Source organism: Bufo gargarizans, chromosome 10, assembly GCF_014858855.1.
Source record: "Bufo gargarizans isolate SCDJY-AF-19 chromosome 10, ASM1485885v1, whole genome shotgun sequence".
Lineage (NCBI taxonomy): Eukaryota > Metazoa > Chordata > Amphibia > Anura > Bufonidae > Bufo > Bufo gargarizans.
In genome coordinates this window covers 74,346,682-74,418,770 of record NC_058089.1, presented here as the reverse complement: position 1 = coordinate 74,418,770, position 72,089 = coordinate 74,346,682, and positions in this window count along the sequence as shown.

The following is a 72,089-nucleotide window of genomic DNA, read 5'->3' as shown; positions in this document are numbered from 1 at the left end:
TTTGGCCATATCCCAGTCTAATTCTGTCACTAAATCCATACCGGTCACCCAGCGCCTAAATACTAGGCCTCAAATTTATATCCCGCTAAATCTGTCCTTAGTGCTGTAGCTGGGCGAGTTATTTAGTGTCCGTTCAAGCACATTTCTTGTTCTGGGTTGAAATACAATTCCCAATTTAGCAATTTCATAATTTAGTGGTTTCTGCTATATCAGAGCTATTTGAAATCTATCCCTAAAAGGGTATATAATATTCAAGGTGCACATTGGGTCATTCAGAATAACTTCACACACACCCGCTACTGTGTATTTCCAAGTCTAATTCTGGCACTAAACCCATACCTGTCACCCAGCGCCTAAATACTAGGCCTCAAATTTATATCCAGCTAAATCTGTCCCTAGTGCTGTAGCTGGGCGAGTTATTTAGTGTCCGTTCAAGCACATTTCTTGTTCTGGGTTGAAATACAATTCCCAATTTAGCAATTTCATAATTTAGTGGTTTCTGCTATATCAGAGCTATTTGAAATCTATCCCTAAAAGGGTATATAATATTCAAGGTGCACATTGGGTCATTCAGAATAACTTCACACACACCCGCTACTGTGTATTTCCAAGTCTAATTCTGGCACTAAACCCATACCTGTCACCCAGCGCCTAAATACTAGGCCTCAAATTTATATCCCGCTAAATCTGTCCTTAGTGCTGTAGCTGGGCGAGTTATTTAGTGTCCGTTCAAGCACATTTCTTGTTCTGGGTTGAAATACAATTCCCAATTTAGCAATTTCATAATTTAGTGGTTTCTGCTATATCAGAGCTATTTGAAATCTATCCCTAAAAGGGTATATAATATTCAAGGTGCACATTGGGTCATTCAGAATAACTTCACACACACCCGCTACTGTGTATTTCCAAGTCTAATTCTGGCACTAAACCCATACCTGTCACCCAGCGCCTAAATACTAGGCCTCAAATTTATATCCAGCTAAATCTGTCCCTAGTGCTGTAGCTGGGCGAGTTATTTAGTGTCCGTTCAAGCACATTTCTTGTTCTGGGTTGAAATACAATTCCCAATTTAGCAATTTCATAATTTAGTGGTTTCTGCTATATCAGAGCTATTTGAAATCTATCCCTAAAAGGGTATATAATATTCAAGGTGCACATAGGGTCATTCAGAATAACTTCACACACCCGCTACTGTGCATTTCCAAATCTAATTCTGTCACTAAACCCATACCTGTCACCCAGCGCCTAAATACTAGGCCTCAAATTTATATCCCGCTAAATCTGTCCCTAGTGCTGTAGCTGGGCGAGTTATTTAGTGTCCGTTCAAGCACATTTCTTGTTCTGGGTTGAAATACAATTCCCAATTTAGCAATTTCATAATTTAGTGGTTTCTGCTATATCAGAGCTATTTGAAATCTATCCCTAAAAGGGTATATAATATTCAAGGTGCACATAGGGTCATTCAGAATAACTTCACACACCCGCTACTGTGCATTTCCAAATCTAATTCTGTCACTAAACCCATACCTGTCACCCAGCGCCTAAATACTAGGCCTCAAATTTATATCCCGCTAAATCTCTCGTTACCGCTGTCCTGTTGTGGCTGGGAAAGTTATTTAGTGTCCGTCAAAGCACATTTTTTGTTCTGGGTTGAAATACAATTCCCAATTTAGCAATTTCATAATTTAGTCGTTTCTGCTATATCAGAGCTATTTGAAATCTATCCCTAAAAGGGTAGATCATATTGAAGGTGCACATAGGGTCATTCAGAATAACTTCACACACACGCTTCTGTGCATTTCCAAGTCTAATTCTGTCACTAAATCCATACCGGTCACCCAGCGCCTAAATACTAGGCCTCAAATTTATATCCCGCTGAATTTGAATACAATACATTGGGCCAAATAATATATTTGTTGTTGTGGTGAACCATAACAATGAGAAAAACATCTAGTAAGGGACGCGGACGTGGACATGGTCGTGGTGGTGTTAGTGGACCCTCTGGTGCTGGGAGAGGACGTGGCCGTTCTGCCACATCCACACGTCCTAGTGTACCAACTACCTCAGGTCCCAGTAGCCGCCAGAATTTACAGCGATATATGGTGGGGCCCAATGCCGTTCTAAGGATGGTAAGGCCTGAGCAGGTACAGGCATTAGTCAATTGGGTGGCCGACAGTGGATCCAGCACGTTCACATTATCTCCCACCCAGTCTTCTGCAGAAAGCGCACAGATGGCGCCTGAAAACCAACCCCATCAGTCTGTCACATCACCCCCATGCATACCAGGGAAACTGTCTCAGCCTCAAGTTATGCAGCAGTCTCTTATGCTGTTTGAAGACTCCGCTGGCAGGGTTTCCCAAGGGCATCCACCTAGCCCTTCCCCAGCGGTGAAAGACATAGAATGCACTGACGCACAACCACTTATGTTTCCTGATGATGAGGACATGGGAATACCACCTCAGCATGTCTCTGATGATGACGAAACACAGGTGCCAACTGCTGCGTCTTTCTGCAGTGTGCAGACTGAACAGGAGGTCAGGGATCAAGACTGGGTGGAAGACGATGCAGGGGACGATGAGGTCCTAGACCCCACATGGAATGAAGGTCGTGCCACTGACTTTCACAGTTCGGAGGAAGAGGCAGTGGTGAGACCGAGCCAACAGCGTAGCAAAAGAGGGAGCAGTGGGCAAAAGCAGAACACCCGCCGCCAAGAGACTCCGCCTGCTACTGACCGCCGCCATCTGGGACCGAGCACCCCAAAGGCAGCTTCAAGGAGTTCCCTGGCATGGCACTTCTTCAAACAATGTGCTGACGACAAGACCCGAGTGGTTTGCACGCTGTGCCATCAGAGCCTGAAGCGAGGCATTAACGTTCTGAACCTGAGCACAACCTGCATGACCAGGCACCTGCATGCAAAGCATGAACTGCAGTGGAGTAAACACCTTAAAACCAAGGAAGTCACTCAGGCTCCCCCTGCTACCTCTTCTGCTGCTGCCGCCTCGGCCTATTCTGCTGCTGCCGCCTCGGCCTCTTCCTCCGCCTCTGGAGGAACGTTGGCACCTGCCGCCCAGCAAACAGGGGATGTACCACCAACACCACCACCACCACCTCCGTCACCAAGCGTCTCAACCATGTCACACGCCAGCGTTCAGCTCTCCATCTCACAAACATTTGATAGAAAGCGTAAATTCCCACCTAGCCACCCTCGATCCCTGGCCCTGAATGCCAGCATTTCTAAACTACTGGCCTATGAAATGCTGTCATTTAGGCTGGTGGACACAGACAGCTTCAAACAGCTCATGTCGCTTGCTGTCCCACAGTATGTTGTTCCCAGCCGGCACTACTTCTCCAAGAGAGCCGTGCCTTCCCTGCACAACCAAGTATCCGATAAAATCAAGTGTGCACTGCGCAACGCCATCTGTGGCAAGGTCCACCTAACCACAGATACGTGGACCAGTAAGCACGGCCAGGGACGCTATATCTCCCTAACTGCACACTGGGTAAATGTAGTGGCAGCTGGGCCCCAGGCGGAGAGCTGTTTGGCGCACGTCCTTCCGCCGCCAAGGATCGCAGGGCAACATTCTTTGCCTCCTGTTGCCACCTCCTCCTTCTCGGCTTCCTCCTCCTCTTCTTCCACCTGCTCATCCAGTCAGCCACACACCTTCACCACCAACTTCAGCACAGCCCGGGGTAAACGTCAGCAGGCCATTCTGAAACTCATATGTTTGGGGGACAGGCCCCACACCGCACAGGAGTTGTGGCGGGGTATAGAACAACAGACCGACGAGTGGTTGCTGCCGGTGAGCCTCAAGCCCGGCCTGGTGGTGTGTGATAATGGGCGAAATCTCGTTGCAGCTCTGGGACTAGCCAATTTGACGCACATCCCTTGCTTGGCGCATGTGCTGAATTTGGTGGTGCAGAAGTTCATTCACAACTACCCCGACATGTCAGAGCTGCTGCATAAAGTGCGGGCCGTCTGTTCGCGCTTCCGGCGTTCACATCCTGCTGCTGCTCGCCTGTCTGCGCTACAGCGTAACTTCGGCCTTCCCGCTCACCGCCTCATATGCGACGTGCCCACCAGGTGGAACTCCACCTTGCACATGCTGGACAGACTGTGCGAGCAGCAGCAGGCCATAGTGGAGTTTCAGCTGCAGCACGCACGGGTCAGTCGCACTACAGAACAGCACCACTTCACCACCAATGACTGGGCCTCCATGCGAGACCTGTGTGCCCTGTTGCGCTGTTTCGAGTACTCCACCAACATGGCCAGTGGCGATGACACCGTTATCAGCGTTACAATACCACTTCTATGTCTCCTTGAGAAAACACTTAGGGCGATGATGGAAGAGGAGGTGGCCCAGGAGGAGGAGGAGGAGGAGGAGGAAGAGGGGTCATTTTTAGCACTTTCAGGCCAGTCTCTTCGAAGTGACTCAGAGGGAGGTTTTTGGCAACAGCAGAGGCCAGGTACAAATGTGGCCAGCCAGGGCCCACTACTGGAGGACGAGGAGGACGAGGATGAGGAGGAGGTGGAGGAGGATGAGGATGAAGCATGGTCACAGCGGGGTGGCACCCAACGCAGCTCGGGTCCATCACTGGTGCGTGGCTGGGGGGAAAGGCAGGACGATGACGATACGCCTCCCACAGAGGACAGCTTGTCCTTACCCCTGGGCAGCCTGGCACACATGAGCGACTACATGCTGCAGTGCCTGCGCAACGACAGCAGAGTTGCCCACATTTTAACCTGTGCGGACTACTGGGTTGCCACCCTGCTGGATCCACGCTACAAAGACAATGTGCCCACCTTACTTCCTGCACTGGAGCGTGATAGGAAGATGCGCGAGTACAAGCGCACGTTGGTAGACGCGCTACTGAGAGCATTCCCAAATGTCACAGGGGAACAAGTGGAAGCCCAAGGCCAAGGCAGAGGAGGAGCAAGAGGTCGCCAAGGCAGCTGTGTCACGGCCAGCTCCTCTGAGGGCAGGGTTAGCATGGCAGAGATGTGGAAAACTTTTGTCAACACGCCACAGCTAACTGCACCACCACCTGATACGCAACGTGTTAGCAGGAGGCAACATTTCACTAACATGGTGGAACAGTACGTGTGCACACCCCTCCACGTACTGACTGATGGTTCGGCCCCATTCAACTTCTGGGTCTCTAAATTGTCCACGTGGCCAGAGCTAGCCTTTTATGCCTTGGAGGTGCTGGCCTGCCCGGCAGCCAGCGTTTTGTCTGAACGTGTATTCAGCACGGCAGGGGGCGTCATTACAGACAAACGCAGCCGCCTGTCTACAGCCAATGTGGACAAGCTGACGTTCATAAAAATGAACCAGGCATGGATCCCACAGGACCTGTCCGTCCCTTGTCCAGATTAGACATTAACTACCTCCCCATAACCATATATTATTGGACTCCAGGGCACTTCCTCATTCAATCCTATTTTTATTTTCATTTTACCATTATATTGCGAGGCTACCCAAAGTTGAATGAACCTCTCCTCTGCCTGTGTGCTAGGCCTAAATATATGCCAATGGACTGTTGCAGTGGTGGCTGACGTGAAGCCTCATTCTCTGCTATGACATGCAGACTGATTCTCTGCTGACATGAAGACAGATTCTCTGTTACGGGACCTCCCTCCTCTGCCTGGGTGCTGGGCCTAAATATATGCCAATGGACTGTTGCAGTGGTGGCTGACATGAAGCCTGATTCTCTGCTATGACATGCAGACTAATTCTCTGCTGACATGAAGCCAGATTGTCTGTTACGGGACCTCTCTCCTCTGCCTGGGTGCTGGGCCTAAATTTATGACAATGGACTGTTGCAGTGGTGGCTGACGTGAAGCCTGATTCTCTGCTATGACATGCAGACTGATTCTCTGCTGACATGAAGCCAGATTGTCTGTTACGGGACCTCTCTGCTCTGCCTGTGTGCTAGGCCTAAATATATGCCAATGGACTGTTGCAGTGGTGGCTGACGTGAAGCCTGATTCTCTGCTATGACATGCAGACTGATTCTCTGCTGACATGAAGCCAGATTGTCTGTTACGGGACCTCTCTGCTCTGCCTGTGTGCTAGGCCTAAATATATGCCAATGGACTGTTGCAGTGGTGGGTGACGTGAAGCCTCATCCTCTGCTATGACATGCAGACTGATTCTCTGCTGACATGAAGCCAGATTCTCTGTTACGGGACCTCTCTCCTCTGCCTGTGTGTGTGCTGGGCCTAAATATATGCCAATGGACTGTTGCAGTGGTGGCTGACGTGAAGCCTGATTCTCTGCTATGACATGCAGACTGATTCTCTGCTGACATGAAGCCAGATTGTCTGTTACGGGACCTCTCTCCTCTGCCTGTGTGTGTGCTGGGCCTAAATATATGCCAATGGACTGTTGCAGTGGTGGCTGACGTGAAGCCTCATTCTCTGCTATGACATGCAGACTAATTCTCTGCTGACATGAAGACAGATTCTCTGTTACGGGACCTCTCTCCTCTGCCTGGGTGCCGGGGCCTAAATATCTGAGAATGGACTGTTCCAGTGGTGGGTGACGGGAAGCCAGATTCTCTGCTATGGAACCTCTCTCCAATTGATTTTGGTTAATTTTTATTTATTTAATTTTTATTTTAATTCATTTCCCTATCCACATTTGTTTGCAGGGGATTTACCTACATGTTGCTGCCTTTTGCAGCCCTCTAGCTCTTTCCTGGGCTGTTTTACAGCCTTTTTAGTGCCGAAAAGTTCGGGTCCCCATTGACTTCAATGGGGTTCGGGTTCGGGACGAAGTTCGGATCGGGTTCGGATCCCGAACCCGAACATTTCCGGGATGTTCGGCCGAACTTCTCGAACCCGAACATCCAGGTGTTCGCTCAACTCTACTTCTGATCAAATCTGAGGTTTGATATAGAAACAGCATTTTCTGTAAAGAAGGATGTTAAAACGATTAACATGCTAGAGGTGCTTTTTTCTGATCTGGAGCGAGACCTGATTAAGAAACTCCGAATCACCTGGGATATTGCATCTCTGGAAAAATACCTTTGGGAAGTAAAAATTCCTGAAGGTCTGAGGTGGCAATTACCATTGAATTCAGATGACCCAGGTGATTTAGGAGAATGGGAACAACTAATGAATGATTGTGGCTTCAGAGCCATGCGGTTTATTATTTCAAAGAGGAAAAACAGATGGCAAATGATTAAGGGTAATATGGATTCTTTGCAGAACAAACTGGAACCTTTTAAGGATCAGGAAGATTATGTTTTATTATGTGAGAAAAGTAAAAATGTTTTAATGAAAGTTGAGAAGGATGTGATTACAAAAAAACAGAAAAAGTTTTTTAAAACATGTAATGATTATAAAAATAATAGAATTTATAAGTGAAAAGTAAAAATGGAGGAACAGAAAACCGCAATAGAGAAGTGGAGTGCGAAAAAACACCAATATATGGATAAAAAATGTATAAAGTTTATTGGTTACAATTTAAAAAATAATTCACAGTACATATTTGTGAATGGGTGGGGACAAAACACAGTAGCACACCACTTAGTTACTAGCCCCTGTAGCTATGACAGTGAGCAGCATTACAATGATAACCTCAACTGATGTAAATAACAAAGGAGCGCCACCACCCTGTTCTTCTTCTTCCTCCCCTGGTCTATTGGTATGTCGCCATTTCTACTATAGGAATTACATAGCTAATACATTTGTGTGTTTTTTTTGCTATGTTCCTTATGCACTGGTCACGTTTATGTCATATCTTCTACCATATTTGCACTTGATATGTATATGATCCTCGTTACCCATTTAGGGATTTGTTATTTACATCACTGTAATGCTGCTCACTGTCATAGCTACAGGGGATAGTAACGAGGTAGTGTGCTACTGTGTTTTGTCCCCACCCAGTCACAAATATGTACTGTGAATTATTTTTTAAATTGTAATCAATAAACTTTATAAATTTTTTATCCATATATTGGCGTTTTTTCGCACTCCATTTTGTTGTTATTCATATAGATTCCGGGAGTATACCGTTTATCTCAGACCGTGGGATTACAAATTTGTGAGTAAGTTGAATATCGCCAAATATTTTTTAACGAACCAGGCCCCATGTAGGAATTTTGAAGAGGAAGGCAATATTGTCCATACCCAACTTAGGGAGAAATCAATTTTTTTTCCAAAAAATAAAGAAAATGAATGTATAGAGGCTTTTAAAAGGGGGGTCCTGAAGGAAATCGAGGGAATTGGCACGAAACCTAGGAGACAGAATTTAACACAGGAACAAAGACTTGCTTTAAAACAGCTAAAACAACAAAAGAATAGTGATCAAACCAGCAGATAGGGGGGGGGGGTTGTTATTATGGACATTGACATGTATGAGAAGGAAATGTCCAGATTATTGGCAGATGTGGAAACTTACAAGGTACTCAAGAAAAATCCCTCTTTAGAGTTTCGGGCTAAGTTAGAACTGTTGCTGGCTAGAGGCCTCAAAGATGGGATTATCAATAAGAAGGAATTTGACTACTTAAATAATAAACATCCAGTTACCCCTGTTATATATTTTTTGCCTAAGATCCACAAAAGTCAGACTAATCCGCCGGGGAGGCCGATCGTCTCCGGCATTAACTCACTTACTAGCCGTCTGGGAGAATATGTGGATTTTTTCCTCCAAAAGTATGTACCTCTAATTCCGTCCTTATTGAAGGACACTGGTAGTGTCCTGGGTTTTGTTAAAGAGTTTGGTAATTGCCCCGCCAATCTATGGTTGGCTACTATCGATGTGGCTTCATTGTACACAGTGATTCCTAAAGAATTGGGGCTCAAAGCGATTGAGCAAACTCTGAACAATGATCCTCTAATGACAGGACAACAGGAGATCTTTATTCTTGAATGTGTGGATTTTTGTTTGAGTCATAATTATTTTTAGTACAAGGAGCAATATTATTTACAACGGACTGGAACAGCGATGGGGGTGAAATTCGCCCCCAGTTTCGCTAATATTTTTATGGGGTCTTGGGAGAGTGCCACTATCAAACCTGTTTGGAATAGGACCATGGAAGATGGAGAACTGATAGTATGGAGGAGGTTTATTGATGATTGCCTGGTCTTATGGAAGGGGGAGAAGTAGGGCTTGCTGGAATTTATTAAGGGGTTAAATGATACCCTGTGGAATTTATCCTTCACCAGCACAGTTAGTGATACCTCCATAAACTTTTTGGATTTGACACTTTTTATTGAAGGTGACCAGCTCAAAACAAAAACGTTCTTTAAAGAGACGGATGTCATCGGCTATATAGACACTTCCAGTTGTCATTATACACCGTGGTTGAAAAATATCCCTAAGGGACAAATAAAAAGGGTCTTCAGAAATTGTACCAAAGTGGAGGACTTTAGAACACAAAGTGAGGTCATTAGAAAACGGTTCAGGGAGAAAGGATATCAGGTGGAGGAATTAGCCCAATGCAGAAGGGTGGTAGAGGAAGAAGAAAAGGAAAAAAGTGGAGATTGAGAAAAATTTTCCTTTTTAACTCAATTTAATATGCAAGCTGGTCTGATAAAAGAAGCGATTAGGAAGAAGTGGTCCACTTTGAAAAATTATCTTGTGCTGGGGAAGGATATTCCACAGAAACCCATAGCGATTTTTAAAAAGGCTCCCTGTTTATGCACCAAATTAGTGCATTATTCCAATCACCAAGAGAAAATGACAAAAGGGAATAAGTTTAGCTGGTGTGGGTTTTGTTTGCCATGTAGAAATCGAAAAAAGGGAAGACAAAAAAAATGAACACTCAATCTGCTCATTCAAATGAAAAAAACATAGATATAAAGATCAAAGGGCAGATTACCTGTGAGAGTGTAGGAGTTGTTTACATGTTGGAGTGCCCGTGTGGCCTCCAATATGTGGGACGTACCCTAAGGAAGATTAAAGTAAGGATTCAGGAACACGTGAGGAACATTAGAAAGGGGCTGGAAACCCATAGTGTTTCGATGCACTTTAAAATGGTGCACCTAAAAAATCCTAGTGGCCTAATTTTTGTGGGGTTGGAACAGATTAAACCATACTGGCGCGGAGGGGATGGAGTAAAACAGAAAAATAAACGGGAGGCTGAATGGATATATAGAATGGGAACGCTACAGCCAAAAGGTCTGAATGCCGAATTTGACTTAAAACCTTGCCTTACCTGAATAATGTAGTCATTTGCCTGCCGATTTAGGACCTGAATAATCCAGAACCTGAATAGTGTAGTGATTTCCATGCCGATCTAGGACCTTTGAGAGTGTAGAATTGGATTGGCTGAATAACATCATGTGATGTGGGGGAGTTGCCGCTTTTATGAATGGAGAAGGGCAGTCCAAGGATTAAATCAGCCGTGATTGGCTGGGAGGTAGATTAGAGAAAGAAGGTGGATAGGAGCATTTTAGTCATGTGTTAAGTGACGTAGAGGGAGTGGAATGAATGAAAGTAAGTGTGGTCTGAGATTGCTATAGAAGTTTACTTATTGATGTAAGGTAGATCAATGTGAAATGTCCTTGTTTTATGTATTTATTATGGATTTACAATTTTTATGTATTTGATTTGACATTGATGGATATGTATTTATATTATTAGATGTTTCGATTATTTAATTTTATGATGAGTTGGATCATGTGTGAGTGGGTAGGCGCGTGTGAACCAACCTGGCCCTTTATAAGACCGCCCTGGAAGGGGCGGGATGAATACCCCTGACCAATTTGCATGACGGTACTATTGGCTTCGATTGTGGATTTCCTGTGACCTCTGAGGCAGCGCGGTCCAACATAAAAGAAACGCATCTACTTGTGTAAACTATACCCACTTTACCACTGGCACCTGCGATGCTATTAGACACATACTTTTTGAGGCTTTTTATTATTTATAAATAGATTAATGATTGTATTTCTGTGTTACAGGTGCAAAGGAGGTGTATCTTACCCCACAAAATGTCTATAGAACACCCATAGAATTAACAGACAGATTAACCATTGTATTTCTGTGTCACGGATGCAAAGGAGGTTTATCGCAACCCAAAAAATTTGTTTGTCACAAACCGAATTAACAGATTAACTATTGTATTTCCGTGTCATGAGTCGTATCTCACCCCCCAAAATTTGGTTTATATCACCCACAGAATTAACAGATTAACTATTGTACTTCCGTTTCATGGATGCAAGTGAGGTGTATCTCACCCCAAAAAATGGGTTTATGTCACCGACAGAATTAACAGACAGATTAACAGCCATGTTGCCTAACACTGTGCCTCACTCGAGCTACGTTCTGTCCCTAAACTAGTTACAGCAGAATGGCTGTGCTACACATGATCTGGCCGGGTCACGTGCTACGCCGGCCAATCACAGCCATACCAATACTAGGCATGACTGTGATGGCGTCCAAGTGCCCACAGCTAAAACGCTTGTTGATTGGCTGTGCTGCAGCCTTTTAACAAACTTTATTTAGCATTCGAACACCAAACCCGAACACAGAAGTCAGCAACAAAGTCTGTGCTCGTGTTCGGGTGCCCGAATCCTCGATGTTCGGTACAAACCCAAACTTTACAGTTCAGGTTCGCTCATCCCTAGTGGGCACTCCAATACCAGTAATATTACACAGGTTTTTCCCCCCAATATGACAATCAAGGCATAATAGAATTGCTTATCTATTAACAAAGGTGGGAACCCCAATAACAGTTATATTACACAGGTTTTTCACCCCAATTTGAGAATTAAGGCATAATAGAATTGCTTATCTATTAAACAAGGTGGGCACTGTCCTGCAGTCTCCTATGCTCTCCCTATGCCTTCCCTACAGTTTCTGAAAAATCTCCCTACACAGTCCCTGTACCAGGTTATACTATAAAAAGCTTTTCAAAACACTTTCCCTAACAATTGTCATGTCTATCCCTATGCTCAGTTCACTGAGCAGGATGAGGCTTTTTATATGGCTGTGGCATCACAGTGGCTGGCTATCTGCTGATTGGCTTGTCTGCAAGGCATTACAGGTAATCCCTTGTGCCCAGGCTTCCTAGTTTCACTTTGTGAAATATGCAGCAGTCATCTTAGAAAAAAAAGCAATTTGTTACCACAAAGCAAGGAAATTCAACAGTAATTGTGCAATGCACAGTGATGTACATTCTCCCTGCAGTTTAACTACAGACCAGGATAGACCTGATTTAACGTACTTGAGTGTCGAATTAATTTTGTAATGTAGCCAATTTTTTTACAAATTCAGCAAAACAACCAAATTGAATTTTTGAAAGCTCACTCGGCTCTAGAATCAATCCTTTTCAGATGGAATATATGTTATACTATTAGATGCAACCAAATATTAATTCATATATTAGTATAATTAATAAACTAACACTCTCTATTGAGAAGTTTCCTGATGCAAACTTCATCCCTAAGTGGTCGATTCCCATAATGGAAAAACCATTAAAATCTCCTCCTGTTTAGTTAGAGAAGAAATATTAGTTTTGTCAGTGGCTGCAATAGATACAGTCATGTGAAAAAATTAGGACACCCTTTGAAAGCATGTGGTTTTTTGTAACATTTTTAATAAAAGGTTATTTCATCTCCGTTTCAACAATACAGAGAGATTAAAGTAATCCAACTAAACAAAGAAAACTGAAGAAAAGTCTTTTCAAGATCTTCTGTAAATGTCATTCTACAAAAATGCCTATTCTAACTGAGGAAAAAGATAGGACACCCTCACATGTATTCCCTCTTAAATTGGCTCAGATCTCACACAGGTATATCACACCAGGTGCACATAATTAGTAGATCGTTACTCTGCATGTTGAATGAGGCTTGCCCTATTTAAACCTCAGACATTTAGTTTGGTGTGCTCCTGACTGTTGAAGTGAGAGTGAGCACCATGGTGAGAGCAAAAGAGCTGTCAGAGGACTTCAGAAAAAAGATTGTAGCAGCCTATGAGTCTGGGAAGGGATTTAAAAAGATCTCAAAAGATTTTGAAATCAGCCATTCCACTGTCCGGAAGATAGTCTACAAGTGGAGGGCTTTCAAAACAACTGCCAACATGCCCAGGACTGGTCGCCCCAGCAAGTTCACCCCAAGAGCAGACCGCAAGATGCTAAAAGAGGTCTCCAAAAACCCTAAAGTGTCATCTCGAGAACTACAGCAGGCTCTGGCTACTGTTGATGTAGAAGTACATGCCTCTACAATCAGAAAGAGACTGTACAAGTTTAACTTGCATGGGAGGTGTGCAAGGAGGAAACCTTTGCTTTCCAAGAGAAACATCGAGGCCAGACTGACATTTGCCAGAGATAAAGTTGACAAAGACCAGGACTTCTGGAATAATGTTCTTTGGACAGATGAGTCCAAAATTGAATTATTTGGACACAACAGCAGAGGACATGTTTGGCGTAAACCAAACACAGCATTCCAAGAAAAGAACCTCATACCAACTGTGAAGCATGGAGGTGGAAGTGTCATGGTTTGGGGCTGCTTTGCTGCAGCAGGACCTGGTCAGCTCACCATCATAGAATCCACGATGAATTCTACTGTGTATCAGAAGGTGCTTGAAGAACATGTGAGACCATCAGTTAGAAAATTAAAGCTGAAGCAGAACTGGACCATGCAACATGACAATGACCCAAAACATACTAGTAAATCAACCAAAGATTGGCTGAAAAAGAAGAAATGGAGAGTCCTGGAATGGCCAAGTCAAAGTCCAGATTTGAATCCCATTGAGATGCTGTGGGGTGACTTGAAAAGGGCTGTACGTGCAAGAAACCCCTCAAACATCTCACAGCTGAAAAAGTTCTGCATTGAGGAGTGGGGTAAAATTTCCTCAGACCGATGTCGAAGACTGGTAGATGGCTACAAGAACCGTCTCACTGCAGTTATTTCAGCCAAAGGAGGTAACACTCGCTATTAGGGGCAAGGGTGTCCTATCTTTTTCCTCAGTTAGAATAGGCATTTTTGTAGAATGACATTTACAGAAGATCTTGAAAAGACTTTTCTTCAGTTTTCTTTGTTTAGTTGGATTACTTTAATCTCTCTGTATTGTTGAAACGGAGATGAAATAACCTTTTATTAAAAATGTTACAAAAAACCACATGCTTTCAAAGGGTGTCCTAATTTTTTCACATGACTGTATATGTCTTCTAATGCACGCTTTTAGTGGACCACTGGTTTACCCTACATACTGAAGATTGCAAATAGAACAAGTGACTAAATACACTACGTGTAGTGTTACAGTTAATTCCCATGTTCCTATTTGTGAGCCTGCCTTCTTGTGAATATACCACATGGCTTTTCACCTGTGGGTGTGAATGTCTTTTTAAAGAGGGAAGGGGGTCACTTTGGCTTATATCATAAACAATGACTAGGCTTAGTCCAAAACATGTAGACTGATTGTCCTGGGGGAATGTTTTGTGTATGCTGAGAGGACTGTATTTAATATTGTCTAATAAATTGAAATGCTTATGATTCTCAGGTGCTGGAAGCAAAAGTTTTTGTTTTTTTTTTCAATGTCAAGTGTACAATATAGTAACTGAAATGACTTCTGTGTAAAAACTGAGGAGAAAGGATACTTGATTTCGTTGCAATCACTTCAAAGGAAAAAAATAATTAAAATAATACAATGAAAAATTAAAAATAATAAACATTATAATAAAGAAGATAATATACAATATATGAACCATAAATCATAAGACAACAGAATATAACCTCTACAAGTAAACAATATAATACTTGCAAGTGGAGATATTATATTGTCTAAATGGAATTCCCTGATGTGGTCACTAGAGGGCATCAGGGTCCTAAAGAATCGAAGGAAAAAGACCATTACATTTGTTGAAAAAAGTTATATTTGTTGCAATAGATGTTCTGTCTATATGACACAGTTTCTACCTTAACCCCTTAAGGACTCAGCCCTATTTCACCTTAAGGACTTGGCCATTTTTTGCAAATCTGACCAGTGTCACTTTACGTGCTGATAACTTTAAAACGCTTTGACTTACCCAGGCCGTTCTGAGATAGTTTTTTAGTCACATATTGTACTTCATGACACTGCTAAAATTGGGTAAAAAAAGTAAAAATTTTTGCATAAAGAAATACCATATTTACCAAGAATTTGGAAAAATTAGCAAATTTCAAAGTTTCAGTTTCTCTACTTCTTTAATACATAGTAATACCCCCAAAAATTGTGATGACTTTACATTCCCCATGTGTATACTTCATGCTTGTAGCATTTTGGGAATGATATTTTATTTTTTGGAGATGTTACAAGGCTTAGAAGTTTAGAAGCAAATTTTGAAATTTTTCAGAAATCTTCAAAATCCCACTTTTTATGGACCAGTTCAGGTTTGAAGTCACTTTGTGAGGCTTACATAATAGAAACCACCCAAAAATGGTTTTCAAAACAGTTTTTACAAACTTTGTTAACCCTTTAGGTCTTCCACAAAACTTCATGGCAAATGGACATAAATTTTAAGAATTTTGATTTTTTTTAAAGTGTTCCAATTTAATCAATTTTTTCCTGGAAAAAAACAAGGGTTAACTGCCAAACAAAACTCAAAATCGGTTGCCCTGATTCTGTAGTTTGCAGAAACACCCCATATGTGGTCATAAACGACTGTTTGGCCAAACGGGAGGACATAGAAGGAGGGGAACACCATATGGGTTTTGCAAGGCAGATTTTGCAGGACTGGTTTTGTTTATACCATGTCCCATTTGAAGCCCCCCGTTGCACCCCTAGAATAGAAATTTCTAAAAAAAGTGACTCCATCTAAGAAAGTACACCCCTCAAGGTTTTCAAAACTGGGTTTACAAACTTTGTTAACCCTTTAGGTGTTCCACAAGAGTTAATGGCAGATGGAGAAGCAATTTAGAAATTTATATTTTTTTGAAAATTTTCCAATATAATAATTTTTTTCCAGGAATTAAACAAGGGTTAACTGCCAAACAAAACTCAATATGGGTTGCCCTGATTCTGTAGTTTGCAGAAACACCCCATATGTGGTCGTTAACTACTATTTGGCTAAACGGCAGGACATAGAAGAAGGGGAACGCCATATGGTTTTTGGAAGCAGATTTTGCTGGACTGGTTTTTTTACACCATGTACCCTTTCAAGCCCCCTGATACACCCCTAGAGTAGAAACTCCATAAAAGTGACTAGCCAAAAAGGAGCTCGGGTTTTGAGCGACGAACTGTTGGGCGTACAGGTTGGTCTGCTCCACCATCAGATTCACCAGTGGGTTACTGAGTAAAAAACTAAAAAAGTCAATTTCAGTAAACCCCACTGTGGGAATCTGGATTCCAGGATTGCCAGCAAAATCTGGAATCTCGGGCTCAAAGTCCATTGGGGGACACCAGCTAAGTTAATTGGCAGGGGGCTCCGGTGGGCTTATTTGGTGGGCTGGGAAACCAGTATGAACCCCAGGGCGGCTCGTACTAGGGTGGGCCACAGGATCCCTAGCATGTGGCAGGGGGGGGTCTGGGGTCTGAAAGATGGAACAAAGAAAGTTTAGACCGCATTAGACAAAGAAAGTTTAGACCGCATTAGACAAAGAAAGTTTTGACCGCATTAGACTGAATTGACCTGCGGTTTTCTGGGATCGCCGATACGAGGGGGTCAAATGACCCCCCTGGCATTGTTACAGGATGCCGGCTTCCTTTCCGATTAACCCCCGCGGCGTCGGAATCGCGATTTAAAGTTCAGACGTACCGGTACCCCCTGAGTCCTTAAGGATTCGGGAAATAGGGCGTACCGGTACGCCCTACATCCTTAAGGGGTTAAATATAAGAACAACTGCATTGAATGAAAGGAGGTGGCACGCATCAATTAAAGAAGAATTTCAGAAATGTTATTCCCTGTCACCTATGCAGAGCAGGGGTTTATTCACGTCCAAAATTGTAAAATGTCAACCCAAGAATGAAACAGAAAAATTTGTGAAATGTATTAACCTGTCTACTTGGTAGAGCAGAGGTCTATGACAGAAAAAAAATGTTTAATGTCACCCGAAAATGTAAAAGAAAAATTTGTGAAATTTATTAAGCTGATAACTAGGAGTATATTACACCCAAAAATTTGTGAATTTCGCCTGAAAATGTAACAGACAAATTAGTGATTATTTTTTTTTACCTGTCTAATAGGTATGGCAGTGGTACATCACACCCAAAAATTGGTGAATCTCACCCGAAAATGTAACAGACAAAGTAGTGAAATGACATAAAATAAAATACGTACAAATAATTAGAAAAATGATTTATGAGGTGGAGGTCCATATGGAATAGGAGTTTGAGGAGGTGGTGGACGTAGCGGTGTAGGTGGAAGCAGCGTTGGAGGAGGACGAGGTAGCCAACACTGTTTTTTGGTTTTAATATTTTTTTTTTTATTAGGGTACGCTCCAAAAGAGTTTGAAATATCCAAAATACAAGAATGAGCAATTGCGCTGCAGTATGACAATGGCTGGTTAAGGCCGGTATACATGTCTATTCTGCACAAGTTACGGACAAGTCCTATGGGATCCATGCCTGGTTCATTTTAATGAACGTGAGCTTGTCCACATTGGCTGTGGACAGGCGGCTGTGCTTGTCTGTGATAACGCCCGCTGCCGTGCTAAACACACGTTCAGATAATACACTGGCTGCAGGGCAGGCCAGCACCTCCAAGGTGTAAAGGGCAAGCTCAGGCCATGTGCCCAATTTGGAGACCCAGAAGTTGAAGGGGACAGACGTCATTCAGTACGTGTAGGCGTGTGCACACATACTGCTCCACCATATTGCTGAAATGCTGCCTCCTGCTAAGACGTTCCATATCAGCTAGAGGTGCTGGTTGTTGTGGAGTGCTGACAAAGCTTTTCCACATTTCGGCCATGCTAACCCTGCCTTCTGAGGTGCTGGCGGTGCCACAGCTGCGTTGGCGACCTCTTCCTCCTCCTCTGCCTTCGCCTTGTGCTTCCACTGTGCCCCCGGTGTCAGGTGAGAATGCCACCAGCAGCGCGTCTACCAGCGTGCGCTTGTACTCGCACGTCTTACGATCACGCTCCAGTGAGGGAATTAAGGACATTACGTTGTCCTTGTAACGGGGATCCAGCAGCCTGGCCACCCAGTAATCAGCACAAGTTCTTCTGCTGTGCTGGTGGCTCTGTGCGACCACCGCCTCTTCCTCCGAACTACACAGGTCACTCGCATGACCTTGATTCCATGTGGGGTCGAGGACCTCATCGTCCTCCACATCATCTTCCACCCAGTCTTCAACCCTGCCCTCCTTGTCGGTCTGCACACTTTTGAAAGCCCCAGCAGTTGTCACCTGTGTTTCGTCATCATCCGAGATGTGCTGCGATGGTCCTCCCATGTAGTCATCTTAAAACATAAGTGGTTGGGCATCGGTGCACTCAATCTCTTCCACTTCTGGGGCAGGGATAGGTGGATGGCCCTGGCAAACCCTGCTAACAGAGTCATCAAAAAGCAGAAGAGACTGCTGCATGACTTGGGGCTCAGACTGCTTGGCTGATTTGCAAGCGGGTGAGGTGAAAGACTGATGGACACCGGCTGCAGGTTCCAACTCTGATCTTTCAGCAGGAGACTGGGTGGGAGACAATGTGAAGGAACTGGAGGCACTGTCGGCAACCAAATCTACTCTCGCCTGTACTTGTTCTGGCCTCACCATTCATAGAGCCACATTAGGCCCGACCACATACAGCTGCAGGTTCTGTCGCCTACTCGCACCTGAGGAAGGGGTTTCACTTGTGCGTGTAGCTGGCACAGATTAAATATGTCCTCTATCTGCAACAGGAGCTCCACCAGCAGCACACGACCTGGGCCACGTCCCTTATTTGGCACTCTCCTTATATTTCTCAAATTTAGGATCTTGCCCTAAATGAGTGTTATATTAATAGTATGTAAAGGGTGTATCTCACATGTACAGATGCAGACTAGGACGCAATTAAAGATTTTTTCCCAAAATGGCTGTTTTTAAAATAACAGAATAGAACCACAGTATGTAAAGGGTGTATCTCACACGTACAGATGTAGACTAGGCCGCAATTAAAGTTTTTTGCCCAAAATTGGTGTTTGTTTAATAACACTATATGACAGCAGTATATAACCCTTGAATTTCACACGTGCTGATGCAGCAAGGGCTGTAAAATTGTATTTTGCTCCAAAAGATGTTTTATTAATAGAAGAATATAACCACAATATCTAAAGTGTGTATCTCACATGTACAGATCCAAACTAGGACGCTATTTAAGTTTTTTGCCCAAAATGGCTTTTTTGAAATAACAGACTAGAACCACAGTATGTAAATGGTGTATCTCACACATACAGATGTAGACTAGGCCGCAATAAAAAAAAAAGACCAAAATGGGTGTTTGTTTAATAACAGAATATGACAGCAGTATCTAACCCTTGAATTTCACATGTGCGGATGCAGCAAGGGCTGTGAAATTGAGTAATTTGTCCAAAAAGGGTGTTTTATTATTAGAAAAATATAACCACAGTATCTAAAGTGTGTATCTCACATGTACAGATCCAGATTAGGCAGTAATTTAAGTTTTTTGCCCAAAATGGCTGTTTTTCAAATAACAGAATAGAACCACAGTATGTAAAGGGTGTATCTCACACGTACAGATGTAGACTAGGCTGTGATTAAAGTTTTTTGCCCATAATGGTTGTTTTTCAAATAAATGAATAGAACCACAGTATCTAAAGTGTGTATCTCACAATGACATATGAAGCAAAGGCGGCAAAATTTATTTTTTTGCCCAAAGTGGGTGTTTGTTTAATAACAGAATATGACAGCAGTATATAACCCTTGAATTTCACACGTGCAGATGCAGCAAGGGCTGTAAAATTGTGTATTTTGCCCAAAAAGGGTTTTTTATTAATAGCAGAATATAACCACAGTATCTAAAGTGTGTATCTCACACGTACAGATACAGACTAGGCCGCAATTTAAGTTTTTTGCCCAAAATTGTTGTTTTACAAATAACAGAATAGAACCACAGTATCCAAATTGTTTATCTCACAATGACATATGCAGCTAAGAAGATTTTTTTTTTTTACCCAAAATGGGTGTTTGTTTAACCACTTCAGCCCCGCTAGGTGAAACCCCCTTCATGACCAGAGCACTTTTTACACTTCGGCACTACACTCCTTTCACCGTTTATTGCTCGGTCATGCAACTTACCACCCAAAATGGGGTCACTTGTGGGGTAGTTATACTGCCCTGGCAATTTAGGGGCCCAAATGTGTGAGAAGAACTTTGCAATCAAAATGTGTAAAAAATGACCGGTGAAATCCAAAAGGTGCACTTTGGAATATGTGCCCCTTTGCCCACCTTGGCAGCAAAAAAGTGTCACACATCTGGTATCGCCGTACTCAGGAGAAGTTGGGGAATGTGTTTTGGGGTGTCATTTTACATATACCCATGCTGGGTGAGAGAAATATCTTGGCAAAAGACAACTTTTCCCATTTTTTTATACAAAGTTGGCATTTGACCAAGATATTTTTCTCACCCAGCATGGGTATATGTAAAATGACACCCCAAAACACATTGCCCAACTTCTCCTGAGTACGGCGATACCAGATGTGTCACACTTTTTTGCTGCCAAGGTGGGCAAAGGGGCACATATTCCAAAGTGCACCTTTCGGATTTTGCAGGGCATTTTTTACACATTTTGATTGCAAAGTTCTTCTCACACATTTGGGCCCCTAAATTGCCAGGGCAGTATAACTACCTCACAAGTGACCCCATTTTGGAAAGAAGACACCCCAAGGTATTCCGTGAGGGGCATGGCAAGTTCCTAGAATTTTTTATTTTTTGTCGCAAGTTAGTGGAATATGAGACTTTGTAAGGAAAAAAGAAAAAAAAAGAAAAATCATCATTTTCCGCTAACTTGTGACAAAAAATAAAAAATTCTAGGAACTCGCCGTGCCCCTCACGGAATACCTTGTGGTGTCTTCTTTCCAAAATGGGGTCACTTGTGGCGTAGTTATACTGCCCTGGCAATTTAGGGGCCCAAATGTGTAAGAAGTACCTTGCAATCAAAATGTGTAAAAAATGGCCTGCGAAATCCGAAAGGTGCCCCTTTGCCCACCTTGGCTGCAAAAAAGTGTCACACATGTGGTATCGCCGTACTCAGGAGAAGTTGGGTAATGTGTTTTGGGGGGTCATTTTACATATACCCATGCTGGGTGAGAGAAATATCTTGGCAAAAGACAACTTTTCCCATTTTTTTATACAAAGTTGGCATTTGACCAAGATATTTTTCTCACCCAGCATGGGTATATGTAAAATGACACCCCAAAACACATTGCCCAACTTCTCCTGAGTACGGCGATACCACATGTGTGACACTTTTTTGCAGCCTGGATGCGCAAAGGTGCCCAAATTCCTTTTAGGAGGGCATTTTTAGACATTTGGATCCCAGACTTCTTCTCACACTTTCGGGCCCCTAAAAAGCCAGGGCAGTATAAATACCCCACATGTGACCCCACTTTGGAAAGAAGACACCCCAAGGTATTCAATGAGGGGCATGGCGAGTTCCTAGAATTATTTTTTTTTTGCATAAGTTAGCGGATATTGATTTTTTTTTTTGTTTTTTTCTCACAAAGTCTCACTTTCCGCTAACTTAGGACAAAAATTTCAATCTTTCATGGACTCAATATGCCCCTCACGGAATACCTTGGGGTGTCTTCTTTCCGAAATGGGGTCACATGTGGGGTATTTATAGTGCCCTGGCTTTTTAGGGGCCCTAAAGCGTGAGAAGAAGTCTGGAATATAAATGTCTAAAAATGTTTACGCATTTGGATTCCGTGAGGGGTATGGTGCGTCCATGTGAGATTTTATTTTTTGACACAAGTTAGTAGAATATGAGACTTAGTAAGAAAAAACAAAAACAAACAAAAAATTTCCGCTAACTTTTTTCCGCCAAAAAAAATGTCTAAATGGAGCCTTACCAGGGGGGGGTGATCAATGACAGGGGGGTGATCAATGACAGGGGGGTGATCACCCATATAGACTCCCTGATCACCCCCCTGTCATTGATCACCCCCCCCTGTAAGGCTCCATTCAGACATCCGCATGATTTTTTACGGATCCATGGATACATGGATCGGATCCACAAAACGCATGCGGACGTCTGAATGGAGCCTTACAGGGGGGTTATCAATGACAGGGGGTGATCAGGGTAATCAGGGTGATCACCCCCCTGTCAGTGGTCACCCCCCCTGTAAGGCTCCATTCAGACATCCGCATGATTTTTTACGGATCCATGGATACATGGATCGGATCCACAAAACGCATGCGGACGTCTGAATGGAGCCTTACAGGGGGGTTATCAATGACAGGGGGTGATCAGGGTAATCAGGGTAATCACCCCCCTGTCACTGATCACCCCCCCTGTAAGGCTCCATTCAGACATCCGCATGATTTTTTACGGATCCATGGATACATGGATCGGATCCACAGAACGCATGCGGACGTCTGAATGGAGCCTTACAGGGGGGTTATCAATGACAGGGGGTGATCAGGGTAATCACCCCCCTGTCACTGATCACCCCCCCTGTAAGGCTCCATTCAGACATCCGCATGATTTTTTACGGATCCATGGATACATGGATCGGATCCACAGAACGCATGCGGACGTCTGAATGGAGCCTTACAGGGGGGTTATCAATGACAGGGGGTGATCAGGGTAATCAGGGTGATCACCCCCGTCACTGATCACCCCCCCTGTAAGGCTCCATTCAGACATCCGCATGATTTTTTACGGATCCATGGATACATGGATCGGATCCACAAAACGCATGCGGACGTCTGAATGGAGCCTTACAGGGGGGTTATCAATGACAGGGGGGTGATCAGGGAGTGTATATGGGTGATCACCCGCCTGTCATTGATCACCCCCTGTAAGGCTCCATTCAGACGTCCGCATGTGTTTTGCGGATCCGATCCATGTATCCATGGATCCGTAAAAATCATGCGGACGTCTGAATGGAGCCTTACAGGGGAGTGATCAATGACAGGGGGGTGATCAATGACAGGGGGTGATCAGGGAGTGTATATGGGTGATCACCCGCCTGTCATTGATCACCCCCCTGTAAGGCTCCATTCAGACGTCCGTATGCTTTTTGCGGATCCGATCCATGTATCCGTGGATCCGTAAAAATCATACGGACGTCTGAACGGAGCCTGACAGGGGGGTGATCAATGACAGGGCGGTGATCAATGACAGGGGGGTGATCAGGGAGTTTATATGGGGTGATCATGGGTGATCAGGGGTTTATAAGGGGTTAATAAGTGACGGAGGGGGGGGGTGTAGTGTAGTGTGGTGTTTGGTGCTACTGTACTTACCTACCTGAGTCCTCTGGTGGTCGATCCTAACAAAAGGGACCACCAGAGGACCAGGTAGGAGGTATATTAGACGCTGTTATGAAAACAGCGTCTAATATACCTGTTAGGGGTTAAAAAATTCGGATCTCCAGCCTGCCAGCGAGCGATCGCCGCTGGCATGCTGGAGATCCACTCGCTTACCTTCCGTTCCTGTGAGCGCGCGCGCCTGTGCGCGCGCGTTCACAGGAAATCTCGGCTCTCGCGGGAGGACGCGTATCCACCCAGAAGAGCAGGACCGCCGGCAGGACGCAATCCTGCGTACGGCGGTCCTAAGGTGGTTAATAACAGAATATGACAGCAGTATATAACCCTTGAATTTCACACTTGCAGCAAGGGCTGTTGTCACGAGGGTGTCAAGAGCCACGCCTGACTCCGTTGTACCCGGGGTCAGGAGGTCGCAGCGGTTGGCTGCACGCTCTATGTAAGATAGGGATGTTTCCTTATTGTAGCTTTCTGGGTTTGCTTTGCAAACCCTTTTGGCTCACTCAGGGATCCGTAGCTCCTTCTCTCAGCTGTTCCTTGTCCAGCACTCCCAATCCTCCTTATATTCCCCTCTCACACTTCTCTGGTTGCCAGAGATAGAGCTTCCTGCCTGGACATCTATCCTGACCCACTGGAGCTGTGTTGCTGCGTTCTCTGGTAGTTGATCCAGAACGCTACCCTCCGGATCCCTGTTGGACCTTTGTGGACAGTTGTTGTCGTCCACCTGGGTGTTTGTGTTTGTCTGTGTTTGTCTGTCCTCTCCCTGGTGTTTCCCTCTTAGTGTCAGTGGTGAGGACTAGCGATCCCACCGGCCCGTTCATTATCTAGGGTTCATTTCAGGGAAAGCCAGGGTTTAGGCACGTGATCGCCGCACGGGTGAGGAACCCGTCTAGGGACGTCAGGGCAGTCAGGTGCCAGCCGCAAGGAGAGTTAGGGGTCACCACCTTTCCCTCTCCCTTGGGCAGGACTTTCCCTTTTTCCTCCCTGTGCGTGTTGCCGGTCATTACATTATATCTGGCCATTATTTTTGTGTAGGTAAAAAAAAATATATATATATTTTACCTACTTAGAATCCAGTATGGATCAAATTGCTGCTCTGTCTGAACAATCTCATGGCCTGTCTTTGGAGGTGGCAGGATTGAAGGCGTCGGTCCTCCAGCAACAGCAGCAATTACAACAGACCGCAAGTCCAGCGGTTGCTACTGGTAACCAGGTTGTTGCGGAACCCAAGGTCCCTCTCCCTGACAGATTTTCTGGGGGAAGATACAAGTTTTTGATTTTCCGTGAGGCCTGTAAATTATACTTTAAGCTGCGCCCTTACTCCTCCGGTAATGAAGAACAGCGGGTGGGGGTTGTTATTTCCCTGCTGCAGGGGGACCCGCAGTCCTGGGCGTTCTCTTTACCTACTGATTCTCAGGCGTTTCGGTCAGTGGATGAGTTTTTCGGGGCCTTGGGTCTCATATATGACGACCCTGACCGAGTCGCACTGGCTGAATCAAAATTACGGAGACTCCTACAAGGAGAGCGGCCGGTAGAGGAGTATTGCTCTGACTTCCGTAGATGGGCTACGGATACCCAATGGAACGACCCAGCTCTCAGGAGTCAGTTCTGCTCTGGGTTATCCGAAAGGGTTAAGGATGTGCTAGCATTGTATGAGACCCCCTTTTCCCTTGATGCAGTTATGTCCCTTTCTATCCGTATAGATAGACGTCTTAGGGACAGTTTGAAAAAACCGGAGCCATTGGTAACCCCTCCCAAGCAGCAGTTAGTATGTACGGACTTAGAAGAGCCAATGCAGCTAGGAGGAACTACTCGTCAGGTCCGTCCTCCTGAGGTTCGCCGTAGGCGTGGGGTTTGTTTTTTTTGTGGGGAGAGGGGTCATTTCATTAATGTCTGTCCTTCTTTCCTCAGAAACAAAAAAAACGTCGGAAAACTACTAACCCCAGGCTGTGTGGAGGATGTCAGCCGGGGGGTATACGTTTCCTCCATACGTACATCACAATTTGTGTTGCCAGCGGTTATTGTTTTTGGTGATAAGACAGAGACTATTTCTTTCTTTCTAGACAGTGGAGCAGGGGTAAATTTGATAGATGCCCATTTTGCCTGCACTATGGGTTTGTCTCTCTGTACACTACAGAGACCTATTCCCATATTTGCTATAGATTCTGCTCCTCTGTCTCAGAGAAATCTCACCCACATTGTTCATAACTTACACCTTCGGGTAGGGGACCACCATAACGAGATGCTCTCATGTTATGTTCTGGAGGGGCTTCCCACTCCGGTAGTGCTGGGCCTTCCCTGGTTGGTAGCGCACAATCCAGTGGTGGATTGGCAGGCCAGGGAGATATCTGAGTGGAGTGAGCCGTGCAGAGAAAATTGCTTAAATAGCAATTGCTTAGTCGCCTCCATAGCTACCCTACCTACTTTTGTTTCAGACTTTGAGGACGTTTTTTCTGAAAACGGTTGTCAGAAGTTACCACCGCATCGTCCTTATGATTGCCCGGTTAACCTTATTCCTGGCGCAAAATTACCCAAGACCAGGTTATATAATCTTTCAGGTCCAGAGAGACAAGCCATGAAGGATTATATCTCCGAGAGTTTGGCTAAGGGACACATCAGACCCTCTTCTTCACCCGTGGCTGCAGGGTTTTTCTTAGTTAAAAAGAAAGATGGGGGCCTGCGTCCTTGCCTAGATTTTCGTGAATTAAATCGGATAACCATCCGAGACCCATACCCTCTTCCTCTCATTCCTGACCTGTTTAACCACATTGCGGGTGCTAGGTGGTTCTCCAAACTCTATCTTAGGGGGGCCTACAATCTGATTCGTATTAAAGAGGGGGATGAGTGGAAAACAGCTTTTAACACCCCTGAGGGGCATTATGAAAATCTAGTTATGCCTTTCGGCCTGACCAATGCTCCTGCCGTCTTCCAACATTTCATTAATGACATTTTTAGTCACCTATTCGGCAGGTTTGTGGTAATATACCTAGATGATATCTTAATTTATTCGTCTGATCTGAGAACACATGAGGAGCATGTCAGACAAGTACTACAGGTCCTACGGACGAATGAATTATATGCTAAAATTGAAAAATGTGTTTTTGCCGTTCAGGAGATACAATTCCTAGGTTATTATTTATCTGCGTCAGGTTTCCGTATGGATCCTAGGAAGGTCCAGGCAATTTTAGATTGGGATCTTCCTGAGAACCTCAAAGCATTACAACGGTTCTTGGGCTTCGCAAATTTCTATAGGAAATTCATTAAAAATTATTCGGTGATCGTAAAACCCCTTACTGACATGACTAGGAAGGGGACTGATTTTTCTAAATGGTCTGACGCCGCTAAAGTTGCTTTTTCCTCTCTAAAAGAGAGGTTTACCTCAGCACCTGTACAAGTCCAACCTGATGTCTCTCAGCCTTTTATTGTTGAAGTCGATGCATCAGAGGTGGGAGTGGGGGCTGTACTGTCTCAGGGTCCGTCTTCTGGCAAATGGCGTCCTTGTGCTTTCTTTTCTAAAAAACTATCTGCAGCAGAACAGAACTACGATATTGGCAATAGGGAACTGTTAGCTATTAAACTTGCGTTTGAGGAGTGGCGTCACTTCTTAGAGGGGGCAGTCCACCCCGTCACTGTGTTTACGGACCACAAAAATCTGCTGTACCTCGAATCAGCTAAGCGTCTCACCCCTAGACAGGCTAGGTGGTCGCTATTTTTTACCAGGTTTAACTTTGTGATTACCTATCGTCCTGGGGCAAAGAATACCAAGGCTGATGCACTATCTCGTTGTTTCCCTGGAGGGGGTAATGTGAGTGATCCGGTGCCCATTCTTCAAAGAGGAGTGGTTGTATCTGCGGTACACTCTGCTTTGGAGGGGAAGGTGTTAGAGGCCCAGGGGGACGCCCCGGTCTCTTGCCCCTCAGAGAAATTGTTTGTACCGTTGAACCTACGTCTCGAATTATTAAAGGAACATCATAATTCGGCACTTGCTGGGCACCCGGGTGGTAAAGCAACCTTGGAGCTATTGTCTCGTCGTTTTTGGTGGCCAAGGTTGCGTCAGGATGTATTGGATTTTGTGTCTTCTTGTTCTACCTGTGCGCTCGCAAACGTTTCACATACACGTCCTGCAGGGTCTCTATTACCACTCGTCATTCCCAATAGACCGTGGACACATCTGTCTATGGATTTTATCACTGACTTACCTTTGTCTGCAGGTAAAACAGTTATTTTGGTAGTAGTGGACAGGTTTAGCAAAATGGCACACTTCATTGCGTTACCCGCACTACCTAATGCTAAAACTCTTGCTCAGGTATTCGTCAGTGAGATCGTGAAGCTTCACGGGGTCCCCTCCGATGTTGTTTCGGATCGGGGAACCCAGTTTATTTCTAAATTTTGGAAAGCTTTTTGTTCCCGTTTGGGGGTTCACTTGTCCTTTTCCTCAACTTTCCATCCTCAGTCGAATGGACAGACTGAGCGTACCAACCAAAACCTGGAGACATATCTAAGATGTTTTGTGTCTGAAAACCAAGAGTTGTGGTCGTCATATTTACCCTTAGCTGAGTTTGCCATAAATAATCGCCGTCAGGAATCCACTGGCAAGTCACCATTTCTTGGTGCATATGGTTTTCATCCCCAATTTTGTACTTTCAAAGAGGGGGGGTCTTCTGGGGTTCCCGAAGAGGAACGGTTTTCGTCATCTCTTTCATCGGTATGGCAGAAGGTGCAAGCTAACTTGAAAAATATGGGAGGTAAATACAAATGCATGGCTGATAAGAGACGGTCGCCAGGTCCGGACCTAGGAGTGAATGACTATGTGTGGTTATCTACTAGGAATATCAAATTGAATGTTCCCTCTTGGAAACTGGGTCCTAGGTTTATTGGTCCGTACAAGATTGTAGCCATCATTAACCCCGTGGCTTTTCGCCTGGAGTTGCCTCAGACTTTTAAAATCCATAATGTCTTTCATAAGTCGTTACTCAAAAAATATGTTCCACCTCTAGAACCGTCACCGCTGCCACCCCCTCCTGTTGTCGTGGATGGTAATTTAGAATTTCAGATATCCAAAATTATTAATTCTCGTCGGGTCCGCCGCTCTCTCCAATATCTGGTGCACTGGAGAGGTTACGGTCCCGAGGAAAGAATGTGGGTTCCTGCGTCTGAGGTAAACGCCGACAGGCTAGTTCGGATTTTTCATGCCTCTCATCCTGAGAGACCTGGTCCTGAGTGTCCAGAGGCCCCTCGTAGAGAGGGGGGTACTGTCACGAGGGTGTCAAGAGCCACGCCTGACTCCGTTGTACCCGGGGTCAGGAGGTCGCAGCGGTTGGCTGCACGCTCTATGTAAGATAGGGATGTTTCCTTATTGTAGCTTTCTAGGTTTGCTTTGCAAACCCTTTTGGCTCACTCAGGGATCCGTAGCTCCTTCTCTCAGCTGTTCCTTGTCCAGCACTCCCAATCCTCCTTATATTCCCCTCTCACACTTCTCTGGTTGCCAGAGATAGAGCTTCCTGCCTGGACATCTATTCTGACCCACTGGAGCTGTGTTGCTGCGTTCTCTGGTAGTTGATCCAGAACGCTACCCTCCGGATCCCTGTTGGACCTTTGTGGACAGTTGTTGTCGTCCACCTGGGTGTTTGTGTTTGTCTGTGTTTGTCTGTCCTCTCCCTGGTGTTTCCCTCTTAGTGTCAGTGGTGAGGACTAGTGATCCCACCGGCCTGTTCATTATCTAGGGTTCATTTCAGGGAAAGCCAGGGTTTAGGCACGTGATCGCCGCACGGGTGAGGAACCCGTCTAGGGACGTCAGGGCAGTCAGGTGCCAGCCGCAAGGAGAGTTAGGGGTCACCACCTTTCCCTCTCCCATGAGCAGGACTTTCCCTTTTTCCTCCCTGTGCGTGTTACCTGTCATTACAGCTGTAAAATAGTGTATTTTGTCCAAAAAGGGTGTTTTTTAAAACCCATAAAATTATAGCTCTATTTCTAGCTTAAATTGCACACTGACTAATCCTGCAAAGGCACCAGATGTTGGATATTGCCAAAAATTGGTGTTTTTTCAAAGCCTGAAAAATTTTAAAGTTTTTTAAACTTGTTTTTAACAATCACAGATGCAGAAAGGGCTGCAATATTAAGTATTTTGCAAAAAAAGATGTTTTTTTTTTTACTAACAGAATTTGAAAGCTGTATATAAGGCTTGAATTTCACACGTGCAGATGCTGCAAGTGTATTTTGCCCAAAAAGGGTGTTTTTAAAAACCCAGAAAATTATAGCTGTATTTCTAGCTTAAATTGCACACTAACTAATGCGGCAGAGGCCCAAGATGGAGGTTATTGCCAAAAATTGGTGTTTTTTTAAACCCAGATTATTATTGCAATATTTCAAGCTTGGATTTGAATGTCACAAAAGCACACATGCAGTGCTGGTGCACTGAGCTTGCATAAAATGGCCGCCGCTGCCGCCCACCTAACTAACAGACGGATAAAAGTTCTTTTCATCTGTAACTGGGCTCAGGGCAGGGTAAGAAGATTGTGCACTGCACCCACGCAACTAAATTTATGTAGATCGCTGATTTCAATTGGAGTTCTATTCTCTCCCTCACAGCAGCAGCATCCTCTCCCTACACTAAGCACAGCAGAGTGACGTGCAGTCACTCTGCTGTGCTTAGTGTAGGGAGAGCAGAGTGACGTGCAGTGCTATGTGACACCAGCTTATATAGAGGCTGGGTCACATGGTGCACTGGCAAATCACAGCCATGCCATTAGTAGGCATCGCTGTGATGGCTTCTAAGGTCACACAGTTAAACGCTTGTTGATTGGCTGCTCTGAACTTTTACAGAAATGTTCGGGCCCGGGGTCCAAAAATTCTAAAGTTCGGTACGAACCCGAACTTTACAGTTCGGGTTCGCTCAACTCTGCCTATGTCCTTAGTGTGCCTCCCTGTGTTTCTCCCACGGACTCCATGCTGGCGGTGCTGCCTCCTCTTCCATCTTCTTTTCCCCCACAGAATGTCCTGATGCAGCTATGTCAAGACATAGGAACACTGTGGGCATGGTGATGGTGACACACACACAGGGGACGACACACACAGACACACATATACACACAGGGACAGACACATACACACAAGGACAGACACATACACACAGGCCCAGATTCAGGTAGATTTGCCCATTACTTACACCTGAGCCGCTCAGCTGAATTTCTCTGCGCTGGAGCAATTTTGCCAAATTGCCACCTGATTCAGGAATCGTTTGTTCATTTAATTTGCTCCTGTTTAAGGCAAAGCTGAGGGCGCAAGGCCGTGCAAGTCAAAGTGGGTGTGCCCCTATGTAAATGAGGAATTTTCGGCTCAGCAGAGGTTTGCTAGCATAATTTCAGGGCAAATCCTGCTCAGCTGCTTGCACTGAGCAAATAAATAGGAGCAGACTTGCGCAGGTTCTTTGCTGAATTTCATCCTGCTTTTTCCTACCCCCCCCTGAGCAAGGAAATTCAGCCCTTTTGCAAGACATGGCACCTCCCAAAGGGACCAAAATAAGGAAGGCCAACTTTGTGGCTGCAGAGATGGACATCCTGATTGCTGCACTCCAGCAGCATAAGGAAGTCCTATATGGTGCCCAGCGGGCAAACACCACCATTGCCCAAAGGAGGGCTATATATGAAGCCATTGCCCTGGACATCAATGCCCTGGGTAATGAAGTGCGTACCTGGGATGACATCCAGAAGAAATTAAATGATATGAGGCGCAGGGTCCGTGAAAAACTGGCTCTTATCAGGAAGCATACCGGTGGCACGGGAGGTGGTCCGCGATGTATGATCCGGCTCAATCAGGAGGAGCAGCTTATTGCACAAACGTTCGTGCAGGAGCAGGTGGAGGGACTTGAAGGGTACGACTCCACTGTTGGGAACTTGGGGACTGGTAAGTTATTTTTCTTTCATATCTGCTGTGCATCATGGGAGGGGGTACAAGTGAACATATGAGAAGTGTGTTGCACCAGCAAAATATGTCGTTTTGGTGTCATCCACAGGTGGTGATGAGGAAGAAGAAGCTGGGCCGTCTTCGGCTGCGGCTCGACCCAGCCCATCCAGACCAGAGCCAGGGGTCCAGTCAGGCCCCATGGACATTCTGGCTATGCTGGTCCAGGAGGAGATCATACCGGGGCCAAGTATGGAGGAGCAAGTGGTATTGGAGGAGGATTCCTTTTTCCTCATCCAGGAGGACTCTGGCTCCCTCCAGGAGGATACCACCATCCCTGTGCAACCCACCACCCCCCCGCCCAGCACGTCATCCCCCTCCAGGGCAAGCCCCTCCCTTGTGGACCCCTCCCCTTCTCCCTCTGTCCGTGGCCGAGCCTCTCCTCCCAGGAAGGCTCTGTCCAAAACGAGGCATATATCCTCCAGCCTCCGTGACGGTCTGCTGGAGGAGCAGGCCCTGCAGACCCGCCATATAGGGGCCATGGTGGGAGAGGTGCGTCGTCTGGCGGACAGCATGGCATCCACCTCCACCTCTATGCAGCATGCCCTCACCCTGCATGAGGACCGGGACAAACATGTGGCACAGAGCCTGGGGGAAATTAGTGGCAACTCTAAGGCCATAGTCACCTGCTTGGTGGCTCTGGAGACCACACCAGCTTTGTTAAGCAGGATGACAGCTGCGGTGGAGGCCAATACCGCTGCTGTGCAGGCCAACACCGCTGCAGTGCAGGAGGAGGCGAGAGTTACCCGCCGGCATCAGCGGGATACCACCACCCGCCAAATGCGGATGTTGGCCCAGACCAACACCATCCTTGCCCGCCTGGCCAACGCCATGGAGGGCATGCAGCCACCACCTGCAAGGAGTGTGGAAGTAGGGGTTGATGCTCCTCCCCCCCCCTCCTTCCCACACCCCTCCATCCCCACCCCATGCCTCCTCCGCACCACGAGGAGCCAGAGCCGGGGCACCCTTGGCCCAAAGAAAAAAACAAAAAAATAATTTTATGTCTACATTTTTTTGCTCAACACAATATGATTTTTATATTATTTTTCGATATGCTCAGGGTATGAGATTATTTTTTTTTTATATGCTCAGGATATGAGTTTTTAGATTTATTTGTAGTCCCTACACACGGTGAGGAGTGTATACTACAGTGTGACTGGTGTGTGAATGGGGGGGGGGGTGGCACTCCTGCTGGAAAAGGGGTGTCACCCTCTGCCATGTGAAAGGTGTATGAATGGACAGCAACATAATTGGAGCCTTGACGCGGCGTTGCTGCTCCCTAATACCATGGGGTATTGTTGGGTCTAATCCAATTGGGGGTGCATGTGTCGGGTGTGTGCTAGGGACTACAGTGGTGTACATACATGCATTATACTTGTGACAAGATCAGGGTGTGTTTAATGTGCAAAGAGACGTTCCACAAGACCATTCCGGATTGCTCTTCCCTCAGAAGATCCGGTAGTGTTTCTTGGGGGGGGGGGGTTGCGTGGTTCGGGGGTAAGGTCATTGCGTAGCTCAATGTGCATGCCCCTTCTTTGAGCTAAATTGTGGAGAATACTACATGCCCCTACGATTTGGCATACAAAGTTGGGTGAATACAATAGGGTCCCCCCTGATTTATCCAGACATCTGAATCGAGATTTAAGGATGCCAAATGTGCGCTCCACCACCGCACGGGTACGTGCATGGGCTTCGTTATATCTTTCCTCTCCTGGTGTTTGAGGGTTACGAAATGGGGTCATCATGTGAGGTCCCAGGGCATAGGCAGAGTCACCTGGAAGGGAAAAGACAGGAGGATGTTAGTCGTGCATGTGCCCCTTGTGATGTGTGCATCATGGGGGGGGGGGGCAGTCATACCTGACACCCATGTCACTCACCAATCAGCCAGCTGTCTCCATACATGTTCTGGTCAAACTCGGTTGGGATGGGGCTGTGTCGGTAAATAAAACTGTCATGGCTTGACCCTGGGTGTTTGGCACGGACATGCCATATGAGGCCATGTGCATCCACAATCATCTGCACATTTATCGAATGCCAATGTTTCCTGTTGCAGTAGATATGCTCGAGGTGCCGGGGGGGGGGGGGGGGGGCGTAGTACCACATGGGTACAATCTATTGCACCCACAGTGCGTGGAAATCTGGCTAATAAATAAAAATCACTGATTGCCTTCTGCCGCACGTCAGCCGTGGTTGGTTTGATAAATTGTGTGCCCATTCGTCTGAGTATTGCAGGGATCACTTGGTGTACACACCTGCTCATGCTGGATTGGGACATCCCCGCCACCACTCCACCTGTGCGCTGAAATGAGCCAGTTGCCAAAAAATGAAGGGTTGCCACTACCTTCACCAGTGGCTGCACTGCCTGTCCCCGATGGGTCGGGCTGCTGATGTCATCCTGCAGGATTGTTACCAACTCAAGGATGACTTCAGGGCTAAAGCGAAACATGCGATACACCTCAGTATCAGTCATCTGAAAAAGGTTGTAGCGCCCTCTGTAAATCCTCTCCCGTGCCCTCCTACGAGTTGGCTCAGTCAATAGAATATCAAGAACCATAGCTGCCCCTGGCATGTTGGTGCACAGATGTGAGGTCCCGAAAATGTGGGTGCTCTGCTTGTTCAGATCGTCTGTCTAGGTGCTGCTGAAGTTGCGCGCTCCTTCAGATGACATTTGGCCATCTTTTGCTAACTTGCCCCTGCTTTTAACAGGAGCAAGTTTGCCCAGGGAAAAAAGCTTGCACGCTTCCAGCGCAAGATGCGCATCACACGCGCATGTTTCTGAATCATCGGCAGTACCTAATTTGCATATTCGCTGAGGGAATTCCATGAAGGCGCAACTTACACCCCGCGCAAAATTGCACGAAAATTGCGCAGGAACAGCTAGGCTGCGTGCGCGGGAAAATGGCCGCATTTCAGGCTTAACTGGTTTACAGAATCAGCCGCAAATTTGCATAGGAGCAAATCAGTACTTGCGCGGCGCAAATCACACTTGTTCCCGCGCAAGTGCTTCTTGAATCTGGGCCACAGACTGTAGACTCCTGCTGGTTACATCCCGCCTCTTCCTGACTCCAGCCATCTCTCTGGCTTTAGTCCATCTTGCTGTTGTCTTTTAGCAGGCAGATACCAGGTCCTAAAAATATAATTACGCTGCACTGCTACACCACTCTAAAACATGCAGCATACACATACATCAGTTACATAAAGTGACTCACAAGTGATGTTTTCTCTAAATGTAATAATTATTTTTCCTTTTTTTCTCCATCCGCCCAATTGTGTCATGATGACCTCTCCGGAGAAATGCAAAGTTTGCTTCCCAGACATCTTTGGCTCCTCATTTCTGTAGCTGCCCCCATCCTCTACAGAAAATAAATTCAGCCTGCAGACTACCTAAATAAATGGAAACACTAAATTAGACCCCTAAATTCAGACCCTTATATTCAGACCCCAGATTAGACTCCTAAATTAGTTTCGGCCCCAGACTAGATCCTAAATAAAATCAGAGCCCCGGACTAGACTTCTAAATTCGGAACTTAGACCAGAACCCCTAAATTAACTCTTACCGCAGTCTTCTAAATTCAGACCCCCAGACAATGTATAGATAAATTATTCGGACCCCAGACCAGATAAATATAAATTATTAGGAGTCAGATTCCAGACCAGACTTATGCAGCGAGTTTGCATGGTGTGTGTGCTACCAAATACTAATGCTACGGTACATAGTGTGGTGTTTTTGGGGAGGGATCCCCCCAGGCTCCACTAATAGTCGAATAATGAGCAACAAACCTCTTTGTGGGGGAATTGCTTAGACCTCCCCCCAGTATACCTCAGGCTACACATACTATGTACATACATGTATATGGATGAGGAAGAGAAATGCACAGCAAGCAGTAAAGCTAATATCCCTAAAGGGTCAGTCAGCATTGCTTACTGAGCCTTTAGGAATATTTGCTTTACTGCTTGCTGTGCATTTCTTTTCCCCATCTACAGGTCCTTCTAAAAAAATTAGCATATTGTGATAAAGTTCATTATTTTCTGTAATGTACTGATAAACATTAGACTTTCATATATTTTAGATTCATTACACCCCAACTGAAGTAGTTCAAGCCTTTTATTGTTTTAATATTGATGATTTTGGCATACAGCTCATGAAAACCCAAATTTCCTATCTCAAAAAATTAGCATATTTCATCTGACCAATAAAAGAAAAGTGTTTTTAATACAAAAAAATTCAACCTTTAAATAATTATGTTCAGTTCTGCACTCAATACTTGGTCGGGAATCCTTTTGCAGAAATGACTGCTTCAATGCGACGTGGCATGGAGGCAATCAGCCTGTGGCACTGCTGAGGTGTTATGGAGGCCCAGGATGCTTCGTTAGCGGCCTTAAGCTCATCCAGAGTGTTGGGTCTTGCGTCTCTCAACTTTCTCTTCCCAATATCCCACAGATTCTCTGTAGGGTTCAGGTCAGGAGAGTTGGCAGGCCAATTGAGCACAGTAATACCATGGTCAGTAAACCATTTACCAGTGGTTTTGGCACTGTGAGCAGGTGCCAGGCCGTGCTGAAAAATAAAATCTTCATCTCCATAAAGCTTTTCAGCAGATGGAAGCATGAAGTGCTCCAAAATCTCCTGATAGCTAGCTGCATTGACCCTGCCTTTGATAAAACACAGTGGACCAACACCAGCAGCTGACATGGCACCCCAGACCATCACTGACTGTGGGTACTTGACACTGGACTTCAGGCATTTTGGCATTTCCCTCTCCCCAGTCTTCCTCCAGACTCTGGCACCTTGATTTCCGAATGACATGCAAAATTTGCTTTCATCTGAAAAAAGTACTTTGGACCACTGAGTAACAGTCCAGTGCTGCTTCTCTGTAGCCCAGGTCAGGCGCCTCTGCCGCTGTTTCTGGTTCAAAAGTGGCTTGACCTGGGGAATGCGGCACCTGTAGCCCATTTCCTGCACACGCCTGTACACGGTGACTCTGGATGTTTCTACTCCAGACTCAGTCCACTGCTTCCGCAGGTCCCCCAAGGTCTGGAATCGGTCCTTCTCCACAATCTTCCTCAGGGTCCGGTCACCTCTTCTCGTTGTGCAGCGTTTTCTGCCACACTTTTTCCTTCCCACAGACTTCCCACTGAGGTGCCTTGATACAGCATTCTGGGAACAGCCTATTCCTTCAGAAATTTCTTTCTGTGTCTTACCCTCTTGCTTGAGGGTGTCAATGATGGCCTTCTGGACAGCAGTCAGGTCGGCAGTCTTACCCATGATTGCGGTTTTGAGTAATGAACCAGGCTGGGAGTTTTTAAAAGCCTCAGGAATCTTTTGCAGGTGTTTAGAGTTAATTAGTTGATTCAGATGATTAGGTTAATAGCTCGTTTAGAGAACCTTTTCATGATATGCTAATTTTTTAGATAGGAATTTGGGGTTTTCATGAGCTGTATGCCAAAATCATCAATATTAAAACAATAAAAGGCTTGAACTACTTCAGTTGTGTGTAATGAATCTAAAATATATGAAAGTCTAATGTTTATCAGTACATTACAGAAAATAATGAACTTTATCACAATATGCTAATTTTTTTAGAAGGACCTGTATATATACATATATCATCTGTGGTAGCTTGAGAGGTATACTGGGGGGTAAAGAATTCCCCCACAAAGAGGTTTGTTGCTCATTATTCCATGTCTCCTATTAGTGGAGACTGGGGGGATCCCTTCCCCAAAACACCACACCATGAGACCACATCACACATTGAATATGATAGATTTGTTTTTAGTTCGGCAGGGACAGGTACAAAGCCATGAGTGTTAAGGTGAACTTGTAACTGCCACCACGGCACCACCAGTAGTTTAATGGCATGGCAAAACATGGCATAAAGGTGGTATCCCCGGTGCTTGTTTCTGGTGATGAGAATAGGAGATGGGCACGTTGATGGTTAGTCCAACAGCATTATTAGTAAGTGAAAAGCTCCGCGGGCGGTCGCAACCTCATGTTACTTGTCACACCTGTCCTGGCTGAATCCTAAACTCCTGGTTTCTTCCGGCTCGGCTCGGCTGCTATGCTGTGCTGTCTTCTGAATCTGCGCTGCTGATCAGCTCTGCCTCCACTCTGCCCCTGCTGTGATCCATCCACGGTCATCCAGTCCTCCTCCTCCATCTGTCTCGCAGGCCTGGAGATCCTGTGAGATGGCAGCAGCGCAGGCGCAGCAGTAAGTATGTCAAAGTGTTTAAAAGGACAGAGAAATGAGTGGGCCCGGGTGTGATGGGTGCTGACGTCAGCCCTGCTCTGTTATAACGGGACATTGTAACGGAATTTCTAACGGTAATGCAAACCCGCCCTTACTCTAGTTAGGGAGTGTTTTGGAAGGACAGATTCCCTTTTAAGTCCAGGGATCAGCAACCCCCATCACTTTAGCTGCGGTGAAACTAAAATTCCTAGCATCTGCACTTGCTTGTCTGCTCTCAGAACTCCCAAAAGAAGTGAATGGAGTTGTAGCTCCACAACAGCTGGAGTGCTGGAGTTTGTTGACTCTGATTTAATCCTTGCATAGCTGTGAAATATATATATATATATATATATATATATATATATATATATACACACATACATACAGTGCTGCCCATAATTATTCATACCCCTGGCAAATTTTGACTTAAAGTTACTTTTATTAAACCAGCAAGTAATTTTTGACGGGAAATGACATAGGTGTCTCCCAAAAGATAATAAGACGATGTACAAGAGGCATTATTGTTAAAAGCTGAGAAATGTTTTTTTATTTTTTTTTATTTACATTTGAGCAAAAAATGTCCAGTCCAAAATTATTCATACCCTTCTCAATAATCAATAGAACAGCCTTCATTGGCTATTACAGCAATCAAACGCTTCCTATAATTGCAGACCAGCATTTTGCATGTCTCCACAGGTATTTTTGACCATTCATCTTTAGCAATGAGCTCCAAATCTTTCAGATTGGAGGGTCTTCTTGCCATCACCCTGATCTTTAGCTCCCTCCATAGATTCTCAATTGGATTCAAGTCTGGACTCTGGCTGGGCCACTCCAAAACGTTAATGTTGTTGTCTGCTAACCATTTCTTCACCACTTTTGCTGTGTGTTTTGGGTCATTGTCATGCTGAAATGTCCACTGGTGCCCAAGGCCAAGTTTATCTGCAGACTGCCTGATGTTGTCGTTGAGAATCCTCATGTATTGCTCTTTTTTCATGGTGCCGTTTACTCTGATTAGGTTCCCCGGTCCATTGCCTGAAAAACACCCCCAAAGCATTAGGTTCCCACCACCATGTTTGACAGTGGGGATGGTGTTCTTTGGGTTGAAGGTTTCTTCTTTTTTACGCCAAATGAAGGAAACATCATTGTGACCAAACAATTCAATTTTTGTTTCATCTGGCCATAACACAGAAGACCAGAAGTCTTCTTCTTTGTCCAGATGAGCTTTTGCAAAGGCCAAGCGAGCTTTTGTGTGCCTGGTCTGCATCCGTGGAATCCAGCAGTGTGCAGTGTCCGTTGGATTGTCTGCCTTGAGACATTGCCACCAGCAGAGCCCAGATTCACCAGGATGGCCTTGGTGGTGATCCTTGGATTCTTTTTCACCTCTCTAACTATCCTCCTGGCCAGCACAGTTGTCACTTTTGGCTTCCGACCACGTCCTCTGAGATTTTCCACAGTGCGGAACATCTTGTATTGTTTGCTCAAATGTAAATAAAAGCTGAGAATTTTTATTTTTATTTTTTACACAATAATGCCTCTTGTACATCGTCTTATTATCTTTTGGGAGACACCCATGTCATTTCCCATCAAAAAAAATTACTTGCTGGTTGAATAAAAGTAACTTTAAAGGGAACCTGTCACCGGGATTTTGGGTATAGAGCTGTGGACATGGGTTGCTAGATGGCCACTAGCACATCCGCAATACCAGTCCCTATAGCTATCTGTGCTTTTATTGTTTAAAAAAAACTATTTGATACATATGCAAATTAACATACAAGAGTCATATCTTACTTGTGTAACCAGAGAAGAGTCATATTTTCAAGCGCTGACTCATCTCAGATTAATTTGCATATGTATCAAATCGGTTTTTATACACAATAAAAGCACACAGAGCTATGGGGACTGGGTATTGCAGATGTGCTAGTGGCCATCTAGCAGCCCATGTCCTCAGCTCTATACGCAAAATCCCGGTGACAGGTTCCCTTTAAGTCAAAATTTGCCAGGGGTATGAATAATTATGGGCAGCACTGTATGTATGTGTGTGTGTATATATATATATATATATATATATATATATACAGTGGCAATCAAAATTTGAGAACAATTTATGAACACTTGATTTTTTCAGAAATAATGTAATCTACATTGATCATCATTTGAAGGCTTTTTTGTAAGGGGTGCACCATGCCATTAGAACAGTGTTTTCCAAAATAACCAAAGTATAATCAACATAAATCCTTTATTTTTCAAAAACCTGATGATCATAATTAGAGAACAGCAATGACTGTAGCACAGAGAAAGATTCTAATTAAATTCTCTGAAGGTTTCAACAGTCACCAATCAGTAGGAAGGGTGTAGGCCCTTACTTTGAATGACTTCAGCACATCTGCGGCCACAGGACATCACTAGTCTCTCACACTGCTCTGGTGTGATTTTGGTCAACTCTTCTTCCAGTCTCTTTAACAGTTCTGTGACTGTTGTGAGTTTCTTGACCATAACTTTGTCACCAAGGATTTTCCAGAGGTTTTCTATTAAGTTTAGATCAGGACTCTGGGCTGGCCATTTAATTGTTTCAATGTTTTCAGTTTCAAGGAACTGCTTTACCCGTTTTGTCGGACAGGGGGCATTGCCCAGCATGAAAATTGCTGGCTGATTGAGTGATGAACGCAAGGAAGGAAACGTGTTGTCACTGTGATTTCGTAGTAAAGAGATCACAGAGAGGCACGGAGCATTAACAGTCATGTTACTGCTCCGTGCCTCTGCAGTCTGCAGCGGGTCTTGGCACTCTTTCACGGAGCGGATGCCACGCACGGCATCCGCTCGTGTGAAGCGGCCCTTATAGGGCAAGAAATACCACTTATTAAACCTGACAGGGCACACCTGTGAAGTGAAAACCATTTCAGGTGACTACCTCTTGAAGCTCATCAAGAGAATGCCAAGAGTGTGCAAAGCAGTAATCAAAGCAAAAGGTGGCTACTTTGAAGAACCTAGAATATGACATATTTTCAGTTGTTTCACACTTTTTTGTTATGTATATAAGTCCACATGTGTTAATTCATAGTTTTGATGCCTTCAGTGTGAATCTACAATTTTCATAGTCATAAAAATTAAGAAAACACTTTGAATGAGAAGGTGTTTCCAAAGTTTCGGTCTGTACTGTATATACAGAGCAGTGGATTGATGTGAGACATACAAGGTATAATACTGTAGATGCAGTGTTTTCAGATATATGTGGTCAGTTATACATTATGGTCACTGTGTGTGAGGTACATGAGGTAGTGGTCATTGTAACCATCTGAAGTATTATACATAAGTGAGCAATTAGTAAAAACAGGGCATGGGGGGGTAAATGACAAGAAGTGGAGGACCTCCTCTTACCACTCCATTTCAGTCTGTATGGATCAATGCAGAGCTGATTGTGAACTTCTAACACTTGCTGTTAGGGGTTGACGGACCTGTGATGATATCATCACATGTCCTGGCAGATGTACCTTTCAAACCTAGGAACTACATTATTTTTGGTGCATTTACTTTGTTAAATGCACTGTTCTAACCTGGGAACTACACTTTACATTGTGCAGTTACCTTACAGGACCTGTGATGACCTCATCAAAGGTCCTTTAGCTTTAGAAAGATAGACAGGAGTAATTAGGGGGCGGGGCCTCTCCTACACTGCGGGACCCTCTCCCTCACGGGCCCCATAGCAGCTGCGTGGTCTGCCTATATGGTAGGTACGCCACTGCTGTCCACACAACATGCTAATGTTGATTCTTTCTGCTAATGAGAGGTTTGGTCACTGCAGAGTGGGCTTTCAGTCCAAATGCTCTTAAATGTCGAGACACTGTATGACGAGACAGATCCTTACTAGTGATGAGCGAGCACCAAAGTGTTCGGGTGTTCGGTCCAAACACATCCCAATATTCGTGCGCTCGGCCGAGCACCCGAGTATCATGTAAGTCAATGGGAGACAACCAGGCACCCACTGCTCGGATGAAGGGAGGGTGCCTGGACCATAGGAAAAGGTCTGAAAGCGAATGAAACACCTCTGAAATCGATCAGGAACAGCAGGGGGATCATGAAGGCTATCCTTCATATAAGATAGGGCCAGGGACTATTCATAGGATTCAGATATATTGGGCAGACTAGATGGGCCAAATGGTTCTTATCTGCCGACACATTCTATGTTTCTATGTTTCTATGTCTGGATGCATCTTGGACACCAATGTCGCTGCTGGGAACTATGTTGTCCAAGTTGTGCGCCACTTTTACAGACTGCCCAAGAAAAGCCCAAAACCCCGCCCCTACAAAAAAAAATCCTTTTTAGAGGAAAAATTGTTTGGAAACTTTCTTTCCTGTCGATTCAATTGTATATACAGTGTAAGTGCTGCCAAAAATTAAAAGGATAAAGCACTCCGATACAGCCTGTATTTCACCTAAAGGAGGGCCTCATTCACATGGTGGTACAATTGTTCAGGTAGTGGGACTCCTACACTCACACAGCCTATGCACTAAGTGAAAGGGCTGCCAAAAATTACAAGGAACCGGCACTCCAATGCACCTTTTATTACACCTTAAAAGAAGGGCATCATACACACCCTTTAAAATTTATAATTAATGGCCCACAAAAAACATTAGGAGCAAGGGCCTGCTGGTTACCCTCTAAAACATTACGGATGAGGGCCTGCTGCTGAGCTGACCCTCTTAAACATTATGGTTGAGGGCCTACTGGTGAGTTGACCCTGGAAAACATTGGAGATGAGGGCCTGAAGGTGAGCGAACCCCATAAAACATTGTAGTGAGGGCCTACAGGTGGGAAGACTGTATGAAACATTGGAGGGGAGGGCCTGAAGGTGAGCGAACCCCATAAAACGTTGTAGTGAGGGCCTACAGGTGAGCAGACCGTATGAAACATTTGCGGTGAGTGCCTGAAGGTGAGCGAACCCCATAAAACATTGTAGTGACGTCATACAGGTGAGCAGACCATATGAAACATTGGAGGTGAGGGCCTGAAGGTGAGCGAACCCCATAAAACATTGTACTGAGGGCATATATACTGTATGGAACAGGATGAGAAAACAGGGCATGCCAGCACCTCTAAGGCATAGAGCGCAAGTTTGGTCCACGTGTCCAGCTTGGACACCCAATAGTATTAAGGCACAGAGGGATCATTCAGGACTCTGACATGGTCTGCTATGTATTATTTCACCATCTTCCAAAACTTGTCCCTCCATGAGCCACTAGGGCGCGCTTCAGGGTGAGGTTGCTGGCGGGGTGTCATAAAAGTGTCCCATGCCTTGGACAGTGTTGCGCTGCATTTGTTGGAACTGGTGTGTGTTCCCCTTGTCTTCCTTCCTTGGTTGCTAAAGGAAGTACGGACTCTGCTGGCAGCATTGTCAGATGTAAATGTTTGGAGCAATTTCTCAACATAGACCTTCTGGTATTGCACTATTTTACTTGCCCTCTCCACCGCAGGAATGAGAGATGAGAAGTTCTCTTTGTAGCGGGGGTCGAGAATGGTGAGCACCCAGTAATACGTGTTGTCTAAAATGCATATAACACGAGGGTCGTGGGAAAGGCAGCCTAACATGAGGTCAGCCATGTGTGCCAGAATACCAACAGGCAAGACGTCTATGTCGACGTCAGCATGACTTTCCATCTCCTCATCCTCCTCCTCATCCCCTTGTGCCCATTCACGTCGAACCAGTGGAATTAAAGTTCTGTTGGTAGTACCCTCTGTAGCAGAGGCAACGTTCTCCAGCTCCTCCTCCTCCTCATGGTATAATTTGCGCTGAGAAGACGAAATGTGGGTGGTCTGGCTATCATCCACACTAAAGTCCTCCCCCATTTCCATGTCTTCCATATCCAGAGCGTCATCCTCAATTGTGAGCAGCGATCATTTGAGTAGACACAGAAGTGGGATGCTTACGCTGATTATAGCGTTATTGCCACTAACCATCTGTGTGGATTCCTCAAAGTTTCTTAATACCTCACAGAGGTCTGCCATCAATGCGCACTCCTCGCTTGTGAATAGTGGAAGTTAACTCGAAAGGCGACGACCATGTTGCAGCTGGTATTCCACAACTGCCCTCTGCTGATCACAAAGCCCGGACAACATGTAGAACGTAGAGTTTCATTGCGTGCTCACGTCGCACAACAGTCAGTGAGCTGGAAGCCCCAAGCGCTACTGCAGCATTGACAGAGCGGCTGAAGCTGTGGATGACTTGCGGAAATGGGTACCCACGCGGCGCGCCTTTACTAGTAGCTCTGTAAAATTTGGGTATGTCTTAATACAGCGCTGAACCACAAAGTTTAATATGTGCGCTAGGCATGGCACGTGTATCTAGTTGCCAAGCTCCAAAGCCTCCACCAAGTTATGGCCATTTTCCGACACAACCATGCCTGGTTGTAGGTTGAGTGGTGACAGCCACAGCTCGGTCTGGTCCCTTATACCCTACCATAGCTCTGCAGTGGTGTGCTGTTTATCCCCTAGGTAGATCAGTTTCAGCATGGCCTGTTGATGTTTCCCCACAGCAGTGCTACACTGCTTCTAGCTACCGACTGATGGCTGACTGCTGGAGGTAGAAGTGGTGGAGGTAGCGGCAGAAGAGGAGGAGGAGGAGAAGTAGGGGTTAGAGCCAGTAACACAGCTGCTGGCGGAGACCCTGATGGATGTAGGGCCCAAAATCCTGGGCGTGGGTAGCACCTGTGCCTTCCCAGGGTACGACTCACTCCCAGCCTCCACAACATTCACCCAGTGTGCGGTCAGGGAAATGTAGCTTCCCTGGCCACCAGCACTTGTCCATTTGTTCGTGAAGAAGTGGACCTTCCCAGTAACTACATTGGTCAGGGCACGGGTGATGTTCTGGGACACATGTTGGTGTAAGGCGGGCACGGCACACAGTGAAAAATAGTGGCAGCTCGGGACCACGTACTGAGGGACGGCTGCTGACATCAGGCTGCGAAAGACCTCAGTCTCCACAAGCCTTTATGGCAACATTTCAAGGGCCAGTCATTTTGAAAGTTGCACATTTAGAGCTATGGACAGTGGGTAGGTATTTCCGCTTGCTTTCAATTGCCTGGGGTAAGGACAATTGTACGCTGTGCTGGGATAGGGAAGTGGATGTATTTGCTGATGGTGCATGCGAAGTCCCAGGTGCAGGGCTAGGGGCATCTGGACCTGCGCCTTTGACAGGGGATTGGCCAGCAGTGCGTAACACTGGGGAAGAGGAGGCAGTGGGGTGGCCGGCAGACCCAGATTGCGGACCCAGGCATTCGGCCCACTGATTAGAGTGCTTGGATGCTATGTGGCGGATCATGCTGGTGGCGGTGAGGTTGCCCGTGTTCCCGCCCTGGCTCATTTTGGTACAGGTTGCAAACTACCACTCTTGTCGTCTGCACTTTATGCAAAAAAGCGCCATACTGTGGAACACCTACCCCTTGGCAAGGAAGACTTACGCATGTGGGTACTCGATGTAACGGTTGTGGGCCTGTTTGGTGTTGGCCGACTTCTCCATTTTGCCACCCCACTGCCTCTTACAGCTTGTTGTGTTGCTTCAGATCCCTCCCTCTCTGTACTGCTTTCCTCGCTCTGCTTTTCACCTTCCCAAGTTGGGTCAGTGACCTCATCGTCCACCATCTCCACTTCCACATCCCCATCCACCTGAGTTGACCTAAGCACAACCTCAGTGATTGACAACTGTGTCTCATCCTCCTCCACCTCATGAACAAATAATTGACGTTCACCACCGTCATCTTCTTGACCCTGTGATAGGTCAAGAGGTTGTGTATCAGGAAACAAGATCTGTGCCTCTTCAAGCGTGCTTGGCGAGAGTGCCAAATCTAGTGAAGGCGATGAAAATAGGTCCCTAGTGTGTTATCAACGGTTTGTCCGACTCCTGACTCTACTTGGTAAGAGGAAGGAGAATGAAGGTGAGAATTCTGTGGACCAGACTCTTTGCTAATGAGACTGATCTTGGTGGAGGAGGGGGTGACAGAATAATCTTCTGTCATCCAACTGACCACCTGGTCGCATTGGTCCGACTTAGACAGTGTTTCCTTGCGATGCCAAGTTTACTGTGAAATGAAACTAGGTACAGTTTTTTTTTTTTTTCTTTTTTCCTGTTTCACCGGCAGCTGGCACAGTTTCATTGCGCCCAGGGCCACAGACTCTGCCTGAACCGTCAGCAACACGCCCACTTCCCTGTCCCTTAGTGCTCGCATTGTTCATATTGAAAGTTTTATTGTATAGATGTTGGACAACTTTGTTAAATTTGCCACCAGAAAAATTTCTACTCTGCTGTATTACTGTATATATGGTTGCAGCATAAATGCAGACACAGATGTGACCTAAACCAGTGAAATTTGTCACAAATATAAATAATTGAATATACGTTTAATGGAGGTCTAAATTTGGAATGACCTACTATTAGTTTCCTCAGTGGTCTCTGACCTATATACTGATTGACTGAGTGTACCTTATTGTGAAAGTTAAAACATAACTTATTGTTTTTTATATAAATAAAATGAATGAGACACTAAATATGATATGTAGCTATTTTACTCTGCGCCTTCCAGAGGGGAAGCTAACGGGTACTGACACACAGTGAGTTGCCCTTTTCAATCAGTAATATGCTTTTCCTATGCCGACTGGTCTATAGGCAGGGAAAACCCTAAATGGTTGTAGTTAGAGCACCCGCCCTGAAAAGGGCGACCCCCAGCCGCTGGAACCTCGGGCCTGTGCTAAAAATCCCTTAGACTACCCTTCCTAGCAAATCTAGTCCATTAACCGACGCGTTTCGCCAACTAGAAATTCGCTCTTCAGGGACATGGATCTGATAGTGTCACAGAGCCCTTGGTGCAGTGTCAGCGCTTCTGCTTACATATTATAGCAGTGGCAAAGTATAGGTTATTTTGTCTCCAATTTATGGCGCTAGACCCCACCTACCCAAATTACCATCCAATGGGCATAATGGGGGTGCTGTTCATAGTTCACTCCTACCTTACCTAACAACAAATCCAGAGTGGAGCGCGATCTCAATGCACCGCTTCTGCTGTGCCGGACTCACAGCGCTCCGCTCCTTACTGGAAGTGACATGGTATGTGGGTGTCAAGTTACCATGGGGATCTTACTCCGCGTCCCCAGCCAGTTTTGATTACGCAAGTATTTGTTTACACTCGCAATCCAATGCGAGTATCCAATAAAGAAGAAGAAAGGTATTCTCATGATCTGACTATTGCCACCATTCAATTAACCCTGTCTATCTCTTTTAATCGAATACTGAATTTCTAAAGGAAACAGGGTATATGGTAGATCTTTAAAGTATATTTAAACAGTTCTTTGACCACATCATTAATACATTTAAAACAAAGTTGCCTCCAGATGTATGCTAACTGTGTGCTAATTTTAATCACTATTTAAGAAGCAAGTATTGCTAAATAAGCACGGCTATATATCGAATGGCACTGATAATGAATGTATATTCCAGCACCAGATTTTTACATATATGCTGGATGGAATCCAGGCAGATAGTATATACTTTTTTCATTAAGTGGATATATCCAGCCAACTCATGATTCACAAGAATAGCTTATATGACAAATAACATAGTAACATAGTACATAAGCCCAAAAAAAGACATTTGTCCATCCAGTTCGGCCTGTTATCCTGCAATAATCGTTAAACCATTAGGTGTCACAGAATTCAGTCTATGTACCCACTTCCTTTCTGCCCTTAAAATAATTTTATCCCAGTCCCCACCTCTCCTTAGTTTTGGAATTTGCTTTATACCTACACATTTAAGGCAAGTAGTATCCCCTCCGTGACACTGAACTATAGGACGTGCCACTGAGGTATCCTTTTTATTTTGGACATCATTTACGTGGTCTCTTATACACCGCCTAAATTCTCTTTTCGTTTTACCCACGTAATCATGTGGGCAGGTACATTGTGCCACTACACTACACCTGTACACTACAGGTACACTACACCTGTAGTGAAACAATTCACAAAGTCTCGAATAGTATACTCTCTGTTAGTGTTAGTGTTAGAGCCCATGAATTTTTGGGTTTTGTGTACCTGACTACAGGCCTTACACTTGCCACATTTTAATGTGCCTAGAGTTACCTGGTTTCTCTGGGGGCTGGTAATTACTGTTTACTAGTTTACTGTCCCTCAGACTCCTTCCCTCCCTGTATGTTATTTGCAGAAATGGTCCCAGGATCTCATCTAGATCTGGGTCCGCTCTCAATATATCCCAGTGTTTAGATAGGACTTGCCTCACTTTTTGATGTGCATCATCAAAGGTACCTATATCGCGGATTTTATTAGGGAATGCAGACATCTCTGTCCTTTGTTTTTTGGGGATAAGAAGCGTATCTCTTTTTTCATTACAGTAAAAAATGGCCAAGGAAAGAAAAAGGCGCTCATAGGGTAGATAAGTTAAAAGCCAAGCCTCCAAAGTAACAGGAAGAGTGGTACTGCTCACCTGTTGTTGTTGCACCTTTTGTTCGGTGCAACTGAGCTGGAGGTAAACAGGAGTGATTGCGTCCCACTGGTTGGTGCCAAGCCGCCGTCTGGGTTGATGAATAGGGTATATATCCACTGGACAGGGGGTCGAATGGAGGAGTGGACCGTAGGCGCAAAGACGCAACCAGAGTATTTTTCTAAACCAATAGTTTTTTTTATTGTTATAGTGACAACGCGTTTCGGGGTTCTGCAGACCCCTTTTTCAAGTCTAAAACATATATACAAAATCACACAAATTAGAAACAAACTGGTGTGCTCCCGGTTTCAGAAACGTCCGGTAAAAAGAGATAATACTGGATAAAAAGTAGTAGTAACATGACCGTCACGAGTAATGATAGTAATAAAAAGTGATAACATGACCTTCATGAATCATGAAGTCGTGACTGGATAAAAGGGTACATAAATACGTAAATACAAAGAAGTTAATGCTATAAGAAGTCAATAAATAGTGATGTCCCGAATAGTTCGCCGGCGAATAGTTCCCGGTGAACATAGCTTGTTCGCGTTCGCCGCTGCAGCCGAACATATGCGATGTTCGGTCCGCCCCCTATACGTCATCATTGAGAAAACTTTGACCCTGTACCTCACAGTCAGCAGACACATTCCAGCCAATCAGCAGCAGACCCTCCCTCCCAGACCCTCCCACCTCCTGGACAGCATCCATTTTAGATTAATTTGGAAAGTGCATTCACAGTGAGAGGAGGGACAGTGCTGCTGCTGCTGATTCAATAGGGAAAGCGTTAGCTAGGGCATTGTTCTGTGTCCACAGACTCATCTGCTGTAAGGACAGCGTCCTGACTAGAGTTGAGCAAACACCTGGATGTTCTGGTTCGAGAAGTTCGGCCGAACTTCCCGGAAATGTTCGGGTTCGGGATCCGAACCCGACCCGAACTTGTCCCGAACTCGAACCCCATTGAAGTCAATGGGGACCCGAACTTTTCGGCACTAAAAAGGCTGTAAAACAGCCCAGGAAAGGGCTAGAGGGCTGCAAAAGGCAGCAAAATGTAGTTAAATCCCCTGCAAACAAATGCCAGGGAAATGAATTAAAATTAAAATAAAATAAATAAAAATTAACCAATATCAATTGGAGAGAGGTCCCATAACAGAGATTCAGGCTTCATGTCAGCACGTAGGGATGAGCGAACTCGAACTGTATAGTTCGGGTTCGTACCGAATTTTGGGGTGTCCGTGACACGGACCCGAACCCGGACATTTTCGTAAAAGTCCGGGTTCGGGTTCGGTGTTCGTCGCTTTCTTGGCGCTTTTGTGACGCTTTCTTGGCGCTTTTTGAAAGGCTGCAAAGCAGCCAATCAACAAGCGTCATACTACTTGCCCCAAGAGGCCATCACAGCCATGCCTACTATTGGCATGGCTGTGATTGGCCAGAGCACCATGTGACCCAGCCTCTATTTAAGCTGGAGTCACATAGCGCCGCCCGTCACTCTGCTCTGATTAGCGTAGGGAGAGGTTGCGGCTGCGACAGTAGGGCGAGATTAGGCAGATTAACTCCTCCAAAGGACTTGATTAACTGATCGATCTGCAGCTGTGGATCATTGAGCTGCTGATCCTCAATTGCTCACTGTTTTTAGGCTGCACAGACCGTTTGTCAGTCTCATTTTTCTGGGGTGATCGGCGGCCATTTTGTGTCTTGTGGTGCGCCAGCACAAGCTGCGACCAAGTGCATTTAACCCTCAATGGTGTGGTTGTTTTTTGGCTAAAGCCTACATCAGGGTGAAGCTGTCACACCAAGTGCATTTAACCAGCAATAGTCTGTTCATTTTTTGGCCATATACAAAATCAGGGGCAAGCTGCGCCTGTCACCAAGTGCATTTAACCCTCAATGGTGTGGTTGTTTTTTGGCTAAAGCCTACATCAGGGTGAAGCTGTCACACCAAGTGCATTTAACCAGCAATAGTCTGTTCATTTTTTGGCCATATACAAAATCAGGGGCAAGCTGCGCCTGTCACCAAGTGCATTTAACCCTCAATGGTGTGGTTGTTTTTTGGCTAAAGCCTACATCAGGGTGAAGCTGTCACACCAAGTGCATTTAACCAGCAATAGTCTGTTCATTTTTTGGCCATATACAAAATCAGGGGCAAGCTGCGCCTGTCACCAAGTGCATTTAACCCTCAATGGTGTGGTTGTTTTTTGGCTAAAGCCTACATCAGGGTGAAGCTGTCACACCAAGTGCATTTAACCAGCAATAGTCTGTTTATTTTTTGGCCATATCCCAGTCTAATTCTGTCACTAAATCCATACCGGTCACCCAGCGCCTAAATACTAGGCCTCAAATTTATATCCAGCTAAATCTGTCCCTAGTGCTGTAGCTGGGCGAGTTATTTAGTGTCCGTTCAAGCACATTTCTTGTTCTGGGTTGAAATACAATTCCCAATTTAGCAATTTCATAATTTAGTGGTTCCTGCTATATCAGAGCTATTTGAAATCTATCCCAAAAAGGGTATATAATATTGAAGGTGCACATTGGGTCATTCAGAATAACTTCACACACACCCGCTACTGTGTATTTCCAAGTCTAATTCTGTCACTAAACCCATACCTGTCACCCAGCGCCTAAATACTAGGCCTCAAATTTAAATCCCTCTAAATCTCTCGTTACCGCTGTACTGTTGTTGCTGGGCAAGATATTTAGTGTCCGTCAAAGCACATTTTTTGTTCTGGGTTGAAGTACAATTCCCAATTTAGCAATTTCATAATTTAGTGGTTCCTGCTATATCAGAGCTATTTGGAATCTATCCCTAAAAGGGTATATAATATTGAAGGTGCACATTGGGTCATTCAGAATAACTTCACACACACCCGCTACTGTGTATTTCCAAGTCTAATTCTGTCACTAAACCCATACCTGTCACCCAGCGCCTAAATACTAGGCCTCAAATTTAAATCCCTCTAAATCTCTCGTTACCGCTGTACTGTTGTTGCTGGGCAAGATATTTAGTGTCCGTCAAAGCACATTTTTTGTTCTGGGTTGAAGTACAATTCCCAATTTAGCAATTTCATAATTTAGTGGTTTCTGCTATATCAGAGCTATTTGAAATCTATCCCTAAAAGGGTATATAATATTGAAGGTGCACATAGGGTCATTCAGAATAACTTCACACACACGCTTCTGTGCATTTCCAAGTCTAATTCTGTCACTAAATCCATACCGGTGACCCAGCGCCTAAATACTAGGCCTCAAATTTAAATCCCTCTAAATCTCTCGTTACCCACCGCTGTACTGTTGTTGCTGGGCAAGATATTTAGTGTCCGTCAAAGCACATTTTTTGTTCTGGGTTGAAGTACAATTCCCAATTTAGCAATTTCATAATTTAGTGGTTTCTGCTATATCAGAGCTATTTGAAATCTATCCCTAAAAGGGTATATAATATTGAAGGTGCACATAGGGTCATTCAGAATAACTTCACACACACGCTTCTGTGCATTTCCAAGTCTAATTCTGTCACTAAATCCATACCGGTGACCCAGCGCCTAAATACTAGGCCTCAAATTTAAATCCCTCTAAATCTCTCGTTACCCACCGCTGTACTGTTGTTGCTGGGCAAGATATTTAGTGTCCGTCAAAGCACATTTTTTGTTCTGGGTTGAAGTACAATTCCCAATTTAGCAATTTCATAATTTAGTGGTTTCTGCTATATCAGAGCTATTTGAAATCTATCCCTAAAAGGGTATATAATATTGAAGGTGCACATAGGGTCATTCAGAATAACTTCACACACACGCTTCTGTGCATTTCCAAGTCTAATTCTGTCACTAAATCCATACCGGTGACCCAGCGCCTAAATACTAGGCCTCAAATTTAAATCCCTCTAAATCTCTCGTTACCCACCGCTGTACTGTTGTTGCTGGGCAAGATATTTAGTGTCCGTCAAAGCACATTTTTTGTTCTGGGTTGAAGTACAATTCCCAATTTAGCAATTTCATAATTTAGTGGTTTCTGCTATATCAGAGCTATTTGAAATCTATCCCTAAAAGGGTATATAATATTGAAGGTGCACATAGGGTCATTCAGAATAACTTCACACACACGCTTCTGTGCATTTCCAAGTCTAATTCTGTCACTAAATCCATACCGGTGACCCAGCGCCTAAATACTAGGCCTCAAATTTAAATCCCTCTAAATCTCTCGTTACCCACCGCTGTACTGTTGTTGCTGGGCAAGATATTTAGTGTCCGTCAAAGCACATTTTTTGTTCTGGGTTGAAGTACAATTCCCAATTTAGCAATTTCATAATTTAGTGGTTTCTGCTATATCAGAGCTATTTGAAATCTATCCCTAAAAGGGTATATAATATTGAAGGTGCACATAGGGTCATTCAGAATAACTTCACACACACGCTTCTGTGCATTTCCAAGTCTAATTCTGTCACTAAATCCATACCGGTGACCCAGCGCCTAAATACTAGGCCTCAAATTTATATCCCGCTGAATTTGAATACAATACATTGGGCCAAATAATATATTTGTTGTTGTGGTGAACCATAACAATGAGAAAAACATCTAGTAAGGGACGCGGACGTGGACATGGTCGTGGTGGTGTTAGTGGACCCTCTGGTGCTGGGAGAGGACGTGGCCGTTCTGCCACATCCACACGTCCTAGTGTACCAACTACCTCAGGTCCCAGTAGCCGCCAGAATTTACAGCGATATATGGTGGGGCCCAATGCCGTTCTAAGGATGGTAAGGCCTGAGCAGGTACAGGCATTAGTCAATTGGGTGGCCGACAGTGGATCCAGCACGTTCACATTATCTCCCACCCAGTCTTCTGCAGAAAGCGCACAGATGGCGCCTGAAAACCAACCCCATCAGTCTGTCACATCACCCCCATGCATACCAGGGAAACTGTCTCAGCCTCAAGTTATGCAGCAGTCTCTTATGCTGTTTGAAGACTCCGCTGGCAGGGTTTCCCAAGGGCATCCACCTAGCCCTTCCCCAGCGGTGAAAGACATAGAATGCACTGACGCACAACCACTTATGTTTCCTGATGATGAGGACATGGGAATACCACCTCAGCATGTCTCTGATGATGACGAAACACAGGTGCCAACTGCTGCGTCTTTCTGCAGTGTGCAGACTGAACAGGAGGTCAGGGATCAAGACTGGGTGGAAGACGATGCAGGGGACGATGAGGTCCTAGACCCCACATGGAATGAAGGTCGTGCCACTGACTTTCACAGTTCGGAGGAAGAGGCAGTGGTGAGACCGAGCCAACAGCGTAGCAAAAGAGGGAGCAGTGGGCAAAAGCAGAACACCCGCCGCCAAGAGACTCCGCCTGCTACTGACCGCCGCCATCTGGGACCGAGCACCCCAAAGGCAGCTTCAAGGAGTTCCCTGGCATGGCACTTCTTCAAACAATGTGCTGACGACAAGACCCGAGTGGTTTGCACGCTGTGCCATCAGAGCCTGAAGCGAGGCATTAACGTTCTGAACCTGAGCACAACCTGCATGACCAGGCACCTGCATGCAAAGCATGAACTGCAGTGGAGTAAACACCTTAAAACCAAGGAAGTCACTCAGGCTCCCCCTGCTACCTCTTCTGCTGCTGCCGCCTCGGCCTATTCTGCTGCTGCCGCCTCGGCCTCTTCCTCCGCCTCTGGAGGAACTTTGGCACCTGCCGCCCAGCAAACAGGGGATGTACCACCAACACCACCACCACCACCTCCGTCACCAAGCGTCTCAACCATGTCACACGCCAGCGTTCAGCTCTCCATCTCACAAACATTTGATAGAAAGCGTAAATTCCCACCTAGCCACCCTCGATCCCTGGCCCTGAATGCCAGCATTTCTAAACTACTGGCCTATGAAATGCTGTCATTTAGGCTGGTGGACACAGACAGCTTCAAACAGCTCATGTCGCTTGCTGTCCCACAGTATGTTGTTCCCAGCCGGCACTACTTCTCCAAGAGAGCCGTGCCTTCCCTGCACAACCAAGTATCCGATAAAATCAAGTGTGCACTGCGCAACGCCATCTGTAGCAAGGTCCACCTAACCACAGATACGTGGACCAGTAAGCACGGCCAGGGACGCTATATCTCCCTAACTGCACACTGGGTAAATGTAGTGGCAGCTGGGCCCCAGGCGGAGAGCTGTTTGGCGCACGTCCTGCCGCCGCCAAGGATCGCAGGGCAACATTCTTTGCCTCCTGTTGCCACCTCCTCCTTCTCGGCTTCCTCCTCCTCTTCTTCCACCTGCTCATCCAGTCAGCCACACACCTTCACCACCAACTTCAGCACAGCCCGGGGTAAACGTCAGCAGGCCATTCTGAAACTCATATGTTTGGGGGACAGGCCCCACACCGCACAGGAGTTGTGGCGGGGTATTGAACAACAGACCGACGAGTGGTTGCTGCCGGTGAGCCTCAAGCCCGGCCTGGTGGTGTGTGATAATGGGCGAAATCTCGTTGCAGCTCTGGGACTAGCCAATTTGACGCACATCCCTTGCTTGGCGCATGTGCTGAATTTGGTGGTGCAGAAGTTCATTCACAACTACCCCGACATGTCAGAGCTGCTGCATAAAGTGCGGGCCGTCTGTTCGCGCTTCCGGCGTTCACATCCTGCCGCTGCTCGCCTGTCTGCGCTACAGCGTAACTTCGGCCTTCCCGCTCACCGCCTCATATGCGACGTGCCCACCAGGTGGAACTCCACCTTGCACATGCTGGACAGACTGTGCGAGCAGCAGCAGGCCATAGTGGAGTTTCAGCTGCAGCACGCACGGGTCAGTCGCACTACAGAACAGCACCACTTCACCACCAATGACTGGGCCTCCATGCGAGACCTGTGTGCCCTGTTGCGCTGTTTCGAGTACTCCACCAACATGGCCAGTGGCGATGACACCGTTATCAGCGTTACAATACCACTTCTATGTCTCCTTGAGAAAACACTTAGGGCGATGATGGAACAGGAGGTGGCCCAGGAGGAGGAGGAGGAGGATGAGGAAGAGGGGTCATTTTTAGCACTTTCAGGCCAGTCTCTTCGAAGTGACTCAGAGGGAGGTTTTTTGCAACAGCAGAGGCCAGGTACAAATGTGGCCAGCCAGGGCCCACTACTGGAGGACGAGGAGGACGAGGATGAGGAGGAGGTGGAGGAGGATGAGGATGAAGCATGGTCACAGCGGGGTGGCACCCAACGCAGCTCGGGTCCATCACTGGTGCGTGGCTGGGGGGAAAGGCAGGACGATGACGATACGCCTCCCACAGAGGACAGCTTGTCCTTACCCCTGGGCAGCCTGGCACACATGAGCGACTACATGCTGCAGTGCCTGCGCAACGACAGCAGAGTTGCCCACATTTTAACCTGTGCGGACTACTGGGTTGCCACCCTGCTGGATCCACGCTACAAAGACAATGTGCCCACCTTACTTCCTGCACTGGAGCGTGATAGGAAGATGCGCGAGTACAAGCGCACGTTGGTAGACGCGCTACTGAGAGCATTCCCAAATGTCACAGGGGAACAAGTGGAAGCCCAAGGCCAAGGCAGAGGAGGAGCAAGAGGTCGCCAAGGCAGCTGTGTCACGGCCAGCTCCTCTGAGGGCAGGGTTAGCATGGCAGAGATGTGGAAAACTTTTGTCAACACGCCACAGCTAACTGCACCACCACCTGATACGCAACGTGTTAGCAGGAGGCAACATTTCACTAACATGGTGGAACAGTACGTGTGCACACCCCTCCACGTACTGACTGATGGTTCGGCCCCATTCAACTTCTGGGTCTCTAAATTGTCCACGTGGCCAGAGCTAGCCTTTTATGCCTTGGAGGTGCTGGCCTGCCCGGCAGCCAGCGTTTTGTCTGAACGTGTATTCAGCACGGCAGGGGGCGTCATTACAGACAAACGCAGCCGCCTGTCTACAGCCAATGTGGACAAGCTGACGTTCATAAAAATGAACCAGGCATGGATCCCACAGGACCTGTCCGTCCCTTGTCCAGATTAGACATTAACTACCTCCCCATAACCATATATTATTGGACTCCAGGGCACTTCCTCATTCAATCCTATTTTTATTTTCATTTTACCATTATATTGCGATGCTACCCAAAGTTGAATGAACCTCTCCTCTGCCTGTGTGCTAGGCCTAAATATATGCCAATGGACTGTTGCAGTGGTGGCTGACATGAAGCCTGATTCTCTGCTATGACATGCAGACTAATTCTCTGCTGACATGAAGCCAGATTGTCTGTTACGGGACCTCTCTCCTCTGCCTGGGTGCTGGGCCTAAATTTATGACAATGGACTGTTGCAGTGGTGGCTGACGTGAAGCCTGATTCTCTGCTATGACATGCAGACTGATTCTCTGCTGACATGAAGCCAGATCCTCTGTTACGGGACCTCTCTCCTCTGCCTGGGTGCTGGGCCTAAATTTATGACAATGGACTGTTGCAGTGGTGGCTGACGTGAAGCCAGATTCTCTGCTATGACATGCAGACTGATTCTCTGCTGACATGAAGCCAGATCCTCTGTTACGGGACCTCTCTCCTCTGCCTGGGTGCTGGGCCTGAATATATGCCAATGGACTGTTGCAGTGGTGGGTGACGTGAAGCCTCATTCTCTGCTATGACATGCAGACTAATTCTCTGCTGACATGAAGCCAGATTGTCTGTTACGGGACCTCTCTCCTCTGCCTGTGTGTGTGCTGGGCCTAAATATATGCCAATGGACTGTTGCAGTGGTGGCTGACGTGAAGCCTCATTCTCTGCTATGACATGCAGACTGATTCTCTGCTGACATGAAGCCAGATCCTCTGTTACGGGACCTCTCTCCTCTGCCTGGGTGCTGGGCCTAAATTTATGACAATGGACTGTTGCAGTGGTGGCTGACGTGAAGCCTGATTCTCTGCTATGACATGCAGACTGATTCTCTGCTGTCATGAAGCCAGATTGTCTGTTACGGGACCTTTCTCCTCTACCTGGGTTCTGGGCCTAAATTTATGAAAATTGACTCTTACAGTGGTGGGTGACGTGAAGCCTGATTCTCTGCTATGATATGAAGACTGATTCTCTGCTGACATGAAGCCAGATTGTCTGTTACGGGACCTTTCTCCTCTGCCTGGGTTCTGGGCCTAAATTTATGAAAATTGACTCTTACAGTGGTGGGTGACGTGAAGCCTGATTCTCTGCTATGATATGAAGACTGATTCTCTGCTGACATGAAGCCAGATTGTCTGTTACGGGACCTTTCTCCTCTGCCTGGGTTCTGGGCCTAAATTTATGAAAATTGACTCTTACAGTGGTGGGTGACGTGAAGCCTGATTCTCTGCTATGATATGAAGACTGATTCTCTGCTGACATGAAGCCAGATTGTCTGTTACGGGACCTTTCTCCTCTGCCTGGGTTCTGGGCCTAAATTTATGAAAATTGACTCTTACAGTGGTGGGTGACGTGAAGCCTGATTCTCTGCTATGATATGAAGACTGATTCTCTGCTGACATGAAGCCAGATTGTCTGTTACGGGACCTTTCTCCTCTGCCTGGGTTCTGGGCCTAAATTTATGAAAATTGACTCTTACAGTGGTGGGTGACGTGAAGCCTGATTCTCTGCTATGATATGAAGACTGATTCTCTGCTGACATGAAGCCAGATTCTCTGTTACGGGACCTCTCTCCTCTGCCTGGGTGCTGGGCCTAAATTTATGACAATGGACTGTTGCAGTGGTGGCTGACGTGAAGCCTGATTCTCTGCTATGACATGCAGACTGATTCTCTGCTGACATGAAGCCAGATTCTCTGTTACGGGACCTCTCTCCTCTGCCTGTGTGTGTGCTGGGCCTAAATATATGCCAATGGACTGTTGCAGTGGTGGCTGACGTGAAGCCTCATTCTCTGCTATGACATGCAGACTAATTCTCTGCTGACATGAAGACAGATTCTCTGTTACGGGACCTCTCTCCTCTGCCTGGGTGCCGGGGCCTAAATATCTGAGAATGGACTGTTCCAGTGGTGGGTGACGGGAAGCCAGATTCTCTGCTATGGAACCTCTCTCCAATTGATTTTGGTTAATTTTTATTTATTTAATTTTTATTTTAATTCATTTCCCTATCCACATTTGTTTGCAGGGGATTTACCTACATGTTGCTGCCTTTTGCAGCCCTCTAGCTCTTTCCTGGGCTGTTTTACAGCCTTTTTAGTGCCGAAAAGTTCGGGTCCCCATTGACTTCAATGGGGTTCGGGTTCGGGACGAAGTTCGGATCGGGTTCGGATCCCGAACCCGAACATTTCCGGGATGTTCGGCCGAACTTCTCGAACCCGAACATCCAGGTGTTCGCTCAACTCTAGTCAGCAGAGAATCAGTCTTCATGTCATAGCAGAGAATCAGGCTTCACGTCAGCCAAAACTGGAACAGTCCATTGTCATATATTTAGGCCCCGGCACCCAGACAGAGGAGAGAGGTCCCATAGCAGAGATTCAGGCTTCATGTCAGCAGAGAATCAGTCTTCATGTCATAGCAGAGAACCAGGCTTCACGTCAGCCAAAACTGGAACAGTCCATTGTCATATATTTAGGCCCCGGCACCCAGACAGAGGAGAGAGGTCCCATAGCAGAGATTCAGGCTTCATGTCAGCAGAGAATCAGTCTTCATGTCATAGCAGAGAACCAGGCTTCACGTCAGCCAAAACTGGAACAGTCCATTGTCATACATTTAGGCCCCGGCACCCAGACAGAGGAGAGAGATCCCATAACAGAGATTCAGGCTACATGTGAGCAGAGAATCAGTCTTCATGTCATAGCAGAGAATCAGGCTTCACGTCAGCCAAAACTGGAACAGTCCATTGTCATACATTTAGGCCCCGGCACCCAGACAGAGGAGAGAGATCCCATAACAGAGATTCAGGCTACATGTGAGCAGAGAATCAGTCTTCATGTCATAGCAGAGAATCAGGCTTCACGTCACCCAAAACTGGAACAGTCCATTGTCATATATTTAGGCCCCGGCACCCAGACATAGGAGAGAGGTCCCATAACAGAGATTCAGGCTTCATGTCAGCAGAGAATCAGTCTTCATGTCATGCAGAGAATAAGGCTTCACGTCAGCCAAAACTGGAACAGTTCATTGTCATATATTTAGGCCCCGGCACCCAGAAAGAGGAGAGAGGTCCCATAGCAGAGATTTAGGCTTCATGTCAGCAGAGAATCAGTCTTCATGTCATAGCAGAGAATCAGGCTTCTCGTCAGCCAAAACTGGAACAGTTCATTGTCATATATTTAGGCCCCGGCACCCAGACAGAGGAGAGAGGTCCCATAACAGAGATTTTGGCTTCATGTCAGCAGAGAATCAGTCTTCATGTCATAGCAGAGAATCAGGCTTTACGTCAGCCAAAACTGGAACAGTCCATTGTCATATATTTAGGCCCCGGCACCCAGACAGAGGAGAGAGGTCCCATAACAGAAATTCTGGCTTCATGTCAGCAGAGAATCAGTCTTCATATCATAGCAGAGAATCAGGCTTCACGTCAGCCAAAACTGGAACAGTTCATTGTCATATATTTAGGCCCCGGCACCCAGACAAGGAGAGAGGTCCCATAACAGAGATTTTGGCTTCATGTCAGCAGAGAATCAGTCTTCATGTCATAGCAGAGAATCAGGCTTCACGTCAGCTAAAACTGGAACAGTCCATTGTCATATATTTAGGCCCCGGCACCCAGACAGAAAAGAGAGGTCCCATAGCAGAGATTCAGGCTTCATGTCAGCAGAGAATCAGTCTTCATGTCATAGCAGAGAATCAGGCTTCACGTCAGCTAAAACTGGAACAGTCCATTGTCATATATTTAGGCCCCGGCACCCAGACAGAGGAGAGAGGTCCCATAGCAGAGATTCAGGCCTTATGTCAGCAGAGAATCAGTCTTCATGTCATAGCAGAGAATCATGCTTCACGTCAGCTAAAACTGGAACAGTCCATTGTCATATATTTAGGCCCCGGCACCCAGACAGAGGAGAGAGGTCCCATAGCAGAGATTCAGGCCTTATGTCAGCAGAGAATCAGTCTTCATGTCATAGCAGAGAATCAGGCTTCACGTCACCCAAAACTGGAACCGTCCATTGTCAGATATTTAGGCCCCGGCACCCAGACAGAGGAGAGAGGTCCCATAGCAGAGATTCAGGCTTCATGTCAGCAGAGAATCAGGCTTCATGTCATAGCAGAGAATCAGGCTTCATGTCATAGCAGAGAATCAGGCCTCACGTCAGCCAAAACTGGAACAGTCAATTGTCAGATATTTAGGCCCCGGCACCCAGACAGAGGAGAGAGGTCCCATAGCAGAGATTCAGGCTTCATGTCATAGCAGAGAATCAGGCTTCATGTCAGCGAAAACTGGAACAGTCCATTGTCATATATTTACACCCCGGCACCCAGAAAGAGGAGAGAGGTCCCATAGCAGAGATTTAGGCTTCATGTCAGCAGAGAATCAGTCTTCATGTAATAGCAGAGAATCAGGCTTCTCGTCAGCCAAAACTGGAACAGTTCATTGTCATATATTTAGGCCCCGTCACCCAGACAGAGGAGAGAGGTCCCATAACAGAGATTTTGGCTTCATGTCAGCAGAGAATCAGTCTTCATGTCATAGCAGAGAATCAGGCTTTACGTCAGCCAAAACTGGAACAGTCCATTGTCATATATTTAGGCCCCGGCACCCAGACAGACGAGAGAGGTACCATAGCAGAGATTCAGGCTTCATTTCAGCAGAGAATCAGTATTCATGTCATAGCAAAGAATCAGGCTTCACGTCAGCCAAAACTGGAACAGTCCATTGTCATATATTTAGGCCCCGGCACCCAGACAGAGGAGAGAGGTCCCATAACAGAGATTCTGGCTTCATGTCAGCAGAGAATCAGTCTTCATGTCATAGCAGAGAATCAGGCTTCACGTCAGCCAAAACTGGAACAGTTCATTGTCAGATATTTAGGCCCCGGCACCCAGACAGAGGAGAGAGGTCCAATAGCAAAGATTCCAGCTTCATGTCAGCAGAGAATCAATCTTCATGTCATAGCAGAAAATCAGGCTTCATGTCAGCCAAAACTGGGATGGTCCATTGTCATTTATTTAGGCCCTGGCACCAACACAGAGGAGAGAGGTCCCATAGCAGAGATTCAGGCTTCATGTCAGCAGAGAATCAGTCTTCATGTCATAGCAGAGAATCAGGCTTCACGTCACACAAAACTGGAACAGTCCATTGTCAGATATTTAGGCCCCGGCACCTAGACAGAGGAGAGAGGTCCCATAGCAGAGATTCAGGCTTCATGTCATAGCAGAGAATCAGGCTTCAAGTCAGCCAAAACTGGAACAGTCCATTGTCAGATATTTAGGCCCCGTCACCCAGACAGAGGAGAGAGGTCCCATAGAAGAGATTCAGGCTACATGTCAGCAGAGAATCAGTCTTCATGTCATTGCAGAGAATCAGTCTTCACGTCAGCCAAAACTGGAACAGTCCATTGTCAGATATTTAAGCTCCAGCACCCAGACAGAGGAGAGAGGTCTCATAGCAGAGATTCAGGCTTCATGTCAGCAGAGAATCAGTCTTCATGTCATAGCAGAGAATCAGGCTTCACGTCAGCCAAAATTGGAACAGTCTATTTTCATATATTTAGGCCCTGGCACCCAGACAGAGGAGAGAGTTCCCATAGCAAAGATTCAGGCTTCATGTTAGCAGAGAATCAGTCTTCATGTCATAGCAGAGAATCAGGCTTCACGTCACACAAAACTGGAACAGTCCATTGTCAGATATTTAGGCCCCGACATCCAGACAGAGGGGAGAGGTCCAATAGCATAGATTCCAGCGTCATGTCAGCAGAGAATCAGTCTTCATGTCATATCAGAAAATCAAGCTTCATGTCAGCCAAAACTGGGATGGTCCATTGTCATTTATTTAGGCCCTGGCACCCACACAGAGGAGAGAGGTCCCATAGCAGAGATTCAGGCTTCATGTCAGCAGAGAATCAGTTTTCATGTCAAAGCAGAGAATCAGGCTTCACGTCACACAAAACTGGAACAGTCCATTGTCAGATATTTAGGCCCCGGCACCCAGACAGAGGAGAGAGGTCCCATAGCAGAGATTCAGGCTTCATGTCATAGCAGAGAATCAGGCTTCAAGTCAGCCAAAACTGGAACAGTCCATTGTCAGATATTTAGGCCCCGTCACCCAGACAGAGGAGAGAGGTCCCATAGAAGAGATTCAGGCTTCATGTCAGCAGAGAATCAGTCTTCATGTCAAAGCAGAGAATAATGCTTCACGTCAGCCAAAACTGGAACAGTCCATTGTCAGATATTTTGGCCCCGGCACCCAGACAGAGGAGAGAGGTCCCATAGCAGAGATTCAGGCTTCATGTCATAGCAGAGAATCATGCTTCACGTCACCCAACACTGGAACAGTCTATTGTCAGATATTTTTAGGCCCTGGCACCCAGACAGAGGAGAGGTTCATTTAACTTTGGGTTGCCCCGCAATATAATGGTAAAATGAAAATAAAAAGAGGATTGAATGAGGAAGTGCCCTGGAGTTCAATAATATATGGTTAAGGGGAGGTAGTCAATGTCTAATCTGCACAAGGGATTGACAGGTCCTGTGGGATCCATGCCTGGTTCATTTTTATGAACGTCAGCTTGTCCACATTGGCTGTAGACAGGCGGCTGCGTTTGTCTGTAATGACGCCCCCTGCCGTGCTGAATACACGTTCAGACAAAATGCTGGCCGCCGGGCAGGCCAGCACCTCCAAGGCATAAAAGGCTAGCTCTGGCCACGTGGACAATTTGGAGACCCAGAAGTTGAATGGGGCCGAACCATCAGTCAGTACGTGGAGGGGTGTGCACACGTACTGTTCCACCATGTTAGTGAAATGCTGCCTCCTGCTAACACGTTCCGTATCAGGTGGTGGTGCAGTTAGCAGTGGCGTGTTGACAAAACTTTTCCACATCTCTGCAATGCTAACCCTGCCACCAGAGGAGCTGGCCGTGACACAGCTGCGTTGGCGACCTCTTGCTCCTCCTCTGCCTTCGCCTTGGGCTTCCACTTGTTCCCCTGTGACATTTGGGAATGCTCTCAGTAGCGTGTCTACCAATGTGCGCTTCTACTCGCGCATCTTCCTATTACGCTCCAGTGAAGGAAGTAAGGTGGGCACATTGTCTTTGTACCGTGGATTCAGCAGGGTGGCAACCCAGTAGTCCGCACACTTTAAAATGTGGGCAACTCTGCTGTCGTTGCGCAGGCACTGCAGCATGTAGTCGCTCATGTGTGCCAGGCTGCCCAGAGGTAAGGACAAGCTGTCCTCTGTGGGAGGCGTATTGTCATCGTCCTGCTTTTCCCCCCAGCCACGCACCAGTGATGAGCCCGAGCTGCATTGGGTGCCACCCCGCTGTGAACATGCTTCATCCTCATTCTCCTCCACCTCCTCCTCATCCTCGTCCTCCTCGTCCTCCAGTAGTGGGCCCTGGCTGGCCACATTTGTACCTGGCCTCTGCTGTTGCAAAGAACCTCCCTCTGAGTCACTTCTAAGAGACGGGCCTGAAAGTGCTAAAAATGACCCCTCTTCCTCCTCCTCCTTCTGGGCCACCTCTTCTTCCATCATCGCCCTAAGTGTTTTCTCAAGGATTCTCAAGTGGTATTGTAACTCTGATAACGGCGTCATCACTACTCGCCATGTTGGTGGAGTATTCGAAACAGCGCAACAGGGCACACAGGTCTCGCATGGAGGCCCAGTCATTGGTTGTGAAGTGGTGCTGTTCCGCAGTTCGACTGACCCGTGCGTGCTGCAGCTAAAACTCCACTATGGCCTGCTGCTGCTCGCACAGTCTGTCCAGCATGTGCAAGGTGGAGTTCCACCTGGTGGGTACGTCGCATATGAGACGGTGAGCGGGAATGCCAAAGTTAAGCTGTAGCGCAGACAGGCGAGCAGCGGCAGGATGTGAACGCCGGAAGCACGAACAGACGGCCCGCACTTTATGCAGCAGCTCTGACATGTCGGGGTAGTTGTGAATGAACTTCTGCACCACCAAATTCAGCACATGCGCCAGGCAAGGGATGTGCGTCAAACCGGCTAGTCCCAGAGCTGCAACGAGATTTCGCCCATTATCGCACACCACCAGGCCGGGCTTGAGGCTCACCGGCAGCAACCACTCGTCGGTCTGTTGTTCTATACCCCGCCACAACTCCTGTGCGGTGTGGGGCCTGTCCCCCAAACATATGAGTTTCAGAATGGCCTGCTGACGTTTACCCCGGGCTGTGCTGAAGTTGGTGGTGAAGGTGTGTGGCTGACTGGATGAGCAGGTGGAAGAAGAGGAGGAGGAAGCCGAGTAGGAGGAGGAGGCAACAGGAGGCAAAGAATGTTGCCCTGTGATCCTTGGCGGCGGAAGGACGTGCGCCAAACAGCTCTCCGCCTGGGGCCCAGCCGCCACTACATTTGCCCAGTGTGCAGTTAGGGAAATATAGCGTCCCCGGCCATGCTTACTGGTCCACGTATCTGTGGTTAGGTGGACCTTGCCACAGATGGCGTTGCACAGTGCACTTGATTTTATCGGATACTTGGTTGTGCAGGGAAGGCACGGCTCTCTTGGAGAAGTAGTGGCGGCTGGGAACAACATACTGTGGGACATCAAGCGACATGAACTGTTTGAAGCTGTCTGTGTCCACCAGCCTGAATGACAGAATTTCATAGGCCAGTAGTTTAGAAATGCTGGCATTCAAGGCCAGGGATCGAGGGTGGCTAGGTGGGAATTTACGCTTTCTCTCAAATGTTTGTGAGATGGAGAGCTGAACGCTGCCGTGTGACATGGTTGAGATGCTTGGTGACGGAGGTGGTGGTGTTGGTGGTACATCCCCTGTTTGCTGGGCGGCAGGTGCCAACGTTCCTCCAGAGGCGGAGGAAGAGGCCGAGGCGGCAGCAGCAGAGGAGGCCGAGGCTGCAGCAGCAGAAGAGGGGGGGCCTGAGTGAGTTCCTTGTTTTTAAGGTGTTTACTCCACTGCAGTTCATGCTTTGCATGCAGGTGCCTGGTCATGCAGGTTCTGCTAAGGTTCAGAACGTTAATGCCTCGCTTCAGGCTCTGATGGCACAGCGTGCAAACCACTCGGGTCTTGTCGTCAGCACATTGTTTGAAGAAGTGCCATGCCAGGGAACTTCTTGAAGCTGCCTTTGGGGTGCTCGGTCCCAGATGGCAGTGGTCAGTAGCAGGTGGAGTCTCTTGGCGGCGGGTGTTCTGCTTTTGCCCACTGCTCCCTCTTTTGCTACGCTGTTGGCTCGGTCTCACCACTGCCTCTTCTTCCGAACTGTGAAAGTCAGTGGCACGACCTTCATTCCATGTGGGGTCTAGGACCTCATCGTCCCCTGCATCGTCTTCCACCCAGTCTTCCTCCCTGACCTCCTGTTCAGTCTGCACACTGCAGAAAGACGCAGCAGTTGGCACCTGTGTTTCGTCATCATCAGAGACGTGTTGAGGTGGTATTCCCATGTCCTCATCATCAGGAAACATAAGTGGTTGTGCGTCAGTGCATTCTATGTCTTCCACTGCTGGGAAGGGCTAGGTGGATGCCCTTGGGAAACCCTGCCAGCAGAGTCTTCAAACAGCATAAGAGACTGATGCATGACTTGAGGCTCAGACAGTTTCCCTGATATGCATGGGGATGATGTGACAGACTGATGGGCTTGGTTTTCAGGTGCCATCTGTGCGCTTTCTGCAGAAGACTGGGTGGGAGATAATGTGAACGTGCTGGATCCACTGTCGGCCACCCAATTGACTAATGCCTGTACCATCCTTAGAACAGCATTGGGCCCCACCAAATATCGCTGTAAATTCTGGCGGCTACTGGGACCTGAGGTAGTTGGTTCACTACGACATGAGGCTTTGGCAGAACGGCCACGTCCTCTCCCAGCACCAGAGGGTCCACTAACACCACCACGACCATGTCCGCGTCCGCGTCCCTTACTAGATGTTTTCCTCATTGTTACTGTTCACCACAATAAGAAAAAAATTATTTGGCCCAATGTATTGAATTCAAATTCAGGCCTTTTTTACAGACACCTAACACTATCTGGCTATCTATTTAGGTACCGTATTACACTAATACAGACACAGCAGTAACAACAGATTTAGCTGAATATAAATTGTAGGCCTAGTATTTAGGCCCTGGATGACGGGTATAAGTTTACGGACAGAATTAGACTTGGAAATGCACGGTAGCGTGTGAAGTTATTGAGGATGACCCTATCCGCACCTTCAATCTAATATACCCTTTTATGGATAGATTTAAAGTAGGCCTGATACAGCAGAAACCACTGATTTAGGGAATTGCTAAGTTGTGAATTGTATTTCAACCCAGAACAAAAATATATCCTTTGCCAGACAGCAGACAGTATTACAATTGGCTACTCACAGATGAAACACCAGATTTAGGGTTCTGCTATTTTGGCAATTGCATTTCACCCCTCAATAAAATAGCAAGCACAGCCAAGCCCCTGATGTAGGATATAGCAAAAAAAATAACCACACTATTGATGGTTAAATGGACTTGGTGGCAGCTTGTGCTGGCGCACCACAAGACACAAAATGGCCGCCGATCACCCAAGAAAAAAGTGACATAAAAACGCTCTGGGCAGCCTAAAAACAGTGAGCAATTAAATAGCAGCAGTTCAATGATCCACAGCTGTAGATCGATCACTGAATTAAGTGTTTTTGCTGAGTTAATCACTGCCTAATCTCGCCCTAACAGCAGCTGCAACCTCTCCCTACACTGATCAGAGCAGAGTGACGGGCGGCGCTACGTGACTCCAGCTTAAATAGAGGCTGGGTCACATGCTGCACTGGCCAATCACAGCCATGCCAATAGTAGGCATGGCTGTGATGGCCTCTTGGGGCAAGTAGTATGACGCTTGTTGATTGGCTGCTTTGCAGCCTTTCAAATGCGCCAAGAAAGCGACGAACACCGAACTCGAACCCGGACTTTTACGAAAATGTTCGGGTTCGGGTCCGTGTCACGGACACCCCAAAAATTCGGTACGAACCCGAACTATACAGTTCAGGTTCGCTCATCCCTAGTCCTGACAGCACCCCAAAAAGCCCTTTTCAGGGCTGGTACATCAGTGTGCTTTTTTTTTCTTTTCATATAGAGATATATATATATTTATTGAGTTGCCTGGCTGCCCTTGTGTGAGAGGCTGCAGGCTCAGTCATAGACAGCACTGTGTGCACAGTGCACACCATTCATACAGGGTGTGACAGAAAATACCTCAATATTTTTCTGTGATCTAATCACATTTGCAAGCCCATGTGTGTCAGGCGCCCACACGTACTGTATTGTGGCCACTGGCTAGTGGCTGGCTAGGCCAGCACTCAAACCATTACAGGGTGTCATTCACTCAAATACCTTGCAGAAAAAAAAATATATTTAAGTTTTTGGGGGGATCTAATCACATTTGCAAGCCCGTGTGTCAGGCCCACACATACTGTATTAAAGCCACTGGCTAGTGGCTGGCTAGGCCTGCACTAATACCGTTACAGGGTGTCATTCACTCAAATACCTTGCAGAAAAAAAAATACTATTTAAAATGTAACTGTGATCTAATCACATTTGCAAGCCCGTGTGTGTCAGGCCCCCACACATACTGCATTGTGGCCACTGGCTAGTGGCTGGCTAGGCCTGCACTCATACCGATACAGAGGGTCATTCACTCAAATACCTTGCAGAAAAAAAAATCTATTTAAAATTTAACTGTGATCTATACACATTTGCAAGCCCGTGTCCATCAGGCCCACACATTCTGTATTGTACCCACTGGCTAGTGGCTAGGCCTGCACTCATACCGTTACAGGGTGTCATTCACCCAAATACCTTGCAGAAAAAAAAAATTAAACATTTTTCTGTGATCTAATCACATTTGCAAGCCCGTGTGTTTCAGGCCCACACAGACTGTACTGTGCCCACTGCCCACCACTTATATAGGGTGGCACAGTTCCTTGCACGCATAGTAACACTTATCTAATAAAAAATGACAGGCAGAGGCAGGCCACGCCGCAGGGGCCGTCGTGGTTGTAGTGCTGTGATTTCCACTGGCCCTGGAATAATGCCCAGTGTTCAGAGGCCACGTATGCTGAACCCAAAAATAGTTGACTGGCTTACACAGGACACCCAATCTTCAACAGCTTCCGCTAAGAATCTTGACGCACCATCCTCCTCCAGCTCAGCTTTGGTCACCACTCTCCCGCCCACCGCCACCACCACCACTACCACCACAGCCACCACAGCCGCTTCACTTGATCCCTCAGAGGAGTTATTTACACATCAGTTGGATGAAATTAGTGATGCGCAACCATTATTGCCAGGGGATGTAGATAACAGGGATATGTCTCAGTCAGGCAGCATTACACACATGGACATACAGTGTGATGATGATGTTGTACCCACTGCTGCTTCCTTTGCTGAGGTGTCAGATACAAGTGAAGTGGTTGATGATGACGATGTGTCCGTGGATGCCACGTGGGTGCCTGCTCGAAGAGAAGAAGAAGAGGGGGAAAGTTCAGAAGGGGAGAGAGAGAGAAGGAGGAGATGAGTTGGAAGCAGGGGGAGGTCGTCGCAAGGAGCTAGTGGCACAGTCAGACAGTATCGGCACCCGGGGTCAGCCAGACAGCACGCCAATCAACACATGCTGTTCCCACCACCAGAATGCCGTCATTGCAAAGCTCAGCAGTGTGGCATTTTTTTTGTGTGTCTGCCTCTGACAACAGCGATGCCATTTGCAACCTGTGCCAAAAGAAACTGAGTCGTGGGAAATCCAACACCCACCTAGGTACAACTGCTTTGCGAAGGCACATGATCGCACATCACAAACGCCTCTGGGATCAACACATGATGACGAGTAGAAGCAGCACACAAGCTCAAAGCCACCATCCTCCTCCTGGTCCAGCATCTTCAGCCACGTCAACCACTGCTGTCCTCCTTGCCCCCTCTCAACCACCCTCCACTCCGCCTCTCACCTTGAGCAGTTCCATCTCATCTGCCCACAGTCAGGTGTCTGTAAAGGAAATGTTTGAGCGTAAGAAGCCAATGTCACAGAGTCACCCCCTTGCCCGGCGTCTGACAGCTGGCTTGACGGAACTGTTAGCCAGCCAGCTTTTACCATACCAGCTGGTGCAGTCTGAGACCTTCAAAAATTTGTCGCTATTGGGACACCACAGTAGAAGGTACCCAGACAATTTTTTTTTTATAATATGGCAATCCCAAACCTCTACTCATTGATTGAAAAGGAAGTCATGGCATCTCTGGCATACAGTGTTGGGGCAAGGGTCCATCTGACCACCGATACCTGGTCAGGGCAGGTATATCACCTACACTGCGCATTGGGTCAACCTGCTGACCGCTGCCAAGCATGTAATGCGTGGCTCTGCAGCGGAGTTGGTGACACCGCCACGACTTGCAGGCAGGCCTACTGCCACCTCCTCTACTCCTCCTACTCCATCCTCTTCCATAACCTCCTCGGCTGAGTCCTCTTCTGCTGCGAAGTCTGGCTGCACATCAACTGAATCCCCCCAGCTACCCAGGGGCTATTCCACATCCTGGATACGACAGTGTCACCCTGTCTTGGGGTTGACTTGCCTGAAAGCAGAGAGCCACACCGGACCAGCACTCCTGTCAGCCCTGAACGCACAGGTGGATCAGTGGCTGACCCCGCACCAACTGGAGATCGGGAAAGTGGTGTGTGACAATGGAAGCAATTTGTTGGCAGCATTGAATTTGGGCAAGTTGTCACATGTGCCGTGCATGGCACATGTGTTGAATCTTATCGTACAACGCTTTGTGTCTAAGTACCCAGGCTTACAGGACGTCCTCAAGCAGGCCAGGAAGGTGTGTGGCCATTTCAGGCGTTCCTACACGGCCATGGCGCACTTTTCAGACATTCAGCGCCGAAACAACATGCCAGTGAGGCGCTTGATTTGCGACAGCCCGACACGTTGGAATTCAACACTCCTAATGTTCGACCGCCTGCTCCAACATGAAAAAGCCATCAACGAGTATTTGTATGACCGGGGTGCTAGGACAGCCTCTGCGGAGCTGGGAATTTTTTTACCACGTTACTGAACACTCATGCGCAATGCCTGTAGGCTCATATGTCCTTTTGAGGAGGTGACAAACCTAGTCAGTCGCACCGAAGGCACCATCAGCGACCTCATCCCATTTGTTTTTTTTTCTGGAGCGTGCTGGATCAGGCTGTAGATGAGTGTGAAGAGGAAAAGTTTTGGTCAACATCACCACCAGAAACAACCTTGTCATCATCGCTTGCCGGACCTGCGGCAACGCTGCAAGAGGAGTATGAGGAAGAGGAGTCAGAGGAGGAATGTGGCTTTGAGGAGGAGGAAGACCAACCACAGCAGGGTTCCCAGGGTGCTCGTTGTTGTCACCTATCTGGGACCCGTGGTCTTGTACGTGGCTGGGGGGAAGAACAGACCGTCAATGACATCAGTGAGGAGGAGGAACGGGAAATGAGTAGCTCGGCATCCAACCTTGTGCAAATGGGGTCTTTCATGCTGTCATGTCTGTTGAGGGACCCTCGTATAAAAAGGATGAAGGAGAACGACCTGTACTGGGTCGCCACGCTACTAGACCCCCGGTATAAGCAGAAAGTGGCAGAAATGCTACCAAATTACCGGAAGTCAGAAAGGATGCAGCAGTTCAAAACCAAACAAAAAAATATGCTTTACACAGCTTATAAGGGGGATGTCACAGCACAACGGGAATCTAACTGGGGAAGAGGTGAAAGTAATCCTCCTCCTACCACAACCACGGTGGCAAGGACAGGACACTATACAGATGTGTTGTTGATGGAGGACATGCAGAGCTTTTTCAGTCCTACACCTCGCCGCAGCCCTTCGGGATCCAGCCTTAGAGAACGACTCGACCGACAGGTGGCAGACTACCTCGCCTTAACTGCAGATATCGACACTCTGAGGAGCGATGAACCCCTTGACTACTGGATGTGCAGGCTTGACCTGTGGCCTGAACTATCCCAGTTTGCGATAGAACTTCTGGCCTGCCCCGCTTCAAGTGTCCTGTCACAAAGGACCTTCAGTGCAGCAGGAGGCATTGTCACTGACAAAAGAAGTCGCCTCGGTCAAAAAAGTGTTGATTACCTCACTTTCATTAAGATGAATGAGGCATGGATCCCGAAGGGACTGACAGTAGGGGATACGTTTAACTAACAAAAGGCCTGACATGCCTTGGCCTCAAAATGGTCCCCACGCTGCTGTATTTAATGTCTGCATACTGGATGACTTTCGTGAATTCTCCGCCACCAACTAGGGTTCAAGACGCAATGTTTTAGTCACCTTTCTGCCTTGAAAACATCAATTTTTCCGGCCACTGCTACAACAGCGGCTGCAACAATAACATTGTTTTTCAGGCATGTGTACATGCCTAATTTTTCTGGCCTCTGTGGTGCACTGTGGCTGCAAAAACAAAACAAAAAAAAGGCACATACAAGTGTCAATTCCCCTTTCGTGATCGTTACCTTGTTGTGGTGAAGGGGCTTGCGTATCACAATGAAGCGATTATCACCTCTATGAGTGTGTTGGCAATGTTGCCACACCCCAGATGATAAGGCCGTTGCTTCATTATGATCAGACCAAAAGCGATCGGGACGGCTGGATGTTTTTTCATAGAAAAAACGTAAAAAAAATAAAATAATTTTTTTAAGTTGTATGGGTGGGTTTTTAATACATAAAATAAAAAAATCTTAATAAAGTCTCTTAATAGTTTATTAGAAATAATGCAGACAATGTAAAAAATCCCCAACAATTCCAATACAAATCAAGTACAAAGCTCAGAACTAAATTATTCCAGCATGTCGTAATGGTTCGTTAATTCGACAATGGTTAATCAATTCGACACACGTCCCCGGATAGGGGACGTAACAGGGATTAAACTGATAGGAATAGTACTAGTTAAAACACCACTCATATAGGGTGTCACAGCACATTGCTCCGTGCACGCGCAGTGCCCCAATTTAGGAGTAAGAGGACCGACCAAGCTGCTTTTTCCATCTCCCGGTTCCTAAAATCAATTCATTTT